This window comes from Bubalus bubalis, chromosome 6 (genome assembly GCF_019923935.1).
Source record: "Bubalus bubalis isolate 160015118507 breed Murrah chromosome 6, NDDB_SH_1, whole genome shotgun sequence".
NCBI lineage: Eukaryota > Metazoa > Chordata > Mammalia > Artiodactyla > Bovidae > Bubalus > Bubalus bubalis.
This window is the reverse complement of record NC_059162.1, coordinates 44,010,695-44,082,783: the sequence shown is the minus strand read 5'-3', so window position 1 is coordinate 44,082,783 and position 72,089 is coordinate 44,010,695. Positions and strand designations below refer to the sequence as shown.

The following is a 72,089-nucleotide window of genomic DNA, read 5'->3' as shown; positions in this document are numbered from 1 at the left end:
GAATGGTATATTTGAAATATTGCATATTTGAAAGTTGCTAAGAGAGGAGATAATAAAACACTCATTATAAGAAAAAACCTGTAACTATGTATGGGTACAAACATGAACTAGACTTATTGTGGTGATCATTTCACAATGTATACAAATGCCAAATCTTTATGTTGTACATCTATAACCAATGTAATATTACATGTTAATTATACCTCAATAAAAATAAAACATAATATTTATCATTATGACAGTCAAATTAAGACAGCATAAAGAGAAATGTAGTTTAGTATGACAAACACAACAGAAATCTTGGCCCACAGAGGAGTTCAACAGCTATTGGAGACCAGAATAGGCCAGAGGATCTACACAAGGGCCACATAACTGGACAGGTGCTCAGAGAAAGAAGAAGACAGCTAGCATATGGATGATGGAACATGTTTGGATCTGTTAAAGCCCAAAGACCAGCCTAAAGTAGCTTCCTAAGGGACTTGTTTCTCTAGGAGAATTTGATCTATAATATTTAAGAGAGATCACTGTTGGTTGGCTAGACACTGGGCAGAGAAGAGAAGAGAAAAGGATGAAAATCTGGTGACTGGAGCACACTTTTTAGGAGCTCCAGACAGATACTCAGCATCCTCGTGTTGAATTAATCATTAGACAGACTGTGCAATCAATGAATAATTATTGAAGGATTGAGAGAACAGGAGTCACTCTGGACTAATTAAAACAAGTTTTCATTTGTGTGTGTCAGAGTCCTTTTGCACTTCTTGTGAGAATTGTCAGTATTTTCAAAGTGTTGGGGAGAGAGAAGAAGAGAGAATGAGAGAGTGTTTATTCCTACAGAGTCACAGCTCATAAAACCCTAAATTAATTAATAAGTATGTACTCAGAATCTCTGCATTGTTCTAGACCTGTGCTAGCTACTGCAGGGGAGACTAGAAATGATGGAATTCATTCATTCATTCAATAAATATTTACTGAACTTTTTATGTGTACTATGCTGAAGGTTCAAGAGAAAAAGAAAAGAATGATGAGTTAGATATGACCCATACTTACAAGAAGCAAAATATCTTTGAGAAAAAATAAGACAATTGATGCAGAAAATAACATGATCTACAGTGTCCAAAGAAAGTCTTAAAAGACTTTTAGACTTGGAAAAGATTGAGTAAGATTCATCAGGAAGTTGTTTTTTGTCTGTAAATTTTGAGGGTGGAAAAAGAAGCAAACAATTTAAAAAGCTTCATTGCAGAAGAGTATAGTTTATGCAATTCCATGTAGTTTGGGGTATCTTGAGTGTAGGCTCTGCATAGGGGAGAATAAGGGGTGAGACAAATTGGTGGAAGCCAGACCAAGGAAGCCCTCAAATAAACATCAGGATAAAGACTGGAAAACTATGGAGCATTTTGAGCAGATAAGTGGCATAATCAAAATTGTGCTTAGGAGAATTATCCTGGTACAAAATTAAAGAACTGATCAGAAAACAAAGAGATGAATCCAGGGAAACTGGCCTGGAACCTATTCTAATGTCATAGAACTAATGAAGAGCTGAACAAAATGGGGAGAGCAGAGGTGGAAGGGAGGGAGATGGACAGAAGGAAAAAGGCAAGTATCTCTCCCCCAGTTCACTCCTACAGTTGGGAGGACAAGATTAGAATGTATCCAGTAAAACAGTTCATAATCAAGAGCTAGAAGGTACAGTGCAAAACAAGGACCACTGGTGTTCAGAGAGCGGTCACTGAACGTTGGAGCAGCATGAATACAATTCAGAAAGGAGAGATGTTAATGCATTTCAGGGGAGGGGAACACATACGAGGAGGCACAGGGACAGAACAATGAACACGGTCCAAGTATGGGTCAAACGAGCTCATCAGAGGAGAGGAGAGTCTGCAGAGCAGGGAACAAGGCTGTTTAGCTGAGACAAGGAAAGTCAAGTGGCATATTTATCCAGAGGGGTGTTGTATGGCAGAAAAACTTGAATTCTTTTTCTTGATAGTCATAACTAGCAAGAGAAACTTGTACACATAGCTAATAAAAGAGAAACTGTACACATAGTTAATAAAAATCTAAAATTGTTGCTTTGTAATCATTGAAAATACAGCAACCCATGAAATTACATTGAAAAAATCCAATAACTTTGCCTTCATTGATAAAAGTAACCTTTACATTACTGCGATAACTTGGATGTTTTCAAATCCAATGTATTTTTATGTCAAGTGTTTCAAAACAAAAATGATGTTCTTATTTGCAGAAAGTGTATGTATTTGGGGGCAGTTGCTACATAGTGGGCTGGACACCCCATAAAAAACAAGGACAGACTTAACAGATCTAAGAGGGATATCAGTTATACCCATGAGGAGACTTCTGGATCTGTCCATTCTCTCATCAACCCCAACATGCCACACCTGAGGCTGTGACAGTAACATGTTCTGCAGCTGACTGTCCAGATGTATGTTCAGTGATTCCAGGCTCTGCTCAGTGGGTTTCCAGGTGGTGGGGTTCTTTCCTGGCTCTGTTCAGTGCACTGGAATAGCAAGTTCTGATATGAGTCCTCTGGTTTTCTTGCTAGCAGCCCTCAGGGCATACTAACAGAGGATACTCCACCTCCCCATCAGGATGCTCACAACCAGAAGCAACCTGAAGAGACAAATATTTTGTGGGACAGATGTAATCCATTCCCAGCACACTAATATGCCAAAGCACACCCACAGCAAAGCTCTGTAATGCAACCTTTTGTTCTGTTCTTTGAATCATTGCTATGGAATTTGGGCTTCCCCTGTGGCTCAGCCAGTAACAAATCCGCCTGCAATGCCGGAGACCTGGGGTCGATCTCTGGGTTGGGAAGATCCCCTGGAGAAGGGAAAGGCTACCCTCTCTAGTATTCGGGCCTGGAGAATTTCATGGACTGTATAGTCTGTGGGGTTGCAAAGAGTCGGACACAACTGAGCCACTTTCACTTTCTCGGGGTAGCCCCTACCCCAGAGGAAAGGCATATTCTGGGGAATGACATTCGCTAGAATTGTGCAAATCACCTTCTACCGTGCCCTGATAGGGAATCACAGGAGACCATGGTGGGCCAAAGTCATTGACAGTAAATACAAAATTCGATTTAAAATGATCTCCTATGTCTCTTGCCAGAGGATACTGTTAGGTGTTAAGGGTTTTTCTGTTCGTTTTATTTGTTTTGTTTTTTTTTTTAGATCTTAAGTTAATCATTTAGCAAATGAATGTCTTGTGATTCTTTGTAATAGTTAGGTGTTTGGGGTCACAGAAGTGGGCTCTGGCTAAATTAATGGAAAAATGAGAGATGGGGAGAGGAAGAGAGAGATAAGAGACAGAGAGAAGAATTTATTTGAAAGAATATGGGATGTAGCAAAAGGAGAAAAGCCAGACTTCTGAAAGAAATGGGTCAAGGGCCATTCTGAAAATGGAAAGACCAACACTAATCACTGTTCTCTCTGCTTTTGCCATGAATCGACACCAAGACTTTTCTGTTTCAGGACCACTCTCCTCAAGATTCAAGTTCCTGTGAGCAGAGCCCAGTTGTTTACCTTGGCTCACCACCCGCTTCCCAGCTCCAGAGAGAGCTGAGCGCCTTCATTCCAGGCCCAGTCCTGACTGCGACCAGCAGGACAGTCCATCAGGAAAATTCAAGAAACAAGCTCAAGAAGAATGAACGACAGATCTTGGAGAAACAGAAACAACAGATGTTCAATTTACCAAGTCTACTCCAGTTTTTTGTTTTTTTTTTTAAACTTTACAAAATTGTATTAGTTTTGCCAAATATCAAAATGAATCCGCCACAGGTCGAGACAGCAAAAGAGACACTGATGTATAGAACAGTCTTATGGGGAACACATGTATACTCCAGTTTTTAGGTGAGGAAACTTGAGTCCCTGAGGTAAAAATGTTCTTCTCGACAGCCTCACTGTTTGTCAGTGATGAGGCCAGGACCAGAAAATCCCTTTACCATCTTCCAGGATCTTCCTCATTTCAGTACTTTTCCTCCTTTACAATCTGGATGTTCAGTTCTTTTAAACCTCTGTCTCTTAGAAATGTGAAATAAAATCTTACAGTGTCTCCTCAAAATACCGTGAAGTGAGCTGATTTCTGGGAAATACATTACTAAATGAAATACACCTTTTTATAACCTTAAAGATAAATGTCAGACAAATATTCTGAGGATGAATCGTTGCCAGGAAGCTGAAGAAGGGTTTGTATTTGGCTGTGGGCAACCAAAAAGGATATGTAGAAGAGCTGCTTCTTTCTTATCTCTGGAATCTGACAGTGTTAATGATGATGTCAAATGCATTTTCAGGCATATTTTTCCAAGTTATTTGTGCTGGGAAGTACACTGTCTTATGAAATGTCAGAGTGCAGCTTTTTCAGTGGGAGCCATTTTTCATTTGAACACACTGAAACAGGATTTTCATGGAAAATATTCAAGTTTTGTGAGGCACCTTAAATTATTTCTAATGCCACTGTAATTATGAGGACCTGCAGCTGGCATACCTGAAGCAATATTCAACATATGAGTTCTGTCCTTGACCTAAAGGTGGATTTACATGGTTTGAAAGTGTGATGGAGCATATTTTTCAGTTCAGGGCCATCCTGTAGTAACCTCAATACTATAAGCGGGCTTGAATTGCAGCTCCTCCTAAGGTCTTCCTTGGCCATCATACTTAAGTTTCTCATAGTAATTATAACTGCATTCTAATGTTTCTTCAGTAGTGTATAGCACAAGACCTAATTATATGTTTTCTAAGACAGGCAGTATGTGTAGCCCTTAAGATCACAGAACTGAAGCAATCCACTGAGTTCAAAATCTCAGCTTCACTAATTATAGTAATTATACTCGTTGCACTTACATAACCATAACTAACCTCTCCAACTCTCAGTTTCTTTTACTGAAAAAATGTGGGAGAGTGGTGCCCATTCTTAAGGATGTGGTGAGAATTAAATGAGGTAACATGTGCCAAGCACTTTCAACAGTCCCTCATCTGTGGTGAGCATCATGTAAGTGTTTTCTTATTGCTGTGATTAAAGTGTTATCTGTGTCTCTCTCCTCTCCACCTGCGTTAGACTGTGAGCTCTGTGAGGGCAGGAACCATATCTCTTCTCTCCAGTAGATATTCAGAAGGAAAAATACCTCTCACACAGTTGAGGGTCAATCAATATTTGTAGGTTGAATGGATGAATGTATGAATGGATGAGCCAATTTGATCATCTACCAATTGCATTTGCACACATTTGAGCTAGAGAATGGTGCTGTCAGTGGTACCAAATACTTTTCTCACTTTACAAGTTAGTAAACTGAAGCTTAGAGTTATTAAATGACTTTCTCAAGAGCATATTTCAAATGTAACAAATCCTGGGCTTGAACTCAGTTCTTCTGACTCCAAATCTCTTTCTCCTCTGATTCAACCTTTTATTTATTTATTTTTCATCTCTGAATCTTGTCTTCAAGACCTTTCTAAAAAATAGGGGGAAAATTGCCCTGCTTTTTGCTTTGTTTGAGCATCAAAAGTTAAAGTAGGTAAAATGCATTAAACTGTTACCCTAATATAGGCATTATTACTCTGTTTAGTATTTAAGGGATTGCATGAGTAGCTTGATTGCTTAGTGAAATGATTTTACATAGGGAAGAGTATTGTAAAAGAAGGGGGAGAGAAAGAAACAGAAACTGGGTAAGAGAGTGATAAAGAATTTGCAATAGGAATTGGCTTTGAATTCTGAAGTATTTCTTGATCCCTGGCCATGTGATCAGGTCAAGTTGGTCAAATAACCTAGAGAGGAAAGGTGAGTGCCTTTCTGATGTCTCAATATATTTCCTAAATTATTGAGGTGCAGTCAGGATGTATCTCTGGTATTTTAACATGTATTTTCAGCTCCTGGCCAATGACATTAGGGAGCTATAGTTTTAGCCTTATGTTTTATTTACCTTTATATATAAATGCTGAGTTTCCAGGATGATAAATTCAGGAAAGTTCTAACTTACTTTTCAGTATCTACCAAGAATTGTCAATTCTGTCTAGATATTGAGAAAGTTGAAGAAAGAATACCCACACACCCAAAGTAGCTTAGGTAGTAGTGAGAAACACATCTGGTCAATAACATGATAATTAATAATGGAATCAATTAACAATTATTGAACATTTAGTAGGTGGGAGAAGCTGCTACATGATTTTATGTGCATCACTTAACTGACTCATCCATGTTTTTGAACAAATATTTACTGAAGATCGATTATTTTCCAGAAACAGTCCCACTAGCTAGACACTTAATGATTAAAAAAAAAAAGTGCTCAATCTTATAGAGCTTACATTCTAGCAGGAGAGAAGGCAATGAAAAAGCTGGCCAATCAATACTTCATAAGCTATCAGATAATTATAAGTTCTATGAAGAAAAAATAATATGTAAGAATAAAGAATAATGGAGGCCTGGGATGATTAACTGGAGAAGGGAATGGCAACCCACCCCAGTATTCTTGCCTGGAAAACCCCATGGACAGAAGAGCCTAGCAGGCTACCATCCCTGGGGTTGCAAAGAGTCCAAATCCCTGAGATAGTACAAAGCTAGATTGGGATTGCCAAACCACTAAGGCACAAAGCACTACGAACGAGGTCCATGAGTCAGGCAGGGTACCTGGGCTTTGAAGAAGAGGTGGGGAGTTTGGATTTTCTCCTGAATGTGATGGAATGCTCTTGCAGGGTTTGGGAAGAATGACAAAATTAGATTTGCTTGTCAAAAGATCTTCTGGTTGCTGCATAGGGACTTGTTTGTAGGTTATAAGGGTAGCAAGGGAAGAAGCTGGTAGAACACTTGGAAGCTATGGTGCCAGTCCATGAAGTAGACAGTGGTACCTGTGAAGGATGGAGGTTGGAGGGAAGTAGTCAAGTTTGGAAGAAGGCAGAATTCTCTTCTGATTAATTTCATTCTCTGACTAAAATTCAACTCCAGCTTCCTGGTGGCTCAGACCGTAAAGCATCTGTCTACAATGCGGGAGATCTGGGTTCTATCCCTGGGTTGGGAAGATCCCCTGGAGAAAGAATGGCAATCCACTCCAGTACTATTGCCTGGAAAATGCCATGGACAGAGGAGCCCGGTAGGCTACAGTCCATGGGGTCGCAAAGAGTTGGATATGACTGAGCGACTTCACTTTCCTTTCCTTTCCAGCTTCTTTGGCATTAGTGGTTGGGGCATAGACTAGGATTACTCTGATATTGAATGGTTTGCCTTGGAGCAAACAGAGACCATTCAGCAAAAGTAGGAAGTCAAGAGATACCTATAGTAATAGGCAAGTTTGGCCTTGGAGTACAAAATGAAGCAAAGCAAAGGCTAACAGAGCTTTGCCAAGAGAATGCACTGGTAATAGCAAACATGCTCTTCCAACAACACAAGAGATGGCTTTACACATGGACATCACCAGATGGTCAATACCCAAATCAGATTGATTATATTCTTTGCACCCGAAGAAGGAGAAGCTCTATACAGTCAGCAAAAACAAGACCGGGAGCTGATTATGACTCAGATAATGAATTGCTTATTGCCAAATTCAGACTTAAATTGAAGAAAGTAGGGGAAATCACTAGGCAATTCAGATATGACCTAAATCAAATCCCTTATGGTTGTACAGTGGAAGTGACAAATAGATTCAAGGGATTCGATCTGATAGAAAGAGTGCCTGAAGAATGATGGACTGAGACTCATGATATAGTACAGGAAGCAGTAATCAAAATCATACCCAAGAAAAAAAAAGGCAAAAAGAAAAAATGGTCATCTGAGGAGGCCTGACAAATAGCTGAGAAAAGAAGAGAAGCAAAAGGCAAAGGAAAAAAGGAAAGACATACCCATCTGAATGCAGAGATCCAAAGAATAGTAAAGAGAGATAAGAAAGCATTCCTAAGTGAACAGTGCAAAGAAATAGAGAAAAACAATAGGATGGGAAAGACTAGAAACCTCTTCAAGAAAATTAAAGATACTAAGGGAACATTTCATGCAAAGATGGGCACAATAAAGGACAGAAATGGTATGGACCTAAGAGAAGCAGAAGATATTAAGAAGAGGTGGCAAGAATACACAGAAAAACTATACAAAAAAATCTTCATGATCCAGATAACCATGATGGTGTGATCACTCACCTAGAGCTAGACATCTTGGAGTATAAAGTCAAGTGGGCCTTAGGAAGCATCACTATGAACAAAGCTAGTGGGTGTGATGGAATTCCACCATCTTAAAAGATGATGCTGTTAAAGTGCTGCATTCAATATGCCAGCAAACTTGGAAAACTCCGCAGTGGCCACAGGACTGGAAAAGGTCAGTTTTCATTCTAATCCCAAAGAAGGGCAGGGCCAAAGAATGTTCAAACTGTAGCACGATTGTAGTCACTTCACATGCTATCAAAGTAATGCTCAAAATTCTCCAAGAGAGACTACAACAGTATGTAAACCGAGAACTTCCAGATGTTCAAGTTGGATTTAGAAAAGACAGAGGAATCAGAGATCAAATTGCCAACATCTGTTGGATTATAGAAAAAGCAAGAGAATTCCAGGAAAACATCTACTTTTGCTTCATTGACTACGCTAAAGCCTTTGATTGTGTGGATCACAACAAACTGTGGGAAATTCTTCAAGTGATGGGAATAGCAGACCACCTCACCTGCCTCCTGAGAAATCTGGATGCAGGTCTAAAAGCAACAGCTAGAACTGGATATGGCAAAACAGACTGGTTCAAAATTGGGAAAGTAGAACATCAAGGCTGTATATTGTCAACCTGTTTGTTTAACTTATATGCATAGTACATCATGTGAAATGCCTGGCTAGATGAAGCATAACCTGGAATCAAGATTGAGAGGGGAAATATCAATAACTCAGATATGCAGATGACACCACCCTAATGGCAGAGAGCGGAGAGGAACTAAAGAACCTGTTGATGAAAGTGAAAGTGGAGAGTGAAAAAGCTGGTTTAAAACTCAACATTCAGAAAACTAAGATCATGGCATCCTGTCCCATCACTTCAAGGCAAATAGATGGGAAAACAATGGAAACAGTGAGAGACTTTATTTTCTTGGGTTCGAAAATCACTGCAGATGGTGGTGACTGCAGCCATGAAATTAAAAGTCGCTTGCTCCTTGGAAGAAAAGCCATGACAAAACTTGATTGTGTATTAAAAAACAGAGACACTCCTTTGCCAACAAAGATCCATCTAGTCAAAGCTATGTGTTTCCAGTAGTTACGTATATATGTGAGAGATGGACCATAAAGAAGGCTAAACACTGAAGAATTGATGCTTTTGAACTATGGATTTGGAGAAGACTCTTGTGAGTCCCTTAGACTGCAAGTCCAGGGAACAAACCAGTCAATCCTAAAGGAAATCAGTCCTGAATATTCATTGGAAGGACTGATACTGAAGCTGAAACTCCAATACTTGGGCCACCTGATGTAAAGAACTGACTTATTGGAAAAGACCCTGATACTGGGAAAGATTGAAGGTGGGAGGAGGAGGCGACAACAGAGGATGAGATGGATGGCATCACTGACTCAATGGACATGAGTTTGAGCAAGCTCCAGGAGATGGTGAAGGACAGGGAAGCCTGGCATGCTGCAGTCCATGGGGTCACAGAGAGTCAGACACGACTGAGCAACTGAACAACAAAGAACTGAATGAAAACAAGTTAAAGTCATTAGCTGAAAATGTCAAGGTTTGAAGAGACTAAAAGAGGTGTGAGTTTGTCTTCAGAGAATAAGAAAGTGAACAGACTAAGACTATGTGAGAAGTAGTAGGGACTATTTGAAGTTTGTAGTCCTGAGTCTGATGTGGCACAAAACCACATAGTTGTGAGTTCTTCTCCATTCACCTTCTGGTAAAGGCAGAGAATTGGATTTAACTGAGCTGGGGTTTTGCCAGGTGAGTATGGTGAACAAGAAGTAGGAACTGAGAGATTATACTGTTGAATTCTGGAACCTAAACCAGTAGAAGGTAACAGTATGAGATGGTAGTGGCAGTGGTAGATCAGAAATATGGACATTGGTAGATCAGACTGTCCTGATGCTGCCGAAGATCGACTGGAGTTTGTGATGGACTGAGTATTTGTGGCTCCTCAAAATTCATATATTGAAACCCTAACCCCCAAGATGACAGTATTTGGAAGTGAGATCTTTGAGGGGCAATCAGATTTAGATGAGGTCATGAGGATGGTTTTTCTAGCAGTCATGTATGGATATGAGAGTTGGACCATAAAGAAGGCTGAGCACTAAAGAATTGATGCTTTAGAACTGTGGTGTTGGAGAAGACTCTTGAGAGTCCCTTGGACTGCAAGGAGATCAAACCAGTCAATCCTAAAGGAAATCAACCCTTAATATTCATTGGAAGGACTGATGTTGAAGCTGAAGCTCCGATCCTTAGGCCATCTGATGCAAAGAGCTGACTCATTTGAAAAGACCCTGATGCTGGGAAAGACTGAGGCAGGAAGAGAAGGGGGTGACAGAGGATGAGATGATTGGATGGCATCACTGACTCAATGGACATGAGTTTGAGCAAGCTCCAGGAGGATGGTGGACAGGGAAGCTTGGTGTGCTGCATCCATGGGGTCACAGAGAGTCTGACACAACTGAACAACTGAAAAATAACGACAAATGAGGGAGGTGCCCTCATGATGGGATTAGTGCCCTCATAAGAAGACACCAGAAAAGTAGCTCTCTTTTTCCTCTATGTAAGCATACAGCCAAGAAGAGAATCCTCACCACAGCCTGATCTTGCTGGCAGCCTGAACTGGCACTTCTAGCTTTCAGAATGGTGAGAAACTAATGTCTGTTGTTTAAACTACCCAGTCTATGTGTTTGCTTGTTTTATAGAAGCCCAAACTAAGACAGGCTAGCAATTGAAGTGAGTTGAAAAGTGCGGTGGGAATTGGCTCTCGGATGCTTAATGTGGAGACTTTGAAATGACCAGGGCCATGTAATCCTGGAAGTGGGTTATCTTACTTAACATAACACAGTATTTTATATTTTTGAGTTTTTTATCCTCTATATCATTTGACACCTCTGGGTTGCCAAAATAATCATAAAGTTGAGACAAGCCAAGAACACCACCAACAAAGTGAAGGACTTCATTTAGATTTTTAATGGCTGAGAAGTGCCTCCTTTTACGGTTATGACTGTATTACTGACGTGGTTCCGGGGATGCGATGATGAGGTAAGAGCATGATATCGTGGCTTTGGGGCTATATGAGGATGCCCACACATCCGCCTCCACCAACGCCTCACCATTTCCAGACAGGCAATAGTGAAAGTTTATCAGCAGGTTAAGTCGGTGTCCTAGGGAGCCAGGGAGTCTCCTAGGCAGAGAATCCTCAGTCGGGGAAGTCATTCCTGGATGGCAGCCAGCTCTCAGTGACTTCCCACCACGGCCTCCTTTTCAGTATGGGATCTAAGTTTTAATTTCGCGCAGGTGGAGGTCGGTTTTCGCGCTGCGGGTCAGTGCGCAAGAGCTGAGCTTCCGCTCTCCAGCAATCCTGAAGTTAGAGTTCCTAGAGGGATCCAGGAGGCTTCCCGGGGGGCCGTGGGTGCCTGGTCTCCTCAGCCTCGCTGCTGCAGCATCCAGGGGTGCGTCCCCCTTTGCCGATTCTTGACGTCAAGCCCCGACCGCCACGAAGCCTCTCCAGGGCTGTGGAGAGAGGAGGGAGCGTGGCGGGGAGGGGAAGCCATTGCAGCGACAGCTTGGAGGAAGGAGCTGGACGTCTCCGCCGAGAAAAACTGGGGGTGGCAGCCAGAGTAGGGGAGGCGGAGGACCTGCTCGCTCTGGGAGCCGCTGGGTTGCTGCAAAAAGGGGCGGGGAGAGGCGGGGGCGCTGCCTGCACCGCGCTGGCTCCAGCGGTGCCCGCGGGGAATGTGACATCAGCGGCGCCGGGCGCTTGCGGCTGGAGGAGGCATCTCGCCTTGGCTGCGCTGTGCACACCTCGCCCCGGGGAGGACGCATCCCGGGCAGGCGGCAGGGATGTCGGCGAAGGAGAGGCCAAAGGGCAAAGTGATCAAGGACAGCGTGACCCTCCTGCCCTGCTTTTATTTCGTGGAGGTGAGTTGGCCCAGCGCCTTGGCATAATGCAGATCCTCCGGCGGCTCCGGAGCCAGTTCGGGTCCCGGAAGGTGTTGGAGGCGCAGAGACCGTGCTGGGTGCGCGCTGCTGCCCCCAAATGCCCCCACGCTCCCCTTTCCCCCCTAGGTTTCTCGGGATCTCCCCGGAGTGTGCCTGTGAGTGCCCGCCAGCCAGGCTGGTTGCCAGTAGCGTTGCCACTGCTAGGTGGCCTGCAGACGGGGAGGTACCTGTGTGAGTGAGTGTGAGGCTAGTTCCCTGGCCCTCCTGGACTGCCTGTGTGCACAGCGTCGTCCCTGGCCCGGAAGGGCCATGATGCTGATATTTTGGGATTTGTGTCCTCAATCTACAAATACCTGTCTAGAACTCTGTGAGCTTTCTAAGGGAGTTCAAATACACACAGTCATGCCCTGGGTGTTTGAGGGCTGGGGACATTTATATAGGATTAGGAATATCAATTGCTTTATTACACAAAAACAAAAACAAAAAGCCCCTCCCCTATTAAAATTACTATGGTGTTCACATCTGCTTCTAAAATTGGGTCCACATCTCTAGGTATCAATCTATTGGCTTTTTTCCATGGTTAACAAAAATTATATGCATATATACATGTATATGTATACATATGTATAATATTTTTAAAATAAATGACATCATCTGATTTTACATGGTTTGTACATGTGCATTTATTCTGCGCTGAGCAGTATCACAGATAAGCAGTTAACATGCAGATATAATCATAATGAGCGTCTAAGTTACCAAAATGCGGTATTTAAGGGAGGAACAATTTATGGGAGGGTTATAAAGATTGACAGGTCCGGTGATTCCATGCACTGTGGTCCATTGCATTAGGAAGACATTTTTAAGCAAGAGGTTTATTAAATCATAGGTAGAGGAGAGATGTGTTGGATATGTTTAGTGAAATCATATTGTTTTTAAGCATAAAACTATATTCTGTGTAATTAGAGCCTGGATTGCAGAGAGAAGTATAAGACCATTGCTGAATTATAAATATCCTTCCTTGGCTGTCTTTTCAGCCAAATATGGAGGTTTAGCACTTACAAGTACAGATAGTAGATTCTGTATCTGATGATTGTGAGGCTTATCTGTGTTGAGGTATAGTCACTGTTTTGAAACTTGGGAGAAGTGACATTGTCAGATTGTTTTTATAGATAACAGTATACCTGCAAGTTTCCCTTAGGTCTTGCAAATTAAAAAAAAAAAATGGTTTCAGGGTTAAAAAAGATGTACGTGATTTGCATAAGTCTCAGAGAAATGATAGGCGATTCCTTCATCCGTGACCCATAGAAAAGAAGGGAAAAAACTGACCTGTTTATTTAAAGTAATTAATTGATTCATTTATTTTTGTCCTTTCTCTTTTCACAAGGGATTTTGAGGCCATGGTTTAGATAATTTTGTTGAAAGCTTATGAAGAGTTTTCCAGAGGAAAAAAATGTGGGCACAGAAGATTCCATAATGAACAGGGTAAAGGGATAGAGAGATGAGATCCCTGCCTTCAAGTTAAATCCTGTCAGGCCACTTGTCGCATTGCTAATCCGCTGTGGTTTTGTGCAAAAGCACGTTCATTCCCTTCTGGATCTATTACGTCTGTCCAGGAGAAATCAGTTAATTGCTGACTTCTGCCTCTTAGGACAGAGTGCACCTGAAGTCAGCTAGAATCTGACCACATTTAGATTGTAGCTGTATGGCTTCGAGGAAAACACTTTCATGAAAGAGGATGCAAACCAGAGAATTAAGGATGCACCTTAAAAGAATCTATGTGTTCGCTTTTGACGTGCCTTTAATAGGAGTACATTATCTTTTAATTTAAAATTTTAAAAGTAAAAATGCCTCAAAATTCATTTGAAATATGTTCTCTAGGAACAAACATCTCACAAATGTTTGTTCTTTTCCATGAGTGGAAACAGCCCAAAATCATTACCTTCACTTTGACCCATTCATATACCCTCTATGGATTCCCTAGTAGGGCAAGCTATAGAACAATTGCTTGAAAACAATTCATGGAGTCTGCATGTGCACTTATGACATTATGTCTTGAGAGTAACAGATTTCAAAGGAAGAGCCACAAAACTGGATTGCAGATGATCTCTCCGAAATGTATATTCATGATGAACCACTAAAGAGCCTTTCAAAAATGGGAGGAAACATTAGTACACCAATTATTTAAAGAGTTGACAGAATGCACTACTATACTGCTTTGGAATAGCTCATTTTGTAGGCAGTGAGAATGAGCTTTGTATCTCTTCAGGAGGATGAACAAATATAGCATGAGTTAACATGTCAGTAAAATGCTCTAGAGTAATGGCACTTTGCCTTCCAGCATTATTTCCCCAGACCTTAGTAATTAAAATGGAAGAACAAAACATGAGTGAGTCTTTCACCACATATCAACCCAAAGCACATATTTTCAAGTCTTTTCTGTTACGTCAGACAATAATGTAAGGAACAAAAAGGTTAAAAAGACCAGAATTTGAGGAGAAAAATGTGACCTAAGAATTAAGTTAGGTTCCTCCCATATCCCATACAAAAATAAATTCCAGACGGACCAATAATTAAAATTTTAAGAAATGGTTAAGAGCTAAACAGTAATAACAGCATAACCATATATTTTTTAGATTTTACAGTGTGAAGTACCTTTCTTAACATATAACTAAAGTCAGAAATAATATAGGAAAAGACTAACACATTTTCCTACCATCCCAAATAAATTTTCTCTATAACAGAAGATACTCTAAAGAAATTTTAGACAAAAAGTCTCTGGGTCTCAAGTCAGTGATATCATGGACAATTTAAACTTTGCCTTTCTTCTTGGAGTTCAGGCTGTTTTAAGTTGCTATTCATGATAGGCATTAAATATGAAGAAACTAGGTCTTCCCTGGTAGCTCAGCTGGTAAAGAATCCACCTGCAATGCAGGAGACCCAGGTTCGATTCCTGGGTCAGGAAAATCCCCTGGAGAAGGGAAAGGCTACACACTCCAGTATTCTCAGGCTTCCCTGGTGGCTCAGATGGTAAAGAATCTGCCTGAAATGTAGGAGACCTGGGTTTGATTCCTAGGCTGGAAAGATACCCTGGAGGAGGGTATGACAACCCACTCGAGTATTTTTGCCTGGAGAATCCCCATGGACAGAGGAGCCTGGTGGGCTACTGTCCATGGGGTCACAAAGAGTCGGACATGACTGAGCCATTAAGCACAGCATAGCACATGAAGAAACTAACTAGGAAAGTGAAGAACAACATTCATTCCAACCAGAGGGGGCTGAAATCAGGTTAAACTGAATTATGGCCAGAAAACCTGGTCTGATAGGTTGACCTGGTTCATATACCACCTGTTCTACATACTACTTGGATAATTCTGGCCAAGGTACTTCTCTCATCCTCAATTTCTACATATGTGATAAAAATTATATGATATGATATAAATATATTTATTCATATGTAATAGAAATTATAATATCCATGTATCTTGGAAAATATTATGCAATTAAAGCATGAAATATAGCAGCTATCATACCTGAGCTAGAATATGCACTAAGGATGTATCAGGAGTTTTTGCATGGTGTCAGGGTATAGAAATTATATCCTATATGTAGGCTGAGGTACTCAGTCACTAAAATCAAGTAATCATGTCTCAGGTGATGTCCAAACTCGATGGTAAACAAATGGTAAATTAATGGATAGAATTAATTTTTTCTTACATTTTTGCTTTATGCTGCCAATTGTTTATGCTGATAAAGGGGTTTATGGTTGACAGTAATTAAATATATCAATATTACATGTTAATTTGAAAAACACAAATAATTTCCAACATGGTACCTCACTTTATGAGCATGTTTGACAATTCCATTTTGCACTGTTTAATTTGGGAAGAGAAAAGTTATGAAAGGAACTTTAAAACAAGCATACCCTAGGCCTTATCAGGTTAAACCGAAAAGCAGGTGAAAAGGAACATTCCACTGAAGAAAAGGTTTCTCTTGCCTTTAAAGTTCCAAAGCCCTCTCCAAGTGATGGTTGTATCACTTACAATGCAATTGCAGCCGGCAGCACACCTCAAATTAATAAAAGGTGTTGTAGCCTAAGAACCCAATATTATCCATGAGAAGGCTGGTTCTGTGCCTAATACATTTCCTTTATGCAAAGCTTAACAATGGTTCCACCTGTGCTCAGACTCACAATTTTGTTCTCATTAGTCATCCTTTTCCAAGATGTGAGTTCACATTGACTCAGTATCTACTATAAACAAATGACAAATTAACCTTGAAACCAAAAGTTGCAAGTTCTTAATAAATAAATGGGGAAAAGATTCTCTAGCCTTTGAATGTGAAATAACTACCTGAAGCCAGTTCAAAATATTTTAAACATGACAGGCTTGAAATCATATAGAAAATTTTCACTAATTGCATATTGTACTTAATGATATGTTTCAGGATTTTGTTAATGCAGGTTAGTTACTATAGTTTAAATCAATATCTAGACATTGTGTTCAGGAGTAAAAGCCATCATTTCTCTATTACTGTCCTAACTGAAGAAGTTCAAAAGGCCTTTGTTTAAGCAAGCAAAGATACTCTGGTTAGTTCAGTCTGAACATCATGCCCGGACATTATTGTGTCTTGACAGAACCTTAATATGTTTTTGTTTTTCCTCACTGGAAAGTGTCCACTGTATCTTAATTTTAGCAAACATTAATTCATAAGATTTCTGTTTAGCTCAAGATCTATGTGAAAATTTTATAACTCACATGATCTTCCTGGGAAATCTAGCTGATTTCCTTTTACATAAATTTTAGCATCAGCAGGAAGTACAAAATGACAACATTTCTGCATCACACGTACCAAAATAATAGTTGTAGGGTTTTTCCCTTTTCAGCATGGCATAGGTGGTCCACTCAAAGAAGAAGTCCAAACCCTACCAAGAGAGACAAGCTGACAAATCTTTCTTCCTGTTTTAAAGTTACAGTGCAGAGTCCTTTGGTGAAAAACAAAAAGGAAATAGAGACAATAATAGAGTCCTGGGTTTTAGAGACACTTAATGAGGACATTTCCACAAATACTGAAACCAGGTCTTGAACATAGAACCAACTATTGGAATTCTATACTATTCCTAGGTTGCTCCACTGTCTTACTATGTCTCCATGGTCAAGTCACTCATAGTAATCCCTGTCCTAGTAGGGAAAAAAATGGGTGCCTTCTACCAACCTTAAAGGGATGTTAATAATAGTGATAATAGCAATAAGGAATAGTCGATTTCAAGCCTCCTTTATATTACAGACTCTATGTATACATTATCTTTAATCCTGAGAACTACTTTAAATGGTATTATTATTTGTATTAAGGTAGTATCAAGAAGGGGCTTCCCTGGTAGCTCAGCTGGTAAAGAATCTGCCTGCAATGCAGGAAACCCCAGTTCGATTCCTAGATCAGGAAGATCCCCTGGAGAAGGGATAGGCTACCCATTCCAGTCTTTATGGGCTTCCCTGGTGGCTCAGACAGTAAAGAATCTGCCTGCAATCCAGGGACCTGGGTTTGATCCCTCGGTTGGGAAGATCCCCTGGAGGAGGGCATGACAACCCACTCCAGTATTCTTGCCTGGAGAATCACCATGGATAGAGGAGCCTGGCAGGCTACAGTCTGTGGGGTCACAGAGGGTTGGACACGACTGAGCGATGAAGCACAGCACAGCACACCATCAAGAAGGCATTATTATCCATATTTTTTAAATCAATACGTTGTAACTCAAAGAGCTAAATGTCTTTCTGGGGACACAGCAGTTAAGTGAAGAGCCACGATTTGGGTGCTTGTCCATCTCCCTCTTGCATTACCATTACCCCCAGTCTACCTCACAATGACTCGAATAATGCTAACCTTAACGAGGGAGTGGGTTGGGGAGACCTCTCCCGTTACTTGGCTAGCTTTGTGGTTTTGGAAGTCATGTGTGTGGATGATGTCTTGTGGGGGTTCTATTCTGTGGAACAGAGTTTTCTCTTCATTTAGCTACTGAACTTGGCTTTGATAGTGCTATCTTCTGCTGAAAGCAACTGCTTTAATTCTAACACAGATGTGTAGAGGGCACAGGGGCTGTCTACCCAAAAAGATGCTTCCTTTGGGAAAGCACAGGTGGTACCCTTGAAACTCCTGTGAAGGAAGAGTGAACATGGAGCTTTGAGTAGACTGAGAGGGCAGAGTCGGAATTAAAAAAATTTAGAAAAATAGATTGTGTATGTCTATGAGAATGATAGAGCACAGAGGAAAGAATTCCTAATAGAATCGAAATGGAGGGAGGTTAGACCAAGGAGGATTAGGAGAAAAAGCATGAGTGAAAGGCATGTGAAGGCAATGGACATCGAATCTGTGAGCAAGCCATGGGGATTCCTTTAGGGATTTGAGTTGTCTAAATTGGCTTGTTAAATAAAAAGCATTAAGGGTATAATTTTTAGTGTTTACTTTGGGAATGTGTTACAGATATTATCACAAAGATTTCTTCCCTGCACGTGTATACGTTCTCATGCAACATATTAACAACAGAATTTGGGGAAATGTCTTATTGCTGAATTAGGTCTAATAAAGTCATGTACTCCCAGAACACTTGGTTTGATTCCCCTATCACAAATGAGAAAACTGTAGCTTGAAAAGGTTAACTGAGTTACCTAAAAACACACTATGGTTAATATCAGACAAGAATACAGCCTGTCTCCCCACTGCTGTTCTAGTGCTCCTCTCTAATTATACTATTTCTAGAATTCCTTACACTACAGGGTTTCCCTCTGGATTATAACACAATATAGGTCATTATAATTCTACACATGAACAAATTGTGTTCACTTTTTTGAACTTTATATCTAAATACCTTTACATATTTCATATCACATTGCATTAGCAAGTTAAAGCAATTATGAATGGATCTTCTGCTTTTCCAAATTGTTAGGCTTGTTGAAAAGCATATTTACAGCTAAAAATCATAAAATTATAAGTGATACTTTTCTTTCTCGTTGCCTAATTGTCTACTTATCATTTCGCAATGACTTCTCTGGACATGATGAGGTCTCTGACAGACAGGAAAGGAAAGTGGAAACATTGAAAGGAGTGAGGATATAATTTAAAATATCAGTGACAAAATAACTGAGTTTTGTTTACAGTTTGTTGTTTTTTAGTCTTTAAGACATGTCTGACTCTTTGCAACCCCATGAACTGTAGCCCATCAGGCTCTTCTGTCCATGGGATTTCCCAGGCAAGAATACCAGAGTGGGTTACCATTTTCTTCTCCAGGGGATCTTCCTGACCCAGGAATTGAACCCAGGTCTCCTGCATTGGCAGGCAGATTCCTTATTGCTGAGCCACCAGGGAAGCCCAGTTTGATAAAACCGTTTACATTATAGTTTAATGTTACTTTTTCACATACATTATTTCATGTGATCCTTTTAATACAACAGAGGAGTAGATATTAAGTGTGTTTTACAAATTAAGTAACTGAGACTCATGTAGGTACAAGAATTTGTCTAAAGCCCTAGTAGTGCTATTTTCCCCTGTTGACCACAAGAAGAAAAATGGTTGTATTTATTGTAAAATGTCTAATAAGAAACATCTCAGCTTTCTTTAGTTTCTTCTAGAATTAATTAATTGAGACATGTACTTCCACGTAACTATGGAATAGAGTCATTTCCTTACAGTGAGCTGGGTTTTGGAATGTGAAAGCCAAGGTTGTTATTGTTTGGTTGCTAAGTTGTGTCTGACTCTTTTGCGACTTGACGGTCTGTGATCCCTCAGGTTCCTCTGTCTATGGGATTTCCCAGACAAGAATACAGGAATGAGTTGTCTTTTCTTTGGACAAAATTGATGTAAATGTGTTTTTCCAGTCTTTAATTAGGCGCTGAATCAATCACCTCTTAGGTCCATCACTGGGTCTTTGTTTTGTTTTGTTTTAGTTATTGGAGTGTGTTTGCTTTACAATGTTGTGTTAGTTTCCTCTGTAAAGCAAAATGAATTCTATATATAGACATATATCACCTCTCTTTTGGATTTCCTTTCCATTTAGGTCACCATAGAGCTTGAGTAGAGTTTCCTTTGCTATATAGTCGGTTGTTTGGTTGTTTTTAAATCACAAACATTTACCTAAATCATCATAGGGATGATAATTGCTTTCTTATTTTTTATCATAAGATGGTTTCTATTCAATTCATTTCAGTTTAGTTGCTCAGTCGTGGCTGACTCTTTGCAACCCCATGGACTGCAGCAAGCCAGGCTTCCCTGTCCATCACCAACTCCCGGAACATACTCAAATTCATTTCCATTGAGTAGTGATGCCAACCAACCATCTCATCCTCTATCACCCCCTTCTCCTCCCACCTTCAATCTTTCCCAGCATCAGGGTCTTTTCAAATGAGTCAGTTCTTCTCATCAAGGGTCCAAAGTATTTGAGCTTCACCTTCAGCATGAGTCCTTCCAATAAATATTCAGGACTGATTTCCTTTAAGATTGACTGGTTTGGTCCCTGGACTTGCAGTCCAAGGAACTCTCAAGAGTCTTCTCCAACACCATAGTTCAAAAGCATCAATTCTTCGGTGCTCAGCTTTCTTTATAGTCCAACTCCCTCATCCAAACACAGCTTTGACTAGACAGACCTTTGGCAAAGTAATGTCTCTGCTTTTTAATGTCTAGGTTTGTCATAGCTTTTCTTCCAAAGAGCAAGCATCTTTTAAGTTCATGGCTGCAGTCACCATCTGCAGTGACTTTGGAGCCCAAGAAAATAAAGTCTCTCACTGTTTCATTGTTTCCCCATCTATTTGCCTTGCAGTGATGGGACAGATGCCATGATCTTCGTTTTCTGAATGTTGAGCTTTAAGCCAACTTTTTCACTTTCCTCTTTCACTTTTATCAAGAGGCTCTTTAGTTCTTCTTCGCTTTCTTCCGTAAGGGTGGTGTCATCTGCATATCTGTGGTTATTGATATTTCTCCCAGCAATCTTGATTCCAACTTGTGCTTCATCTGGCCTGGCATTTTGCATGATGTACTCTGCATGTAAGTTAAACAGCCTTGATGTTCTCCTTTCCATTTGTAACCAGTCTGTTGTTCCATGTCCAGTTCTAACTGTTGCTTCCTGACCTGCATACAGATTTCTCAGGAGGCAGGTAAGGTTGTCTGGTATTCCTTCCTCTTTAAGTTTTCCACAGTTTGTTGTGATCCACAGTCAAAGGCTTTGACATAGTCAATAAAGCAGATGTTTTTTCTGGCCCTCTCTTGCTTTTTTGATGATCCAGTGGATGTTGGCAATTTGATCTCTGGTTCCTCTGCCTTTTCTAAATCCAGCTTGAACATCTGGAAGTTCTCTGTTCACGTACTCTGAAAGCCTGCCTTGGAGAATTTTGAGCATTACTTTGCTAGCATGTGAGATGAGTGCAATTGTGTGGTAGTCAGAGCATTCTTTGGCATTGCCTTTCTTTGGGATTGGAATGAAAACTAACCTTTTCCACTTCTGTGGCCACTGCTGAATTTTCCAAGTTTGCTGACATATTGAATGCAGCACTTTCACAGCATCATGTTTTAGGATTTGAAATAGCTCAACTGGAATTCCATCACCTCCACTAGCTTTGTTCATAAGCGATGCTTCCTAAAGCCCACATGACTTCACATTTCAGGATGGCTGGCTCTAGGTGAATGATCACACCATCGCGGTTATCTGGGTCATGAAGATCTTCTTTGTATAGTTTGTCTGTATATTCTGCCACCTCATCTTAATAACTTCTGCTTCTGCTAGGTCCATACCATTTCTGTCCTATATTGTGCCCATCCTGCATGAAATAGTCCCTTGGTATCTCTAACTTTCTTCAAGAGATGTCTAATCTTTCCCATCCTATTGTTTTCCTCTGTTTTTTTTGCTTTGATCACTGAGAAAGGCTTTCTTATCTCTCCTTGCTAGTATTTGGAACTCTGCATTCAGATGGATATATCTTTCCTTTTCTCCTCTGCCTTCACTTCTCTTCTTTTCACAGCTATTAAGGCCTCCTCAGACAACCACTTTGCCTTTTTGCGTTTCTTTTTCTTGGGGATGGTCTTGATCACTGCTTCCTGTACAATGTCACGAACCTCCATCCATAGTTCTTCAGGCACTCTGGCTATCAGAAATAATCCCTTGAATCTATTTGTCACTTCCACTGTATAATTGTAAGGGATATGATTTAGGTCATACCTGTATGGTCTAGTGGTTTTCCCTGCTTTCTTCAATTTAAGTCTGAATTTGGCAATAAGGAGTTCATGATCTGAGCCACAGTCAGCTCCCAGTCTTATTTTTGCTGTGTAGAGGTTCTCCATCTTTGGCTGCAAAGAATATAATCATCTGATTTTGGTACTGACCATCTGATGATGTCCATGTGTAGAGTCTTCTCTTGTGTTGTTGGAAGAGGGTGTTTACAATGACAAGTGCGTTCTCTTGGCAAAACTCTGTTAGCCTTTGCCCTGCTTCATTTTGTACTCCAAGGCCAAATTTGCTTGTTACTCCAGGTATCTCTTGACTTCCTACTTTTGCATTCCAGTCCCCTATAATTAAAAGGACATCTTTTTTGGGTGTTAGTTCTAGAAGGTCTTGTAGGTCTTCATAGAACTGTTCAACTTCAGCTTCTTCACCATTACCGGTTCCGGACATAGACTTGGCTTACTGAGATATTGAATGGTTTGCCTTGGAAACAAACAGAGATCATTCTGTCGTTTTGGAGATTGTATCCAAGTACTGCATTTCAGACTCTTTTGTTTACTATGATGGCTACTCCATTTCTTCTAAGGGATTCTTGACCACAGCAGTAGATATAATGGTCATCTGAGTTAAATTCACCCATTCCAGTCCATTTTAGTTCACTGATTCCTAAAATGTCGATATTCACTCTTGCCATCTCCTGTTTGACCACTTCCAATTTGCCTTGATTCATGGATCTAACATTCCAGGTTCCTATGCAATATTGCTGTTTACACCATCAGAATATGTTTCCATCACCAGTCACATCCATAACTGGGTTTTGTTTTTGCTTTGGCTCCATCTCTTCATTCTTTCTGGAGTGATTTCTCCACTTATCTCCTGTAGTATACTGGGCACCTACTGACCTGGGGAGTTCATCTTTCACTGTCCTATCTTTTTGCCTTTTCATGCTGTTCATGGGGTTCTCAAGACAAGAATACTGAAGTGGTTTGCCATTCCCTTCTCCAGTGGACCTTGTTTTGTCAGAACTCTCCACCAAGACCTGTCCATCTTGGGTGACCCTACACTTCATAGCTCATAGTTTCATTGAGTTAGACAAGGCTGTGGTCCATGTGATCAGTTTGGTTAGTTTTCTGTGATTGTGGTTTTCATCTGTCTGCCCTCTGATGAATAAGGATAAGAGGCTTATGGAAGCTTCCTGGGTGGGGCTGTGTTCCCTCCCTGTTGTTTGACCTGAGGCCAAACTATGGTGGAGTTAATGAAGATAATGGCTACCTCCTTGAAAAGGTCTCATGGAGGCATGTCACACTCAGTACCCCTGACCCTGTAGCAGGCCACTGTTGACCCACACCTCCACCAGAGACTCATGGACAATCACGGGCAAGTCTGGGTCAATCTCTTGTGGGATCACTGCTTCTTTTTCCTGAGTCCTGGTGCTCCCAAGTTTCTGTTTATGCCCTCCAAGAGTCTGTTTCCCAGTCCTGTATAAGTTCTGGCAGCTCTATGGTGGGTTTAATGGCGACCTCCTCCAAGAAGGCTTATACCATACCCAGGTCTGCTGCACCCAGAGTCCCTGCCCCTGTGGCAGGCCACTGCTGACCTTCTCAGGAGACACTCAAACACAGTTCTGGCTCAGTTTCTGTGGGGTCTCTTGGTCCTTGTGCTCATAAGCATTGTTTGAGCCCTCTGAGCATCTCTGGTGGGTAAGGGGTTTGATTCTAAACTCGATTTTGCCACTCCTATCGTCTTTCTGGGGCTATTCCTTTGCCCTTGGACGTGGAGTATTTTTTTTTTTTTTTTTTTGATGGGATCTAACATTCTCCATTTGAGGGTTGTTCAGCAGCAAGTTGTAGTTTTGGAGTTCTTGCAGAAGATGAGCGCAGTCCCTTCTACTCTGCCATCTTATGCCACAAAAAAACTGAATGCCAACAAGGAACCCTTCCTGCTCTTACCTCCCAGGGACACCTTGGGCTTGGTTTTGAAATCAAGATGGCTTCTGTACATTCTGCTAAAACTGACATTAGGCCACTTAGGTACAAATTAAAGAGAAGTAGAAATAAAGGTAATAAAAATCAATGTATTTTCAGGAAAAGGTGAACAAGTTATCAGTACATTTAGTGGACAGTTGTTTGTGAGTAATAACCATGGAAATATGTATGGATGTATTGTCTACAATTTAATGTCCTCACCAAAGCCTGTGCTATAGGACTGCTTTGATGGTAAAATCATCATTTAATTAAGTTCTATTCATGCCTCAGAAACTGGGCCTTCATGAATGGTCTAAAAGAGACCAATCTTATATTAAATATACTCCAAAATGGGTGCCAAAGTAAAATAGCAGAGTGTATTCTGTTTGTACTTTTATGAAAATTCATTTATTCATTTAATAAATACTTATTGATTATTATATGCCTTTTGGTTAAATTAATGGAAATAATATGGAATCATTACTGGCATACCTTCTAATCTGTGGTAGAATTTCAGTAAAGTTCTATTGAATGGATGGAGTAAAATAAGACTAATAGTTATGAACATAATTGTTTTTCTTAACTTTTTTTCTCAGCCAGGGGAGACATTTATATATGAAAAACAAGTTGTGATTAAGATTAAGATTGAATCAATCTCTAAGATATATCAGTCCTCATTCTTAATTACGTTTATGCTCATTTATGATCTGGAGCATACCTATGAATTATTTGAGATTTGCAACTTCAAAGAGAGGCATATTTAAACAAAGAACTTGTAGTTTTAATTTTCATAGAAAATTATTTGCTATAAAGTGCACATGCCAGCAAAGACGTTTTACTATTGTTGCTATGGTAGAATAAATTATTAGATTTGTTAGTAATAAAATGTGTTTCTTTGTGAGATATATTTTATCCCATATTAGATTTTATTTCTTTTATATATTTTGTTCATAATTTGACTTTTTGGTGCATCTCACAATGAAACACATAACAACCATACTTCATTTAATCATACCTTTAGGATGTTGGAAAAAGTTATTAATGTCCCACATTAACAGCCCCCCTTCAATATCTTATTCATCAATCCCTTTTATAGATATATTTAAGTAAATAAGGTCTTAAGCAGCCTTGGAAAGATTTTAATCTTGAAGGTGGGCCTATAATGTGCATTTAAATATGATCTAAGAGTCAGATATGACTTAGCAACTGAGCAACAACAACAATTATATAGGAGACAAGGTTGAAAAGACAGTGGCTAATGATATATTGCTGAATTATCATCTCCCAGAGTAGATTAGATCCCTTCTCTGGATAATGTATGGATTGAATGAAATATATCAGGCACATGGTGAACACTCAATAACCATTTGCCAGATAAACTAATTAGTTATTACATAATATAAAACATAAGCTTTTATAGTCCTTAAATGGTTTATTTGCAACAGTGTGGATGTACCTAGACATTATCATTTTAAGTGAAGTAAGTAACAAAAGAAAGATAAATACCATATGACATCACTCATTTGTGGAGTCTAATAAAATGTACAAATAAACTAATTTACAAAACAGAAATAGATTCATAGACTTAGACAACAAACTTGTGGTTACCAAAGGGTTTAGCTGAGTGAAGGGAGATAAACTAGGAGTTTGGGATTATTAGATGCACACTATATATATATATATAATCAACAACAAAGACCCACTGTATACCACAGGGAACTGCATTCAGTATCTTGTTCAGTTCAGTTCAGTTCAGTTGCTCAGTCATGTCCGACTCTTTGCAACCCCATGAATTGCAGCATGCCAGGCCTCCCTGTCCATCACCAACTCCCGGAGTTCACTCAAACTCACATCCATCGAGTCAGTGATGCCATCCAGCCATCTCATCCTCTGTCGTCCCCTTCTCCTCCTGCCCCCAATCCCTCCCAGCATCAGTCTTTACCAATGAGTCAACTCTTCACATGAGGTGGCCAAAGTATTGGAGTTTCAGCCTCAGCATCAGTCCTTCCAAAGAACACCCAGGACTGATCTCCTTTAGAATGGACTGGTTGGATCTCCTTGCAGTCCAAGGGATTTTCAAGAGTCTTCTCCAACACCACAGTTCAAAAGCATCAATTCTTCAGTGCTCAGCTTTCTTCACAGTCCAACTCTCACATCCATACATGACCACTGGAAAAACCATGGCCTTGATAATTGGACCTTTGTTGGCAAAGTAATGTCTCTGCTTTTGAATATGCTATCTAGGTTGGTCATAACTTTCCTTCCAAGGAGTAAGTGTCTTTTAATTTCATGGCTGCAATCACCATCTGCAGTGATTTTGGAGCCCCAAAAAATAAAGTCTGACACTGTTTCCACTGTTTCCCCATCTATTTCCCATGAAGTCATGGGACCAGATGCCATGATCTTCGTTTTCTGAATGTTGAGCTTTAAGCCAACTTTTTCACTCTCCTCTTTCACTTTCATCAAGAGGCTTTTTTGGGTGTTAGTTTTAAAAGGTCTTGTTCAACTTCAGCTTCTTCAGCATTACTGGTTGGGGCATAGACTTGGATTACTGTGATATTGAATGGTTTGCCTTTGAAATGAACAGAGATCCTTCTGTCGTTTTTGAGATTGCATCCAAGTACTGCATCTTGTAATAACAGTATCTTGTAATAACCTACAATGGAAAGTAATCTGAAAAAGAACACACACACATATATAATTGAGTCGCTTTGCTGTACACCTGACCTGAAACTAACACAATATTATAAACTACCTATACTTCAATTTTAAAAATGGCTAAAGAATGTGGTAAAAACTACATTTTGAATAAACTTTGAAGTTAGTATGACATAAAATAAAATGTTTTAAGGACAAATTTGATACTTAACTTAGTAAACAACTCAAAAGAAGTAGTTTACAAATATTGATGTCTCAAAGTCAATAATTTATGTGTATATAACTTAGGATTGTCACAGTAAATATTAAAATCAGAAATTTGTTTCTCTTATTCCATATCTCAAATACAGAACTTTTAGTTACTTTTATTACTCTGACATCATTTAATATTTTTCCACTTTTTCATTACTTCCTATTTCATTTGATATTAAGACATATGTGTTGGATCCCAAAATACTATGTGTTCTTTTATTAAACTATTCAGGTCCAAATATATATGTTTTTTCTATATGAATAAAATAATTACACTAATAGTTAAAATACTATTTGAAAGTGAAGGTGAAGTTGGTCAGTTGTGTTTGACTCTTTGTGACCCCATGGACTATAGCCTGCCAGGCTTCTCCATCCACGGGGTTTCCCAGGCATGAACTAGAGTGGGTTGTCATTTCTTTCTCCAGGGGATCTTCCTGACCCAGGGATCGAACCCAGGTCTTCCACATTGCAGACAGACTCTTTACCGTTTGAGCCACCAGGGAATCAAAAAATACTATTTAATCAAAAATTACTATTTAATCTGTGTTTATTAAGATCTTACTTTTTTTAGGAGTACCACTCACAGCAGAAATTGTAGGATGACATTCATAGTATACAAAGAAAAAATGTGCATTATATTATTTTCTGCTATTTCTCAATTTCTGCTGGAGAGTAAGGTCAGTGGTAAACATTTTTAGCAAAAGGTAGTTGGCATACAAACATGAACTCAAATACTAAATTTCTTGATTTTATACTCTAGTTAACAAACTGTATCAGATCAGATTAGATCAGATCAGTCGCTCAGTCGTGTCCGACTCTTTGTGACCCCATGAATCGCAGCATGCCAGGCCTCCCTGTCCATCACCAACTCCCGGAGTTCACTCAGACTGACGTCCATCGAGTCGGTGATGCCATCCAGCCATCTTATCCTCTGTCGTCCCCTTCTCCTCCTGCCCCCAATCCCTCCCAGCATCAGAGTCTTTTCCAATGAGTCAACTCTTCGCATGAGGTGGCCAAAGTACTAGAGTTTCAGCTTTAGCATCATTCCTTCCAAAGAAATCCCAGGGCTGATCTCCTTCAGAATGGACTGGTTGGATCTCCATGCAGCCCAAGGGACTCTCAAGAGTTTTCTCCAACACCACAGTTCAAAAGCATCAATTCTTCGGTGCTCAGCCTTCTTCACAGTCCAACTCTCACATCCATACATGACCACAGGAAAAACCATAGCCTTGACTAGACGAACCTTTGTTGGCAAAGTAATGTCTCTGCTTTTGAATATGCTATCTAGGTTGGTCATAACTTTCCTTCCAAGCAGTAAGCGTCTTTTAATTTCATGGCTGCAGTCACCATCTGTAGTGATTTTGGAGCCCAGAAAAATAAAGTCTGACACTGTTTCCACTGTTTCCCCATGTGATACTTCTGTGTTGCAGTTATCTCATCTGTAAGATGGGGATAGTAATAGTACCTTCATCAGACAGGTCAACAGAGCTGCAGTGAAGCTCAGATGAATTCGGAAATGTAAAAGTATGAACTTTAAATGATACCTGGTACATATTGGTAGCACTAAGTTGTGATTTGTACCCATGTTTTTAAAAGATAGGTATATGTTCTATGGGCAAAGAAATTACAGCTGTCAAGGCTATGGTTTTTCCAGTGGTCATGTATGGATGTGAGAGTTGGACTATAAAGAAAGCTGAGCACTGAAGAATTGATGCTTTTGAACTATGGTATTAGAGAAGACTCTTGAGAGTACGTTGGACTGCAAGGAAATCCAACCAGTTCAGCCTAAAGTAGATCAGTCCTGGGTGTTCACTGGAAGGACTGATATTGAAGCTGAAACTCCAGTACCTTGGCCACCTGATGTGAAGAGCTGACTCATTGGAAAAGACCCTGATGCTGGGAAAGATTGAGGGCAGGAGGAGAAGGGGATGACAGAGGATGAGATGGTTGGATGGCATCACTGACTCAATGGACATGGGTTTGAGTGGACTCCGGGAGTTGGTGAAGGACAGGGAGGCCTGTCGGGCTGCGGTTTATGGGGTCTCAAGAGGTCAGACACGACTGAGAAACTGAACTGAACTGAAGAAAATATTTCAAAGCAATTACTTTTAAGAATTGAAAGACAGGTCTCCAGCCTCAGATCTTAGTCTCAAATTAGCTTTAAAGAACAAAATGCTTTCCAAGACAGTACATATACTTGTGTAATTATGTAAGAGGAGCAAATCAGAACCTGAGGTTAAAGCTGCTGCTGCTAAGTCGCTTCAGTCGTGTTCAACTCTGTGCGACCCCATAAACAGCAGCCCACCAGGCTCCCCCATCCCTGGGTTAAAGCTGATGACTACAAAGCTTAGTACTCCAAGCTTAATGCTAGATCAATATTCAGGTGATAAAACAACCCTCATAATAAAAGAATCCTGCTTTGCAGGCTGATTCTTTACCAGCTGAGCCACAAGAGAAGCCCAAGAATACTGGTGTGGGTAGCCTATCCCTCTGCAGTGGATCTTCCTGACCCAGGAATCAAACCGGGGTCTCCTGTGTTGCAGGCAGATTCTTTACCAGCTGAGCTATCAGGGAACCCCAATAAAACAACCACATACCATTATTTAAACTTCACTGTTAGATCATGGTGATTTTACCTAGTCTTTTTAGATCTGTAAAGATGTTATTTATATTTGGGCATGAAGATATAAGGGGTCTTCCCTGGTGGCTGAGTGGTAAAGAATCTACCCACCAAGCAGGAGACCCAGGTTCAGTCACTGTCGGGAAAATCCCCTGGAGAAGGAAATGGCAACCCACTCCAGTACTCTTGCCTGGAGAATCCCATGGACAGAGGAGCCTGGCGGGCTACAGTCCATTGGATTGCAAACAGTCGGACACAACTTAGTGACAGGCTTTCACTTTTCATAAAGACATACAACATATTTTCCTCCTTAAACGTAACATATATATGAGGTTTGTTCTCTCTTTCCTATTAATTACCGTTACTATTTGAAGCACTCAATTTGAGCTTCTTGTGTTCTGTAATGTTGAAAAAAATTATTAGAATTCTAGAAATTCACAGTAGGAGCATTTTCTACAGTAGAAGTAAACAAGGGTCTTTTAGCTTGGGGATTTTTCTTTAATCAAGTTAACTACGTTTATAAGAACCATGTAAACATTGACATTTCTATTCAAATCATCCATATATGTATTAATTTGGTACATCAAGTTTACCCAGTAGGGCAGGTCCTCCCCTAATACTAGGCCCTTTGGATAGAGAAGTGAATGGGATTGCTTCCCTGCTCTCAGGATCTCTTCATTGAGTAAGAGAGAAAAGTAAAGGAACAACTGCCATCCCAAATGGCAATTGCTATGTCAGAGGCATTCATTGGGCCATCTCTGTGCAGTTAGAGAAAGTGATCCAAAGGCAACACAATAGGAAAGCATCTGGGGAGCTTGAAATGTGCCAATTCCTGATATTTTTTATTTGAAGTCATTTGCTATGGAAAACAGAAGTGAAGATGAAAGTCAACCATGTCCAAGATATAATTAAAGTTCTTTGGATATTAAAAAAATAATAACATTGGAGAAAACTGCACAGGAAAAAAATAATCAAGACCTTAGAATACCATATAATTAAGAGCATGATTCAAAAGTGCCTGGCACCCCTTTGCTCTGGGTGTCATTAAACCTCTTGTACACATGGCCATCTTGAACTTCTGTCCTCTGATTTGGCATTTCCACTGAAGCCTGGGGCTATTCTTTCCTGAAAAGCACCAGACTAGTGCCAGATGGCTGTGGTGACATGTACCAAAGTGGCAGCGGGGTGTAATGGGACTCATGCTTCCAGGAATTTAACAGATTGGGTTCTTACAATTGGCCTGTACTTAGAATCCAGGCATGCTGTTCACCTTATCTTGAGCAGGGTCTTCATCTTGAAGTTTATCTTAAGTTCCCAGAAAACTTATGGGGAAATGTTTAAATAAAAAGTCAATATATTCTTTTTTTTTTTTTTTTTTAGGAAGAAGTGCTCAATATATTCTTTCTGAAACAAAATGAAGAGAGCTCTAGTAAAGATAGATACTAGATTTGCCCAAAAGAAGCAGTTTTCATGTTTGAGTGATAAAAAGTCCGCAGAGAAACTCTTAGGAGTATTTAAGAGTTAAGAGGAAGGGGGAGCTTTTTCATACTGCACATTTCCTCTGCAACACCCTCTTCCCATTTGCGAATTTCAGCCATTGTAGCAATATCAAGCGGAAAAGGCAATGGCAACCCACTCCAGTACTCTTGCCTGGAAAATCCCATGGATGGAGGAGCCTGGTAGGCTGCACTCCAGGAGGTTGCTAAGAGTCAGACACGACTGAGTGACTTCACTTTCACTTTTCACTTTCATGCATTGGAGGAGGAAATGGCAACCCACTCCAGTGTTCTTGCCTGGAGAATCCCAGGGACGGCAGGGCCTGGTGGGCTGCCGTCAATGGGGTCGCACAGAGTTGGACACAACTGAAGCGACTTAGCAGCAGTAGCAGCAGCAGCATTATCAAGAAGGAAAGCAGTTTGAGACCCAGGAACAAAGCAGTTTAGAGCATTTTTCCTACACTTAGGCACTTAGGTAGGAATCTGGGTGATCCCTTGTACCTGCTTTGTGACCATTGGCCAGTTTACGTGACCTCTCTCAGTTCTCTCATCTGTAAACTGGGGATACCAATAGATGGTATATAGGGCTGTAGAACTGAATGCAGCAGTCTATTATAGAACTAGCCTAGTATCTTTCACCTAGGTCCTCAATACAGTCTATGTACTACTAAGAAACTGCCCAAGTTTTCTGTTTATTTAATAGTAATATCCTGATTTCTTTCAATTAAATTCAGCAAGCATTTAATTGGACACCCAAAATTTTCGAAGCACTGTGTGAATTACAAAGGTCTTACTTTGTAGTACCAGATCTTAAGACAAAGGCTGCTGCTGCCGCTACTAAGTCGCTCTAGCCGTGTCCAACTCTGTGCAACCCCATAGACGGCAGCCCACCAGGCTCCCCTGTTCCTGGGATTCTCCAGGCAAGAACACTGGACTGGGTTGCCATTTCCTTCTCCAGTGCATGAAAGTGAAAAGTGAAAGTGAAGTTGCTCAGTCGTATCCGACTCACAGCGACCCCATGGACTGCAGCCTACCAAAGGCTGATAATATACAAATAACTACAATCCAAGGCAAACTAACAGGTCCTACAATAAAGATATATATGAGCACATGAGGCAAAATCTTCAGTTCTGGCTGGAGACTATGAGGGAGGTTTCAGGGAAAAAAAAGTTATGTGATCTCAACCTCTACGAGGATAGATTTTTATGGGAAGCAAATGTGAAAATGTAAATCAGAGACTTGAACATGTCTGTCTGGGACATAAGTGTAAGGGGGTCATAAGTGTTTGTGGTTGAGCAAGTGAAGAGTAGATACAGAGCACAATTAAACAAGGAAGGCAGATGGAAGTTGTAATATGAAAGATCATGTATAATACAAAAGGTTATTCTGGGAAATTTGCATTTTATTTAGTAATTAGTATGGCATCATGAAAGTCATGACTAGAGGTGAATTCCAGAAAAATTAGACTTGAAGTATTATGGAGGATGAAACAAATTATAGAGAATAGAGGTAAAAAAAATATCATACCATACATTATATGTCATAGTAAGAGAAGCGTGAGGGATGATTTTTACATCATGACAGCACATAGAAAATTTTAGATCTAGATGACAATATTATAAGCCCCCCATTTCACTGATGACAAATAAGACCTAGAAAGGTTAAGTGACCTGCTCCAAATCCCAGAAGCTGTGTATGCACTCAGTTCCTCAGTTGTGTCTGACTCTTTGGGACCCCATGGACTGTAGCCCACCAGACTCCTCTGTTCATGTGACTGTCCCACCCAACAGGAATATTGGAATGGGTGCCATTTCCTTCCCCACGGGATCTTCCCAACCCAGGGACCAAAACTTCATCTCCTGAATTGCAGGTGGATTCTTTACCACTGAGCCACCAGGGAAGTCCAAAAGCTAGTGGAATAATTGAGGGAAGAAACTGAATTTTTCTGGTCCTGCGGTCAGCATTGATTTCCCTCAGTCACACTGTCCTGTTTTAATTTGTATCAATGCATGTCATTGATATAAGCCACATCCATTCTATTTGTGAAAACTTGTTTAGACTTCTAGACCTTGACTACGTTATAGACACGTTCTGACCTACTCTTAATGAGGTTACAAGTGTTGTATGCTTTTCATGATCTATATTCTTGAGGTTCATTATAGTTAACCTAAATATGCTACAATTATGTTGAAGATAAACCATAAAGCCCTATACTATATTACTAGTTATTATTATTTTCAGTATTTAAAGGAAATATTTATCTCTATTAACTATCAGGCAAAAAAGCTGAGGAATATCATTAAAGATTGCACTATAGGAAATGGAAAACTCTATCACTGTGTGCTGACCTATGACCACGTTCTTATTGGCCACCAGTTTTAATAAAATTACTTTCATCTGCTAATATTTCTTCCAGTTTGAATTCCATTTGAATAGAATGTATGATTTAAGTTTCATATTTTGTATGATTGGGGGATACTTGAATTGATTCAGAGTCTGACATTTTAAATTTGTTATTAAATAAAAATGTTCTTTTTCTCTTAAATTATCTCTTGCATATAAGTGGTATGAATATACTCAATTATATTCCTTGATTCTTGTGACATTATTTGTATCAAAACCAAGTTAATTTAAGTTTGAAGTTTCCTGTGCAAGTGGTGTTTTTCAAAACTGAAGGTGATGGTGTTCAAATCATCCTGTATCAATGACATGCAGCTTTCTCCCTGCAACCTTGGACTCTCTTTAGACCCAGATTGGCATCTTACTCTCTTCTTGGTATTTTGATAACTGAGAGGCATCTCAGTTTTAATATTTCCAAAACAAAACCTTAGGTTCCTCCTAGTTAAGCTTCTCCCAGCCTTCCTTATCCTAGTAAATGACACCCCCTAGCCCAATCACTCAAGCCTCAAATCCTTAAAATCAACCTTTATTGTTTCCTTTTCAGTAACCAGCTCATCAGCAAGCCCTGTCATTTTTGTCTCTAAAGTTATATCCAGAATCTGCCAGCATCTCTTGTCTCAGTGTTGTGTGCTATGTGTAGTGCTAAGTCGCTTCAGTGGCGTCCAACTCTGTGCAACCCCATGGACTGTAGCCCGCCAGGCTCCGCTGTCCCTGGGATTTCCCAGGCAAGAATACTGGACAAGATTGCCATTCCTCCTCCAGGGGATCTCCCCAACCCAGGGATAGAACCCATGTCTCCTGCATTTGCAGGTGGATTCTTTACCACTAGTGCTGCCTAGAAAGCCCTCGCACATACTAAGCACTCAATAAGTATTTGTTGGGTTTTGAAGAGCCTTCTAATTTTCACCCTGCTTTTACCTTTGACCCATCACAATCATTCTCAACTCAACTGCCACAGTGATCTTCCTAAAATATATTTTGAGTCTTACTACATCTCTGCTTAAACACTCCAAAGTTATTTCCAATTTACTTTGAATGAATCAAATACGAATGCCTGCCATAGACTTCAATGCTCTGCGAAGTCTGGTCCCAAATCCACCTCTCTGACTTTAGCTTTCCTTTTGACTATGCCTTTTACCTGGTTTTTATATGGTTAGTTCATTCTTGCCCACTCAAGTCTCTGTTTTAAAGATACTTACCCAGGTAGGTCTTCCTTGATCTAAAATAGCAATATAGGCAATTACCACAGCCCCCTGTCTTGTCTTCTTTATATGTTTTCTCACTAATATTGTAATTTTTAATTTTTATCTGCATTCTTCAGAAAGAATGAAATCTTCATCAGAATAAGGACTTTGTCTTTTATCACAGCTGTATTCCCAGGATGTAGAACAATGCCTCCAACTAGTAGGCTTCAATAGATATTTGTTGAATGAATACATAAATAAGCCATGGATACAATGTATGTAACTGACCTTCTGTTACCATGATCCCGCCACTTTATGAATATCACAGTGGACTCCAAATTTACCATGTCTGTGTAAAAGGAAAAAAAAAGAATTGATAGGTCTGTAGGCTGAGAGCAAGTGAACTCCCTGAATGAGAAAAGTTTGTTATTTTCAAGATGCTAAAAACAAGTAAGCTATTTGACCTAGATAAAATGTCATGATAGATTCCATAAAATGTTTCACTAACATTGATGTACACCTTGTATTTGTCTTTTTCAAGTTGGCATCAGAAAAATCAATATTACCTAGTAAACGTCATCTTTTGAAACACATTTCTTTTGTTTGCTCTGTTCTCTAAACTATTATAATTTTCTCTCTAAAAATTGCCCTATTATTTTTACTCACAAGTCTCATATCAGAGGATAATTATAAAAATCAATCTTTTCCTTTTGAAAACCATTTCCCCAATCTTCAGATAATTTCCCTTCTCTGCATTGCTGCATATAAGTACTGTGGTTCACACCTTTTCTTTTGCTCTGACATAACTAGAGAATAAAATTCTTAATACTTAACTATATAGGACTTTTAAAATCTCTTTTTAAATCTCATCTTAAATGCAATCAAAAGCTGTCTGTGTGATTTTATGTATATATATCATTTTATGTATATATATCAATTCTATATCTATGCCAAAGTTAGCACATACTGTCTGTTAAATTTCTTACATTCAGAAGAAAGTTATTGCTGTATACTTCAAAAGGTAAAAATAATCTTTGAAGATAAGTATGTTAGAAACAAACATTGCCATTTAATCCATTACACTGTCCAGTAGTAAAATACAGTATAGGAAAATGATGTCTAAAATTACTTTTACCCCAAATATTTTAATAAGTATTTTGTTCAAATCTCTTTCTTAAAAACCAAAATTGATATAAAAGGGAAAGAGTAAAAGATACCTTTTTTAAAAAGTCAGAGAAACAAATATCAAATGGGAATGAAAATATGATTCTTATTTTGAAGACAGATGAAAGTCTTGAAACATGCTTCAATAGAACTATATAAAAGATATTAACATATGGATAGAAAGATATACGAATTAGAAAAGTGGAAAAATTAGCCATTTCAAGGAGGCTGTCTTAAAAGACTAAACTGCATAATATTAATAATGAAGGAAATTTTTTCACACATATTTATTTATAATATATATGCATATATATTTGAAAGAAATATGATATTATATTATTAGTTTAAATATTAAAGTGAAAAAGCTTAGGCCCCATTTTAAGGATATTTTCATTGGAGAAGCAGGAGAAAGGCTATAACTAATCTATACAAGATCACTGTAATAAAGAACAGTGTGTAGAAATTTCCAAAGACAAAGTAGTGGGAAATTAAGAAAGAGGAAATTACCCTCAAAAAGGATTACCAAGTAAGGCAAGTGGGAAAGGTTACATTTGAGGAGTGTATTATTATTAATATGTATAACAGCAATGACCATCTCAAACATGACTCCTGTTTAAAACATATATGTGAAGGTCTAAAAGATGAACTAATGGCATCAGGGGAAGAATATGGATCATCAAATCTGGTTAAATATTTGACATTCAAATTAATGGAGGAAAATTTTTTCTAAATTTATTGAAACCACATTTCTAAGATAATGTTTATGCTAAGTGCAACTTACTGTTAACTACAGATTTGCAAATATAAACTCTTATTTAAACAGAACTGCAGATTAAACAATACCCCCATTCATTGATGCTAACTGTATTTCAGAATACCAGACCATCTGACCTGCCTCTTGAGAAATCTGTATGCAGGTCAGGAAGCAACAGTTAGAACTAGATATGGAACAGCTGACTGGTTCCAAATAGGAAAAGGATTATGTCAGGGCTGTATATTATCACCCTGCTTATTTAACTTATATGCAGAGTACATCATGAGAAACGCTGAGCTGAAACACAAGCTAGAATCAAGATTGTCGGGAGAAGTATCAATAACCTCAGATATGCAGATGACACCACCCTTATGGTAGAAAGCAAAGAAGAACTAAAGAGCCTCTTGATGAAAGTGAAAGAGGAGAGTGAAAAAGTTGACTTAAAGCTCAACATTCAGAAAACGAAGATCATGGCATCTGGCCCCATCACTTCATGGCAAATAGGTGGGGAAACAGTGGAAACAGTGGCAGACTTTATTTTGGGAGGCTCCAAAATCACTTCAGATGGTGACTGCAGCCATGAAATTAAAAGACGCTTACGCCTTGGAAGAAAAGCAATGTCCAACCAAGACAGCATATTAAAAAGCAGATATGCTGCTTTTTTCAATCCCAAAGAAAGGCAATGCCAAAAAATGCTCATCTCACACGCTAGTAGAGTAATGCTCAAAATTCTCCAAGCCAGGCTTCAACAATACGTGAACTGTGAAATTCCAGATGTTCAAGTTGGTTTTAGAAAAGGCAGAGGAACCAGAGATAAAATTGCCAACATCCACTGGATCATCAAAAAAGCAAGAGAGTTCCAGAAAAACATCTATTTCTGCTTTATTGACTATGCCAAAGCCTTTGACTGTGTGGATCACAATCAACTGTGGAAAATTCTGAAAGAGATGGGAATACCAGACCACTTGACCTGCCTCTTGAGAAACCTATATGCAGGTCAGGAAGCAACAGTTAGAACTGGACATGGAACAACAGACTGGTTCCAAATAGGTAAAGGAGTCAAGGCTGTATATTGTCACCCTGCTTATTTAACTTCTATAGAGAGTACATGATGAGAAACGCTGGACTGGAGGAAGCATAAGCTAGAATCAAGATTGCCGGGAGAAATATCAATAACCTCAGATGTGCAGATGACACCATGCTTATGGCAGAAAGTGAAGAGGAACTAAAGAGCCTCTTAATGAAAGTGAAAGAGGAAAGTGAAAAAGTTGGTTTAAAGCTCAACATTCAGAAAACTAAGATTGTGGCAATTGGTCCCATCATTTCATGGCAAATAGATGGAGAGACAGTGGAAACAGTGGCTGACTTTATTTTTCTGGGCTCCAAAATGATTGCAGATGGTGACTGCAGCCATAAAATTAAAAGATGCTTACTCTTTGGAAGGAAAGTTATGACCAACCTAGACAGCATATTAAAAATCAGAGACATTACTTTGTCAACAAAGGTCCATCTAGTCAAGGCTATAGTTTTTCCAGTAGTCATGTATGGATGTGAGAGTTGGACTATAAACAAAGCTGAGGGCTGAAGAATTGATGCTTTTGAACTGTGGTGTTGGAAAACACTCTTGAGAGTCTCTTAGACTGCAAGGAGATCCAACCAGTCCATCCTAAAGGAGATCAGTCCTGGGTGTTCATTGCAAGGACTGATGTTGAAGCTGAAACGCCAATACTTTGGCCACCTGATGCAAAGAGCTGACTCATTTGAAAAGACCCTGATGCTGGGAAAGATTGAGGGCAGGAGGAGAAGGGATGACAGAGGATGAGATGGTGGGATGGCATCACCGACCCAATGGACATGGGTTTGGGTGGACTCTGGGAGTTGGTGATGGAAAGGGAGGCCTGGCGTGCTGTGATTCATGGGGTCACAAAGAGTCGAACACGACTGAGTGACTGAACTGAACTAATGCTGCTTTTTACTTATGCAGTAATATGCTGCATATTACTTTGCCAACAAAGGTCTGTCTGGTTAAGGCTATTGTTTTTCCAGTAGTCATGTATGAATGTTAGAGTAGGGCTATAAAGAAAGCTGAGCACCAAAAATTGATGCTTTTGAACTGTGGTGTTGGAGAAGACTCTTGATAATCCCTTGGACTGCAAGGAGATCCAACCAGTCAATCCTAAAGGAAATCAGCCCTGAATATTTATTGGAAGGACTGGTGTTGAAACTGAAACTCCAATAATTTGGCTACCTGATGCAAAGAACTGACTAATTTAAAAAGACCCTGATGCTGGGAAAGATTGAAAGCGGGAGGAGAAGGGGATGACAGAGGGTGAGATGGTTGGATAGCATCATCGATTCAATGGACATGAGTTTTAGTACATTGAGTTAACTCCAGGTGTTGGTGATGGACAGAGAGGCCTGGCGTGCATGGGGTCGCAAAGAGTTGGACAGGACTGAATGACTGAACTGAACTGAACTGATCCTAAAACTCTACTCCCATTTTTGGAAATGAAGCACAGAGCTATGTTTAAGAAATAAGACCTTGTGGCTACAATTCATGGATTCGAAATCCAACCACTTCTACTTGCTAGAGGATACTGAGCTTATCTATCTGAAAAGTATAAATAATTGTTTAGCATAAGTACCTCCCAAATAGTTAGCACTTATGTCATAATTGAAAGTTTTTAATTAGATGAATTAAAATTAATAAAATTAATTAAAATTTCAAAGACAGAAAATTATCTGTCATATTGAGTGCTATTTAAAGTATTTGTTGAATTAAAGACAGAACATATTTAACTTGATTTAAATGGAAAAATCTTAATTGTGCACATAGACCATAAAGTGTTGATTTATTGGTCAGGTCTGGAAGCTACTACTTCTTACAGGAGAGGGAAATGGTGAGGAGGAATGACCAGATATTTAGAGTGGTCAAATGGTCATGGATTTTAATAAGAAAAATGTAAGTGTTTTTACAGGCTTTTGTTCTCTCTATTGAAAAGCATCCATCTGAAAAACAGAAAGACAATGCCAGATTAGTTTCATACATTATTAATTTTTCCAATAAACTTAATTCTCACCTCATTACAAAAACTATATTGGGAATAGAAGACATAATACTGTCTTGTAAATTTATTTATTTTTAAGCCAGATGACCAGAAATTGTGGATGGTCAATAATATTTTTTTAACAAAACTTGATCTGCTTTGTTAAATAAATATTGTTTCCTCCACTAGTAAGTAAGCCTTAGGATAGATAATTTTTTCAATGTTGTAGAAATCTATGTCTTCAGATTCTGAAAGACCTGGCATTGGACATTATATTTGAAGTAGTTTTCTCTAGCTGAGAATAGGTGTCTAAGTAAGCTTATGATCTTTAATCACCAAGCCCATGTCTTGTTTGCCATATCATAGGAAGGACCCACATAGTACCTGGCACATTGTAGGTTGAACGAATGAATAATTGAATCTATGACACAAAGTCTAGAAAGTAAATTGTGCCTAGTTTAGGTTTAGCAGACAAACTGGAAGACATCCAGTGAAATTAGAATTTCAGACAAACAATTTTTAACATAAGTATCTCCAAAATATTACATGGGGACCACTCTAAAAGTGATTTATTGCTTATCTGAAATTCTAATTTCACTGAGTGATGTATTTTCATTTGCTAAATCTGGTAACTCTAGTCTAGTTATTGTAATGAATTAATATTTGCTTGTTTATTCAATTAGTCATTTATCAACAGGCATTTATTGTTTTATTAAATTATGAAATGATATATTGCATGCCTACCATGTGCCAGGAATAATTCTATACCTTGGGGACTCAGCAATAAATAACATTGGCAGACTCACTTCATGGAGCATGTATTTCAGTAGGAGATGAGGGGAGAAGAAAAATAAATAAGTGAAGTGTTAAATCAATAAGACAATTTCAGTTAATGATAAACGTCATGAAGAAATGAAAAGATGATGATGGGGGTAGAGGGAAAGATGGATCAATGACTACCCTCTTAATGATGATACAGAAGTCATCATTAAATGATAAGGAAAAGCCATTCAAAGAGCTGGGGGAGAACACAAAAGAAAGAAGAAACAGCACATGCAAAAACCCTAGGTAGAAATGAATTTGACTGCTACAGGGTAAGAGTGAAGACCATAGGACTACAGCAAACTAAAAAGCTTCTACACAGCAAAGGAAACCATCAAAAAATGAAAAGACAGCCAATCAGATGTAGTGAAAGTGAAAGTCGCTCAGTCGTGTCCGACTCTTTGCTACCCCATGGACTAAGTCCATGGAATTCTCCAGGCCAGAATACTGGAGTGGGTAGCCTTTCCTTTCTCCAGGGGATCTTCCCAACCCAGAGATTGAACCCAGGTCTCCCACATTGCAGTCAGATTCTTAACCAACTGAGCTATGAGGGAAGCCTAATCAGATGAAAAAAGTACTTATAAATCATTTATCTATTATAATGGCATCACCAACTCAGTGGACATGAACTTGGGCAAACTCCAGGAGATAGTGAGGGACAGGGAGGCCTGTTGTGCTGCAGTCCATGGGATTGCAAAGGGTCAGAAATGACTTAGCAACTGAACAACAAAATCTATTATAATTAGGGCCAATATCCAAAGTACATATAAGGGACTCATACTACTTAATAGGGCCTTCTCCAGTGACTCAGTGGTAAAGGATCCACCTGCAATACAGGATACGTGTGTTTGATCTTTGGGTTGGGAAGATCCCCTGGAGAAGGAAATGGCAACCCACTTTAGTATTCTAGCCTGGAAAAGCCCATGGACAGAGGCTAGCATGTTGGGCTATGGTCCATGGGATTGCAAAGAGTCAGGGACAATTTAGCAACTAAACAACAACAACAACTTAATAGCAAAAAAAAAAAACAAACAAACAAACAAAAAAAAACTCCCACAAAACAAGAAAACCCAAGCAATTTGATTATAAAATGAGCAAAGGATCTGAATAGACAATTTTCCAAAGAAGATATACAGTGGCCAATAGATATAGGAAAAGATGCTCAATATCACTAATCATGAAGGAAATGTAAATCAAAACCATATGAGGTATCACCTCACACCTATTAGAATGGTTATCCTCAAAAAGACAAGAAATAACAAGTATTGACATAGATGTGGTGGAAAGGGAACCATTGTGCTCTGTTTAGGTATGGAAACTTGTGCATCCACTGTGGAAAACAGTAGTTTTCTAAAAAAAATTAAAAATAAGAGTGCCAGATGATCCAGTGGTTCCACTTCCTGGTATTTATCTAAAGAAAACTAAAACACCAACTGGAAAAGATATATGCCCCACTGTGTTCATTGTAGCATAGTTTGCAGTAATCAAGACATGGATTCAACCTAAGTGTCCACTGATGGATGAAGAAGTAAAGAAAATGTGGTACATATATACCATGGAATATTATTCAGCCTTCAAAAAGAAGGAAATACTGACATTTGAGACAACATGGATGGATTTTTAAGGCAGTATGCCAAGTGAAATAAGTCAGCCAGAGAAAGATAAATATCATATGATTTCATCTATATGTAGAATCAAAGAAACAATAGCAATAAAAAAATCAAATTCATAGAAATAGAGAACAGACTGGTGGTTGCCAGAGGTGGGGAATGACAGTGGGCAAGATGGGTAAAGGGGGTTGAAAGTCACAGATGCTCAGTTATAAGGCAAATAAGTCCTAGGGATGTAATGTTCATGTAGAGACTATAGGTAATAATACTGTATTGTATGTTTAAAAGTTGCTAAGAGAGTTGATTTTAAAAGTACTAATCATAAAAAAGAAATTGTTAAGTATGTGTAGTGATGGATGTTAACTAAATTTATTGGGATCATTTTGCAATATATATAAAAATATTAAACCTTATGTTGCATACCTGAAATTAATATAATATTATATGTTGATATATGTCAATTATGTCTCAATCAAAAGGGGCGACCCATTGGCTTATAGTGCTTAGGGGGCTGGTTGCTACTGCTGCTGTTTAGTCACTAAGTTGTGTCCAACTCTTTGCTATCCCATAGTCTGTAGCCCTTCAGTCTCCTCTGTCCATGGGGTTCTCCAGGCAAGAATACTGGAATGAGTTGCCATTTGCTTCTCCAGGGGATCTTCCTGACTCAGGGATGGAACCCACTTCTCCTGCTTGACAGGCACAGATCTTTACCACAGATCCACCTGTAAAGCCCAAGGGGACTGGTAGCGGTGGTTTAGTCACTAAGTCGTGTCCAACTCTTGCAACCCCATGGACTGTAGCCTGCCAGGCTCCTCTGTCCATGGGATTCTCAAGGCAAGAATACTGGAGTGGGTTGCCATTTCCTTCTCCAGGGGATCTTCCTGACCCAGGAATCAAACCCGGGTCTCCTGCATTGTAGGCAGATTCTACAGTGGGGGGCTGGGGAATAGTATAAATATGGTATAAAAAGATGTAAGAAACTGAAGCAAGAGCCAGGTCATGCATTCAATGGTGTAAAATTTGAATTTTATTCAAGCAAAAGGGGACCCACTGGAGTAGTTAAAATCAGGAGCAATATGACCTAAAATAAAATATTTTCAGAATATTTAGAATGCTGGGTAGAAATTGGATAGATGGGATGGGGAGGGTAAGTGTGAAAGTGGAGCAGCATTTAGGAGTAATCCAAGAGCAAAGGTGAGGCATGCCGTGGGTTCAGAGAAGGCTGGTGACAGAGGTGGATGGATTAGAGTTTATTTTGAAGGCAGAAGCAATAGTAAGTATGAATGACTTTAATTCTGAGATCAGAGAGGAGTAGTAAGAGAAAATGGAAAACACTTGTGTTTCTAATTTCAGTATGTACTGATTCTATGTATGACCTGTGTAGAAAAATAAATTTATCTTCTCTGTCCTTCATTCTCAGTTGCCTATATTGGCATCATCGGTGGTTAGCCTGTATTTCCTTGAACTCACGGATGTCTTCAAACCCGTGCACTCTGGATTCAGCTGCTATGACCGGAGTCTTAGCATGCCATACATTGAACCCACCCAGGAGGCAATTCCTTTCCTCATGTTGCTTAGCTTGGCTTTTGCTGGACCTGCAATTACGGTAAGAATTGCCCCCAAATTGTGTTTGTCAGCCCCAGAAGACTAAGAATGACCACATTTATGTAATAAATGAGGTGTCCCTGGTGGCTCAGATGGTGAAGAATCTGTCTACAACGCGGGAGACCTGGGTTTGATCCCTGGGTTGGGAAGATCCCCTGGAGTCAGGAATGGCAACCCATTCCAGTATTCTCGCCTGGAGAATTCCCTGGACAGAGGGGCCTGGTGGGCTGCTGTCCATGGGGTCGCACAGAGTCAGAAGGACTGAGCAACTAATTTTCACTTTCATGTAATAAATGGGTTAAAAACAAACAATAAGTTTCTGATACACTTCCTCATTAATGTATTTCTCATGCATTCATGGAGAAGGAAATGGCAACCCACTCCAGTATTCTTGCCTGGAGAATCCCATGGACAAAGGGGCCTGGTGGGCTACTGTCCATGGGGTTGCACAGAGTCGGACACGACTGAAGTGACTTAGCATGCATGCATGCATTGGAGAAGGAAATGGTAACCCACTCCAGTATTCTTGCCTAGAGAATCCCATGGACAGAAGAGCCTGCGGGCTGCTGTCTGTGGGGTTGCACAGAGTTGGGCACCACTGAAGCAACTTAGCAGCAGCAGCAGCATGCATTCATACCATATCTCAAGTCTTAGAAACTGTGGGAAAAAAACAAATAATTCTATAGCCAACAAACTTTGTTCTTCAAAGTGCATGTTGCTATCAATTTTAGCAGATTAGCACTTTTTATTGATTCTTAGCCCTGAGCATGCACAACTGTACAGAAAAGAGGGTACAACTCACATTCCTGTCCCCCACAAAATAAAATAATTTAGATTCAGAATAAGCATTTGGATTTTAAAATGTTTAACCTAAAGAAATGACCTAACCTATTGAAAATGAATTAGAAATGTAGTTATTTTTAGTTTGCTAACATACAAATTGGGAATTAGATATTTTTCAATAAATTTATTAATAAATAACACAAACATAGTCTTTATAGCATCTCTTTGGCCCCCAAAACCTGCCTACAAGGACAAGAATCATGTTTCAGGGTAAATAATATTTATTTCTAACAGCAGGAACTCTTTACTTTTATGATGCTAATGAATGTCAGAGGAAGAGATCATTAAATAAAAAGCTGTATTTGAATGGAGTTTTTATAGGATCCCCTAAAGAACTGGCCTATTCTGGTTCATTATATGGCAGTTTTAGAAAAGTCTCTGCATTGACCTTTTGTATACCCTTGGATTTGTTTCTTTTTTAATTTCTTCACATTAAACAACAGCATTCTATTTACACTATAAATTACATGAAATATTATCAGAAGATAAAACTGAAACTTAATTTTTCCTAGAACTTCACCATACTTAAAAGATGAATTTTGAGACCTTTTGGTCTCAAAACACTTTGTAAGTTTTAAGAAATGAGTTATCTGAACTTCAGTAACTCCAGAATGATTGGAACTGTTAATGATGTACTTGGAAGCAGCTGAGACTCTGACTAAAAGCATATCTAACATGCAACATTGCTCAGAGTGGGCTTCTTTGGTGGCTCAGACGGTAAAGCGTCTGCCTGCAATGCGGGAGACCCAGGTTTGATCCCTGGGTTGAGAAGATCCCCTGGAGAAGGAAATGGCAACCCACTCCAGTACTCTTGCCAGGAAAATCCCATGGACAAGGAACCTGGTAGGCTACGGTCTGTGGAGTCACAAAATCAGACATGACTGAGTGACTTCACTTTCGCTCCTGTTCAGAGTAACAGTATTTTCTGGTCATTTCTCTAATAACTTACCAAAAAATCTGTTATCATCCAGTTATTTGACAAAAGCTAAAAGTATACATGTTTTAAATCTAGTAGACCAGAAAGCATTTCTCCTAATTGGAATATAATGCAGAAATTTATTGTAATTCATATATTTGAAGTACAATTGTAAAATACAAATGCTTGTGACTCTACTGAAGAGACTATGATGACATTTCATCAATTACATAATTTCTTCTTTATATACCCAGAAGTCTTTCTTCCCTGGGTCTTAGACTAAGTGGCTAGGAGAACACATCTAATTGTGGCTTTTCCTGCCAGCCTCATTTATTTCACACTGATCCCTTAGCTGACACTGTTACAGGTCCTGGGGCCAATGACCTTGGCCTCATCATTGTCTTCCCGCTTTTCTGACTCCCTCATTTCCAGTAATAAATTCTCAATATGCAATTAAGGATGCTTTCTGGGGCATTCTGAGTCAACACTTTCTTTCTTGAGCCTTGAGAAGTGAAAGAACAAGTTTGCTATGACTACCTCTACCAAGTTGACCTGGGGAACCCAGTGCCAACTCCTTTGGCAAAGACTGCCTGAATTCCGAGGTTGCCCCTGGGCCTCCTCCATAAGCTGTTGCGTGCCTCTTTATGGGAGGAGAGGCAAACTAGGGAGATATTTACACTGCTGGGTCCCTGATCTTCCCCGTATCATTCAGGATATTCCAAGATGTCAGTGATTCTTTTCTTCCACACTTCCTTCATGGATTTTGAGTAAACAACTTGATGGTAAAACTAATCTTGACTTTATGGACATCAAATAACTGTCTTTTACACCTTACTCTCTAAACATATATCTTCTCTAAATTTCTAATTTCATTTTCCCTTGTTTTAAAGCCTTTTCCCAAAACATTGGTTTTTATAGTGTCTGTATGTCACTATAGTCCTAAAATAGGGGTCACCAACCCCAGGGCCATGGACCAGTACCAATCCATGGCCCATTAGGAAACAAGCGAAGCTTCATCTGTATTTACAGCTACTCCCCATCACTCACATTACCCCCTGAGCTTCACCTCCTGGCAGATCATTGGCAACATTAGGTTCTCATAGGAGTATGGACCCTACTGTGAACTGTGCACGTGAGGGATCTAGGTTGCTCGCTTCTTATGAGAATCTAATGCCTGATGATCTGAGGTGGAGCTGAGGTGGTGAGGCAAGCTGGGTGGGAGCGGCTACCACTGTCTCTCATCACCCCCAAACCTAGTTGCAGGAAAACAAGCTCAGGGCCCCCACGGATTCTACATTATGATGAGGTATATAGTGATTTCATTATATACCGCAATGTAACAATAATAGAAATAAAGTGCACAACACATGTAGTGTGCTTGAATCATCTTGGAACCATCCCTGCCCCCATCTGTGGAAAAAGTGTCTTCCACAAAACCAGTCTGTGGTGCCAAGAAGGTTGGGGACTGCTATGCCAGAACCATGATTCTGTCTCTAATCTTACTACATATGTTACTGCTCCAACTTCTTTCCCTACTCTTCCTGAAAGTGAAAATAACAGACTCTAATTCCCTGCGTTCAAGGATGCCATTTTCTTTTTTTCTTTTTGGCAGTATTAATCTGTTCCAAAATGGAATGGTGGGGGAGCCAGAGAGGTAGGATGAATTCTTCCTTTGAAAATCACTTTCAGAAATAGTCCATTTGTGTAAGCAGAGGTGCTTCTTATTTTCACCCATTCATATGAAGAGAAGGCAAAACAAAACAAAAGACCACACATGGGTAGTATTCTTTAAAAGGAAGTTTATATTCTTTACAAAAGGAAGATCAACTGATTTTTTTATACAGGCATTTACATATAACTCATGTGATGTTTGCTTCTCAGGTTTAAAATTTTTTTTAATTTATTTAGTTATTTTTGGCTGTGCTTGGTCTTTGTTGCTGTGTGCTGGCTTTCTTTAGTTGGAGCAAGCAAGCGGGGGCTACTCTTCATCGTGGGATGCGGGCTTCTCCTTGTGGTGGCTTCTCTTATCGCAGAGCACAGGCTCTAGAGTGCACGAACTTCAGTAGTTGTGGGACATGGGCTTAGTTGCTTCATGGCATATGGGATCTTCCCGGACCAGGGATCAAACCAGTGTCCCCTGAATTGCAAGGTGGACTCATAACCACTGGACCAAGGAAGCCCCTCAGATTTTTTTTTTTTGATGCTGTGAAAGATATTTTAAAAATTACCTGCCTTTGTATTGTTACACAGAAAATTATAAAACTTCTTTTGTGTCTGTGAAATGTATATTCTTATTTTTTGAAACTGTCTTTAAATTTTCATCTTTAACATTAACTTTTAACTTACTTTTAAGTGATAATGAAACAAGCATTTTGTTTAGTCCTTTGGAGATCCTCAAGGAAAATAGCACAGAATATTGAGGCTTATCATAAATCTTTCCGAAATCTATATGAATAGAAAACATGTGTATGTTCTCTTCCCTGGAAATAAAGGGATTAAAGGGTAAGCATATCCAGTTTTATAGAAGAATTGTATTGAAATGTATTATTGTTTCTGGGAGGTAACCTTAGCTTTAGGAGAGTATATACTCTCCTTTAAGTGGCTTTTCCAAGGGCAGTGTCCATATAATAATAAGCAATGTATTTCCTCTCTGCATCTCCCCTGAAACAGTCACTTTAGAATCTCTTTCAAAAACCTGTCCATGATATCTGACATGCACAAAATGGTATTGTTTCTTTTCAGGATTGTATACGGCATAAACAGAATATTGTGAGAAGATACTTGTCATATACTGTTTTCTATTTCCAAATGACAACAGCAACAAATAATTTTGTTGTCAACACCTAATCCTTGAAACCATATTGCATCACAACAGCATGTCATTCAGAATGGGGAGACAAGCAAGCATATTTGAAAATATATCAGGAAACAACTGTCCTTTCCCTGAGGAGAATTCTCTCTTTAAAGCAAATTAAATCATTTTGAAAATGCATACAGTGACATGTAGGTCAAGGTTAAATGAATAGTAGTGTGAAGAGAAAATTAATGTGCTCCTTAGAGAGTGGGAGAGTTGGATGATGTCAAAATACTGACAAGAAACCTCCATCCATAATCAAAGCAGGGTGTGAAAGCACTCTCCTGACATATGAGTTTTGTGCTTATTAAGCAAATAAATGAAAACTCTTGAAATTTCCAGGTCACTTGAGATAATGACTGCTGTGTTATATGACAAGAAGCATTTCCCTAATGACACTAAACAAATAAATTCTTACATACTTTAGCATTCAAGGATAATATGTGAATCACTATTTACATGTATAATTAAAAAGAAACAAAATTATCCACAGAATTATTATTAAAGAAATGAAAATGAAATGAGCCTCTCAATGCATTTCAGGACACATTTCAGAAATGAGTGGTTAATTTTCTTGAAATGATGAATTTGGGATAATCATGATATTATTCTACTTGCATGGTGCAACATGTCACATCTATCTGTGCAGAATATTATAGAATCTTTTGTGTTTCTATGTCTAACTTGAAGTGATAATGTAGTATGGTATTTTTCAAAAAGTATAATTAACTTAGTATTCAATGATTTGAAAAAAAATTCCTTCTGATTACTTATATAATTATCCATAAAGGAGTTTATCAGTGTATGCCACAAGATTTTCACGCTTCTAAAGTTATTGGTAGAATTTTATTAAGAAAATTGTTTTTATACACATAAAGGTTCGTTATAATTGTACACACACCATATGGAACTAAATATATCAGACAGAACATTTGAAGCATAAGGTCATAGATTTAGTCATGAGTTTTAAAAATCATAAATTTTAAGTACTTTATAAAATAAATGTTAAGTAGGTGTTGAGAACTGGGAACTTTTCCTTGGAAAATATATTTCAGTTCCCAGTCACAGTGATAATCTTTAAAGTGACATGATCACTTATACCTAAGGGACTGCCTGTTCCCAGTTTCTCACTTCCACATTTTTAGCCATACTGATGCTAATTTCACAATAATCTCTGAGGCACAGTAACCCCCAATATTTGATTTTTTGCATTTAAAAAACCACATTATTTCAAGTCTTACTTTTCTTAATAACCACCAGCCCAAATGCCCAAGGTAATTAGCCAATGAGAATCCCACAGTGAAGGTCACAAAAGCAAACCCCGCAATGCAGGGCACTGTGCTAGACAGTGAGAATAAAAGGTAAAGCAAAAAGATGGTTTCCCCGCAGAGGGTCACAGTCAAGTGAGAAATAATCCAGCTATGCTAGAGGGAAGGACAAGATACTAAGGGAGCCACATGGAAGGGGGCATACTTCAGTTTAGGATATAGTAAGGGATTCAAGGGAAAGTTCTTGACGGAAATGATGCCTAAATGTATTGAGTTTTTCACTGATGTCCTGTGTCTTAGAATCCAACAGCAAGTGTGCTGTTCCTTATCATAAGTATGGTCCTCTGTTTACTGAATACTGTGTATTTTCTAAATATTTCATTCTTAAGACGTATTACTCACTGGTAGTGGTAGTTGGTATAGTTGCTAAGATGTGTCTGATTCTTGGGCCCCATGGATTATAGCCCACCAGACTCCTTTGTCCATGGGATTTCCCAGGCAACTGGAGTGGGTTGCCATTTCCTTCTCCAGGGGACCTTCCCTACCCAGGGATTGAACCCATGTCTCCTACATTGTAGGCAGTCTCCTGCATTGCAGGAGTATTCTTTACTGCCGAACCACCATTACTCAACATTACTCAGTATGAATGGATAACTCTTCAGAAATCAACCACATCAAATTCTATTTCAGTTGTCCTGGAGCATTTTCATCCAAATGTTACTGCTTACCTAGATAGATTCTCTTATAATTTACATTCTCCAATAGGATAGTTACTAGCCACATGTGACTATTTCAGTTTAAATCTGATTGATTTACATTTTAAATAATTAACTAAGTTCAATGAAATGAAATTAAAACTTCAGCTCCTCGATTGCAGTAGCAAAAAATTTCAAGTGCTCAATAGCCAAGAGTGCTATTTCAAGTGCTCAATAGTGGCTGCCATATTGGACAAAGCAGAAAATATGTCCATCATCACAGAAAATTTTAGCAGATAGCTCTGCTTTAGATTGAACCTTTCTACTTTCATGTCTGCTTTACATGGGTGATCCTTCTGCCCAATTCCAAATTTTATTGAAATAATATGCTAATAAAATATTCCTGATTCTAACTCTGGTACTTATTTTATTCTCTCCTTGGGCATCTTGTTTTCATAGTTTTAAGGATAAAATGTCAAGATTCTAAGCATCAGAGCAGAATCAGTCACCATGTGATTAATCAGCTAAGTAACACTGGGTATTGTTGGGCATAGGGCCAAAGTCTGGATGCTGCAACCACATTGCAATGCCAGGATGCTATCACAATTTTGACCAGTATGTAGGAGCACAGAAGATCCAACTACGCTAGTTACAATGCCCTGATTACTTCTCATTGCTTCTGCAAATACTCAGGAGAAATCCTCCCATCTCTAAAGTGCCTACAAAAGGTACCTCTTTACTTAATTTAATTGATGGCATGTTAAGAGATAACTTCCCCTGCAGGAGGGCATGGCAACTCACTCCAGTATTCTTGCCTGGAAAATCCCATGGACAGAGGAGCCTAGCGGGCTACGGTACATGGGGTCTCAAAGGAGTCAGACACGACTGAGCAACTGAGCATACATATGTAAGAGATAACTTATATAATTCATCTGCACCCATTGAATCCATTTTGAATACCCTCTTGTCTTCACAGATTATGGTAGGGGAAGGAATCCTGTACTGTTGCCTGTCCAAAAGAAGGAATGGGGTTGGCCTGGAGCCCAACATTAACGCTGGAGGCTGCAACTTCAACTCGTTCCTTAGAAGAGCCGTCAGATTCGTTGGTGGGTGTGGGAAACGACAAAGAAAGAAAATGTTTTTCAAATAGAAATGTTATATTTAATTACAGATATTATCTTTAAAGCTGTAATTTAGATGTATAGTGTCAGGTACATGATGAATTTTACATTATACAAAAAAAAAAAAAACTGTTAAAAACACCCTAATTTAAGTTTTGTATCCACAATGTGTTATAGTTAAGGTCCTTGTTTTGAGAGCCAGTATGCCATGCATTTCAGTTTATTTTTGTCTTAGCTCTGGTAGAATCATGAATTTACTTTAAAATGGTTTCTTGGATCTGGGTTCATTTTTTAAAATGGAGAGTAAATATCAGCAGACCAATATAAATGGATAACCCTTCAGAAATTACTTTAGCCACATCAGTGATTCCATTTCAATTGTCCTGCGGTGTTTTCATCCAGAAGTTACTGTCCATGGAAATGTCACCATGCAGCACAGCATCAAGGCTATTTTTCCTTGGTTAGATCATCTAACTCTACCTCCTATTTTTATGAGACCTACAGAATATCCATAGGCCTGTGTCAGAGTCAAATGAGCATCTAAACCTTCATCTCTTCTGATTAGCATGTGACTATCTTAATATTATTTGAGTCACAGACCTTTCTTTTTAACTGAATTGAAAAGTCAAGCCACAGTACATCACACCACTGTGAATGTTTTAATTCATTCCCAGTAAATCAGCAAAAAGTTATTTTCACCTGTAACCTCTCAGTTCAAAGGAATAGGTAGCTTCATTTAATACCTAATAGAAAATTAAGTACCATCACCTCTTCCACTGGAGAAAAAAAAAATCTGGTCTAAATCATGCCCTAGACTCTGCCCCACTAAGAAAGGCACATTTTTGCTCCACAAAGACTGTACAGCAAGAATAATCCCCTTACCAGGATCATGAACTAAGACCAAGAAGTAAAACTTCAGGACATCTAGCTGATCTCAGAGGAGGTTTTCCTAATGTAACACAATGCCGTGGCAAAGGGGCACATAACCTCTCTGAAAAACCTCATGACTATGAGGATGCTCCATCTTATCCTGGAGAGCCCAGTCCCAGAGTCAACCACGCCCATGCCCTGGGGGCCTAGAGGTGGGTAGGTTTCCTCACTTACTCATACCCCTCCCCAAGATCTTACATGCTGCTAGGAATTAGAATATAGAAATAAAGGTCCAAGGTCACGAATCTGAGGTGAATAAGTGGAGAAAGAACTGGGAGAGTGGTTGTTAGGTGACAACAGGCAGAGAAGGAAAATGCAAAAGGGGCCAGGCCAGAAGGAGAACACTGTCAGGTTACCTGGCTGCCTGTCACAGTGATTTCTATGAGCAAATCGTGAATCAGAATCTCAAGTCAGAATGACTCCAGGGTGTAGAGGGAGCAGGTAGGCTAGACTCCCAAGGATAAGACCAGGCAAGGAACTTGAAGTAAGAATGGAGTTCGAATGTACAAGCCTGCATCAGGGTTTGTCAGTTTATGATTTCAAACTGGTCCCAGAAGAGAAAAGAAAGAACTTAATCAAGAGATTTAAGAATGCCATTTCTGTATTACAAAATGAAGGAAGCCTCCCACAGCCCGGTACTTGTATGATTGTTTTTTTCACCATAGGGCTGGCTTGCTGTCTTCTCTGTTTTTTTTGTTTTTTTTTGTTTTTTTTTGTTTTTTTTTGTTTTGAGTCTTATATAGAAATTTTATTTTATTTTATTTTTTTTATTTTTTTTTTAATTTTATTTTATTTTTAAACTTTACATAACTGTATTAGATTTGCCAAATGTCAAAATGAATCCGCCACAGGTATACATGTGTTATTCCTGGTATGCTAGTCATCTGTACCAGGAACCAATCCAGTAGGGTTTGCCTACTGTGGCTGGGATGAGGAACTACTGGGGAGAGAGACCTGGGAGTACAATTCTGCTAAGCAGTTTATAGTGATTTTGAATTTTGCTTCATTCCCCGTATTGAATCCTTTTCAAATCACACAGTTGTCATCTTAACATGTTCCAGGTATCTGTCAAGTGACCTACAGTTAATAATATTAAGAATTGGCCTGATATAACCAAACAGACAAAAATCCTTCAAATGACAACTTTGGAGATACTCATTGCCTTTAGCATCTGTTTGGAAGTTTAGAAATTTTCTTCACTATCTTCCTGAAATAAACTCAGAGAAAATGATCACAGTAGATGTCAAGGTTGTTATGTTAATGTGTAATACGCAGGATTGATGATGGCACCACACTGGCATCAAGTGCTAGCTTGGTAACAGGTTCTTTCCTTTTCCTTATAGGTGTTCATATCTTTGGACTCTGCTCTACAGCTCTTATCACAGACATCATCCAGCTCTCCACAGGCTACCAGGCACCGTACTTTCTGACTGTGTGCAAGCCAAACTACACCTCTCTGAATGTGTCTTGCAAAGAGAATTCCTACATTGTAGAAGACATTTGCTCAGGATCTGACCTTACAGTTATCAACAGCGGCAGGTTAGAAATGGAGATTATGAAAACTTCCATGTTGGTGTTTTTATTGTTCATTAATAGCTTGGGGTATCATCATAGGCATACCCTTTTCAATCACAATGACTTGGATTTTATTTTTCTTTTCAATTCAGTGATCTCTTTAGGGATGATACCATAGAAACCCATTGGTGGCTCCTTCCAACTCCTCTCTCTCCAAATTTCAGCCCCATATTCATTCCACTCAACTTCATATCACCAAACCCCAGTCATGTTCTATAATCTCCTCTATACTAATTATGGGTTTAGAAAAAAAGAAAGTGAAGTCACTCAGTTGTGTCTGACTCTTTGCAACCCCATGGACTGTAGCCCACCAGGCTCCTCCATCTATGGAATTTTCTAGGCAAGAGTACTGGTGTGGGTTGCCATTTCCTTCTCCAGGGGCTCTTTCTTCCCAACCCAGGGATTGAATTATGGGTTTGCTGCTGCTGCTGCTGCTAAGTCACTTCAGTCATGTCCAACTCTCTGCAACCCCATAGACAGCAGCCCACCAGGCTCCCCCATCCCTGGGATTCTCAAGGCAAGAACACTGGAGTGGGTTGCCATTTCCTTCTCCAATGCATGAAAGTGAAGAGTGAAAGTGAAGTCGCTCAGTTGTGTCTGACTCTTAGTGACCCCATGGACTGCAGCCTACCAGGCTCCTCTGTCCATGGGATTTTCCAGGCAAGAGTACTGGAGTGGGGTGCCATTGCCTTCTCTGAATTATGGGTTTAGGTTATCACAAATTGGTTTATTTTAGATGTTTATAGTTAGTCACGGCTTATAATCAGTATGTGTCATGTAGTGACTTAAGTAGAAGACTATATATGATATTTCCAGCTCCGTTACATATTTTATTAAAAAAGAAATCATATGAATTTTCCTCTTGGTAGAGTTTTAAAAGAAATAGCATCTACGATTGCATGTGTCTCCTCTGAATAAACCCAGAAAGTCTGTACAGCTCCTGACCTTGCATTTCAGAAAATAAAAACTGAAAAGCTTAAGAAATTACCAAAGCATTAAACTGTTTTCAATCAATAAAAAAAAAGACAGAAACTTAGATGGCAAGAGAAGTTCAAAAGAAATAAGTTACAGAAGGGTGAAAGCAGCAAAAGACTGATATAAGAATTTTATTTTTCATTCAGTCAGTTCCCAAAGATTGATTTAAGAGTCAAAAATAATTTAAATACACTTGAAGAATCAGAACCTGATATTATATAATTATATACATATGGTCCATTCAATTCAATTAATTTTGAACTTACATTTAAGACTTATATTCTATATTCTTTCTCAATTTTTCTACATTATCTTGTCTGTGCTGAATAGTAGTCCATTTTATTGGGTACCAAATAATTAGGAGGTCATTAATAAAACTGAATTTTTTCCCATTTTTTATTCATTAAAAGATCTCTGTTCTCCTTTCACAGTCCTCTGTTCTACCTCTCGCACCTTGCTTCTTATTTAACAAAACAATATACTTTGCGATTCTTGAGATAATAGTCATTTTAAAGTGGGATAGAGAAACATTTTGCTAAAATTAGATTTTTTCCCTATGCTTTCTAAAGTGTAAAAAACACTTCTAGACCTACTACTGTGAGAATGTAATTATTCTTTTAAATATTTATGTAAATGAAACCATATATTTAGGAGCATAGAGAAAGTTTAAAAGCATTAAAATCTTAGGTTTTATAGGCTTTTACTTTAACCTGACATAATTATAACACCAATAAACAGTTATAATGCTTTCCACCCCATTTCTAATTTCAACCAGCATTCCAATGGTATAAAGAAGTGATCCCTTAGAAAGCTAACACTTTATATTGGAAAGTATATCACTACTCTTCTTTAATACTAATAGTGATTAACAGTGTTTATTTTATCACTCAGATCTTTCTGCAGAAAATCAAACAGAAATTAAAGTTATTGCTTATTACCTTGCAGCTTTTTAGTTGAACATTTTAACCACTCAGTGTTCTTGAGATAATTGTTAGCAGTGTATCAGAAATAGAAGGCATAATTTGACTTTTTCCTTTGGCAGAAAATCATTCCCTTCTCAACATGCGACCCTTGCTGCCTTTGCAGCTGTGTACGTTTCGGTAAGTAACTGGGTCTTTTTCATCAAACTGTGTCCTAGAGAAAATCAGAGAAATGAGTGTTGTCTCCAAACACTAATTAGATTATATTATAGCTGGGTAATAACAGAAGAGTATAATGGCATAAAAAATAGAATTTAGTATAAACAATATAATAGTAAGATAATTTTTGACACAGTCATAGTATTCATTTAGCCTCATATCTCTTTTAATGTGATATTATACTTCATGAGAGAGTACTGTGAAGTACATGAATGCTAAAAACTGTAAAACTAAAAGAATTGTGTTAAGTATATACACACAGCATACACTTTCGTTTCAATCATTATGTAACAGCAAATTCTACGTGAGTGTAAGTTGATAAATGCTCTGCAATGAATTGTCACTATATCTTATTAATATAATAGTTTATTAGATTTTATGTGAAAAAATGGATTGAAATTAAATGACAAGTAACATGGAGACTAACCAGTTATCAGGCTAATTCTACTGCTTTAATTTTTTTCCAGACTCTTGTGTAATCACATAAGTGGTCCGTTATTTATTTGATGAATTTTGTAGGCATCCCTTTTTTTTCAGGTACAGAAATTAGCCATAGCAGGGGGAAAGGAATAATAAAATTGACATCAAGTGTATCAGAGATTTGAGTTTACCTTTTTGTTTGATTATAATGAAATGGAAAAAATGACCTTTTAAACATACTTACCCCGGTTCTTTCATTTTTTAAAGATGTACTTCAATTCCACACTAACGGATTCCTCTAAGCTTCTGAAACCTCTCTTGGTCTTCACCTTTATCATCTGTGGAATCATCTGTGGGCTAACACGGATAACTCAGTATAAGAATCACCCAGTTGATGTCTACTGTGGCTTTTTAATAGGAGGAGGAATTGCTCTGTACTTGGTAAATAATTTACTATTATTCAACAAAGCACAGTTTAAAAAGGAAAACATGCACAAAATGTCTTGCACTATAATAATTTACTTCCAATATAGTTTATATCTATGAGAAAATCCCTGGCTCCTTCTCCATTCTAAGCCAAAACGTATATTCTACTTTCAGTAAAATCATTTATTAAACCATACATTGGGCCAGAAAAGATGATTTTAGAAAGATTATCACATTTTCCCTTATCACTCTCCAACAAAAAAAAAATCAAAGACTGCTATTACTAGTATAATTTTATAGATGAGGAAAGTAAGTTAAAGAGAGTAGAAATGTAATGGAAAAATTATATACTTTGACCAATAACACAAATGTGGCACCTGGATATAACTGTAATCCAGCTAATATTTAATTCTTTGTGTGTGTTTGTGCTCAGTCATGTCTGACTCTTTGTGACCCAGTGAACTATAGCCTGCTAGGCTCCTCTGTCCATGGGATTTCTTAGGCAAGAATACTGGTTTGAGTTGCCATTTCCTTCTCCAGGGTTTCTTCCCAACCCAGGAATTGAACCCATGTCTCTTGCCACCTGTATTGGCAGGTGGATTCTTTACCACTGTGCCACCTGAGAAGTCCCATTGAATTCTTTAGCAACCTTCATTTCCAAACCTGATCTTCCTTTAAGGGAAATATCTTCAGCATGGGGAACTGAAATTGTCCATTTCATTCATGCATTCATTACCTTAACATTTATTCAAAATCTGATGTGTGCCAGGTACTATACTGAGCATCACAGCACTGATAAATAAGATTTATCATTTATGAGTTTATAGTGCAAAGATTAAGAAAAGTATAAATGGTTACAATATGTTAAATGACAAAATAGGGTATAAACAAAGTACTTTGAGGATAGCAAACTGCCTAAGGAAGCTAAGGAAGGCTTCACAGAGTTATACTCATGTTTTTAAAACATGAGAGTTTCTTAGGGTAAAGAAAGGAAGAGGGCATTCAAGCTGAAGAAACTACATATGAAAAAAGATGGACATATGATGATCAAGTCTTTGTGGAGGGTGAGGGAACAGAAGGAGTGAGAGATAATGGCCACGTTTCTAGTTTGGAAGACCGGCAGATGGTGACTTCATGAGCTGACTGAATGGATGTGTACAAGCTGAATTTAAAGATCAATAGGCAGTTGAATAGTTGGGTCTGGAACTTAAAGGAGCAATGACTGGTGGAAGATAGATTTGGAAATCACGAACATTATAGGTGGAAATACCATTATAGTTATGGGAATATATAAAATTGCCAGGTCCTAAGAATAAAGGTCTGACACTGTTTCCACTGTTAACCCATCTATTTCCCATGAAGTGATGGGACCAGATGTCATGATCTTAGTTTTCTGAATGTTGAGCTTTAACCCAACTCTTTCACTCTCCTCTTTCACTTTCATCAAGAGGCTTTTCAGTTCCTCTTCACTTTCTGCCATAAGGGTGGTGTCATCTGCATATCTGAGGTTATTGACATTTCTCCAGGCAATCTTGATTCCAGCTTGTGCTTCATCCAGCCCAGCGTTTCTCATGATGTACTCTGCATAGAAGTTAAATAAGCAGGGTGACAATATATAGCCTTGATGTACTCCTTTCCCAATTTTGAACCAGTCTGTTGTTCCATGTCCAGTTCTAACTGTTGCTTCCTGACCTGCATATAGGTTTCTCAAGAAGCAGGTCAGGTGGTCTGATATTCCCATCTCTTGAAGAATTTTCCACAGTTTATTGTGATCCACATAGTCAAAGGCTTTGGCATAGTCAAGAAAGCAAAAATAGATGTTTTTCTGGAACTTTCTTGCTTTTTCCATGATCCAGCAGATGTTGGCAATTTGATTTCTGGTTCCTCTGCCTTTTCTAAAAACCAGCTTGAACATCTGGAAGTTCACAGTTCACATATTACTGAAGCCTTGCTTGGAGAATTTTGAGCATTATTTTACTAGCGTGTGAGATGCGTGCAATTGTGTGGTAGTTTGAGCATTCTTTGGCATTGCCTTTCTTTGGAATGAAAACTGACCTTTTCCAGTCCTGTGGCCACTGCTGAGTCTTCCAAATTTCCAAACTAAGATCATGGCATCTGGTCCCATCACTTTATGGGAAATAGATGGGGAAACAGTGGTTGACTTTATTATTTTGGGCTCCAAAATCACTGCAGATAGTGATTACAGCCATGAAATTAAAAGATGCTTACTCCTTGGAAGGAAAGTTATGGCCAACCTAGATAGCACATTCAAAAGCAGAGACATTACTTTGCCAACAAAGGTCCATCTAGTCAAGGCTATGGTTTTTCCAGTGGTCATGTATGAATGGGACAGTTGGACTGTGAAGAAAGCTGAGCGCCGAAGAATTGATGCTTTTGAACTGTGGTGTTGGAGAAGACTCTTGAGAGTTCCTTGGACTGCAAGGAGATCCAACCAGTCCATTCTAAAGGAGATCGGTCCTGGATGTTCATTGGAAGGACTGATGCTGAAGCTGAAACTCCAATACTCTGGCCACCTCATGCGAAGAGTTGACTCATTGGAAAAGACTGTGATGCTGGGAGGGACTGGGGGCAAGAGGAGAAGGGGACGACAGAGGATGAGATGGCTGGATGGCATCACCGACTCGATGGACATGAGTTTGAGTGAACTCCAGGAGTTGGTGATGGACAGGGAGGCCTGGCGTGCTGTGATTCATGGGGTTGCAAGGAGTCAGACACGACTGAGCGACTGAACTGAACTGAACTGAAGAATAAAAGGAGCCAGGAAATCACCAATATGCAAGTAGCATGCAGAGGAAAAGGCCATAATGAAAGAAACTAAGAGGATCTACAGAGAAATAAAAATTAACTGCCTGTTGGAGCAGTTCTAAATCTTGTGATCTTGGAATACTTGTGAAAAGGATTAATAAAAAAAAGCTTATAAAAACAGGAAACATATTAAAGTGAGCAATGATTTATTTTTTTCATTTTTATATACTAGTGGCATAGTCAGGACTGTCACTTCAGATCTCATACTTCCTACTCATACTTTCTTCAGTGAAGGAGAAAGCCATCGAATGAAAATGTGTGCCAGGAACTGTGCATAAGCCTGGGTTGTCCTGGGAGTGTTCTTTGGCAACAAGTGTTAAAGAATAAGACTGAGAACTGTCACTCTCCAGTTCATGCACTGTCTGTATATGTCTGATTTTCATGGTGTCTTAGAGTCCCAAGGGTTTGGACTCGAATCTCAGTTCTTCTGCTATTTGGCCAATTTTGTAGCCATTCAGAAGCCTGATTCTTCATCTATACAATGAGGATAATAACTATTTGCCTCATATCATAACAAGGACTCAAACAACTATATTTATTAAGCTGAGTTCTGGGCACTGAATTCTGAACAATGTAGGTAGAGGTTATAGCTGTGAAAAGAAGAGAAGTGAAAAGCAAAGGAGAAACGGAAAGATATACCCATTTGAATGCAGAGTTCCAAAGAAGAGCAAGGAGAGATAAGAAAGCCTTACTCAATGATTGATGCAAAGAAATAGAGGAAAACAATAGAATGGGAAAGACTAGAGATCTCTTCAAGAAAATCAGAGATACCAAGGGAATATTTCATGCAAAGATGGGCTCCATAAAGGACAGAAATGGTATGGACCTAACAAGCAGAAGATATTAAGAAGAGGTGGCAAGAATACACAGAAGAACTGTGCAAAAAAGATCTTTACGACCCATATAATCACAATGGTGTGATCACTCACCTAGAGCCAGACATCCTGGAATGTGAAGTCAAGTGGGCTTTAGGAAGCATCACTATGAACAAAGCTAATGGAGGTGATGGAATTCCAGTTGAGCTACTTCAAATCCTAAAAGATGATGGTGTAAAAGTGCTACACTCAATATGCCAGCAAATTTGGAAAACTCAGCAGTGGCCACAGGACTGGAAAAGGTCAGTTTTCATTCCAATCCCAAAGAAAGGGAAAGGGAAGTCGCTCAGTCGTGTCCGACTCTTCGCGACCCCATGGACTGTAGCCTACCAGGCTCCTCCGTCCATGGGATTTTCCAGGCAAGAGTACTGGAGTGGGGTGCCATCACCTTCTCCGAATCCCAAAGAAAGGCAATGCAAAATAATGCTCAAACTACTGCACTTATCTCACACGCTAGTAAAGTAATGCTCAAAATTCTCCAAGCCAGGCTTCAGCAATACGTGAACTGTGAACTTCCAGATGTTCAAGCTAGAAAAGGCAGAGGAACCAGAGATCAAATTGCCAACATCTGCTGGATCATGGAAAAAGCAAGAGAGTTTCAGAAAAACATCTACTTCTGCTTTATTGACTATGCCAAAGCCTTTGACTATGTGGATCACAATAAACTGTGGAAAATTCTTCAAGAGATGGGAATATCAGACCACCTGACCTGCTTCTTGAGAAACCTATATGCAGGTCAGGAAGCAACAGTTAGAACTGGACATGGAACAACAGACTGGTTCAAAATTGGGAAAGGAGTACATCAAGGCTATATATTGTCACCCTGCTTATTTAACTTCTATGCAGAGTACATCATGAGAAACGCTGGGCTGGATGAAGCACAAGCTGGAATCAAGATTGCCTGGAGAATGTCAATAACCTCAGATATGCAGATGACACCACCCTTATGGCAGAAAATGAAGAAGAACTAAAGAGCCTCTTGATGAAAGTGAAAGAGGAAAGTGAAAAAGTTGGCTTAAAACTCAACATTCAGAAAACTAAGATCATGGCATCCGGTCCCATCATTTCATGGCAAATAGATGGGGAAACAGTGGAAACAGTGGCAGACTTCATTTTGGGGGGCTCCAAAATCTGATCTGATCTGAAAATTACTTCAGATGGTGACTGCAGCCATGAAAATAAAAGACGCTTGCTCCTTGGAAGAAAAGTTATGACCAACCTAGACAGCATATTAAAAAGCAGAGACATTACTTTGCTAACAAAGGTCCGTCTAGTCAAGGCTATAGTTTTTCCAGTAGTCATGTATGGATGTGAGAATAGGTCTATAAAGAAAGCTGAGTGCTGAAGAATTGATGCTTTTGAACTGTGTTGTTGGAGAAGACTCTTGAGAGTCCCTTGATCAGCAAGGAGATCCAACCAGTCCATCCTAAAGGAAATCAGTTCTGAGTGTTCATTGGAAGGACTGATGCTGAAGCTGAAACTTCAATACTTTGGCCACCTGATGGGAAAAACTGACTCATTAGAGAAGACCCTGATGGTGGAAAAGATTGAAGGCAGGAGGAGAAGGGGACAACAGAGGATGAGATGGTTGGAAGGCATCACTGACTCATTGGACATGAGTTTGAGTAAACTCTAGGAGTTGGTGATGGACACGGTAGCCTGGAGTGCTGCAGTCCATGGGGTCGCTAAGAGTCAGACACTACTGAGCAACTGAACTGAACTGAACTGATGTACAGTCTGGTGGAAGATGGTCCTAGATGTATGAATTTAAATACAATTATTAATGGAACATGAGATAGAGATTGTTTACCCTGAAAACTTTTGTAGTGAGAACATAGATAGGTATTATTTAGAAGAAGATTTTAGCCAGGAATTGAAATACTTGGAGAGGGAGAAGACTGACTTTATTCTGTTCCTGTTTACACTCTGCCCTGAAATTATTAATTTATCCATTTTAAGCCTATGCCCTTGTTCATTGTTAGGCACTCTACAAAATATCACATCTGTGGAATTCCTTTGGTTTGGTCTGAAAATTAGACAGTGGCTCCCTTCTGTTGAGCTTAACACGCAAATAGTTATCTGCTTCTTGCTCTTATCTCTAAACTAAGCATCTCAAAAACTGATAATTCAGCAGGTATTAGATCTTCTGCATGTCAAAAGGTTAAAAAATTCTGAATCTGATCTTTAGCCTTTATCAGATTTTTATCCCCAAAATCTAAAAAAAAAAAAAAAAAAAATTTTGATCACCTGAGTGTGAAGACAAGATTAAATAAAATTCAGCTTAAGTTTAGTGTAATAATACTGAGCTTATCAAATATTACTTTCAAAACTGAAGATCAGGTTTTAGGTGGAAAAAAACTTAGAACCCAATATAGGGACAGTTTCTGCCCTCTTTTCCCAGAACACTCTGTAAAATGCTGTGCACACAGTGCTGAGCTCCGTGTCAGCTGCGAGGATGTGTGTCTCTGACCTCAATACAAAACCTATGTCATATTTTATGAATGATTTGTTGTTCTGCATTTCCACATGCAGGTATGATTGAATGGTATGATTTCAATCGTACCATCATGAGGTATGACTGAAAATGGAAGGGAAAGTACATCAGTTAAGCCATCTGAGGTGTCACTCAACAAGCAGTTCATAAATCCAGGAAAATGAATTGCTTTGAAAAAACAGAAGATGGTTGATTCACGTTGTTGCATGGCAGACACCAACACAACATTGTAAAGCAATTTCCATCTAATTGAAAAATAAATTTTAAAAAGAAAAACAGAAGAATGCCCTTATTTCTCTCATTGTCTGACTTCTCTTCTCAATACAGAGGATAAGATTGTCCAAAACATCTGGTGGGATGGAGAAAGGAGAGAAAACCCAACTAATAATGAAAAATAATGGACTTTATAGTTCTGAAGAGTTAGTTCAGTGGCTGATGATATAACTTACAATTATTTCCTGAGTAACTGTACTTTTAGTTTTGGTTGTTTGTGTCAGTGGGGTATAGCGAACACATCTTTATGTGCCTCACTACATCCTCCAATGCAAACTCTCAGTAACCATGTCGTCTGGTGCCTGATGTTTATTGTTTCTCCCGACACTAGGGTCTGTATGCTGTGGGGAATTTTCTGCCTAGCGAAGAGAGTGTGTTTCAGCACAGAGAAGCCCTCAGGTCTCTGACAGACCTCAATCAAGACCCCAGCCGAGTTTTAGCTGCTAAAAATGGTAGCAGCACTGACGGAATTGCTCACACTGAAGGCATCCTGAACCGAAATCATAGAGATGCTAGCTCCTTGACCAACCTCAAAAGGGCAAATGCAGATGTAGAAATCATCACTCCACGGAGCCCCATGGGGAAGGAGAACATGGTTACCTTCAGCAATACCTTGCCTAGAGCCAACACCCCATCCGTGGAAGACCCTGTGAGAAGAAACGCCAGCATTCATGCCTCGATGGATTCTGCTAGATCCAAGCAGCTCCTCACCCAGTGGAAGAACAAGAATGAAAGCCGCAAGCTGTCTCTGCAGGTTATAGAGACCGAGCCGGGACAGTCACCACCCAGATCCATTGAAATGAGATCAAGCTCGGAGCCGTCCAGGGTGGGGGTCAATGGAGACCACCACGCTCCCAGCAGCAATCAGTACCTCAAGATCCAGCCTGGCACCGTCCCTGGGTGTAATAATAGCATGCCTGGGGGACCAAGAGTGTCCATTCAGTCCCGCCCCGGGTCCTCACAGCTAGTACACATCCCAGAAGAGACGCAGGAAAACATAAGCACCTCCCCCAAAAGCAGCTCTGCTCGGGCCAAGTGGCTGAAAGCTGCGGAGAAGACCGTGGCTTGTAACAGAAGCAACAGCCAGCCTCGCATCATGCAAGTCATAGCCATGTCTAAGCAGCAGGGTGTCCTCCAAAGCAGCCCCAAGAACACTGAAGGCAGCACGGTCTCCTGCACCGGCTCCATCCGCTACAAAACCCTGACAGACCACGAACCCAGTGGGATCGTGAGGGTTGAGGCCCACCCGGAGAACAACAGGCCCATCATACAGATCCCGTCCACCGAAGGCGAAGGCAGTGGCTCCTGGAAATGGAAAGCCCCTGAAAAGGGCAGCCTTCGCCAAACGTACGAGCTCAACGATCTCAACAGGGACTCAGAAAGCTGTGAGTCCCTGAAAGACAGTTTTGGTTCCGGAGATCGAAAGAGAAGCAACATTGACAACAGTGAGCATCACCACCACGGAATCACCACCATCCGCGTCACCCCGGTAGAGGGCAGCGAAATCGGTTCAGAGACTCTGTCCGTTTCTTCCTCCCGCGACTCCACCCTGCGGAGAAAGGGCAACATCATTTTAATCCCTGAAAGGAGCAACAGCCCCGAAAACACAAGGAATATCTTCTACAAGGGAACCTCCCCAACACGGGCTTATAAGGATTGAGTGATAGTCATTCAAATCACTTGAGTCACCCCAAGAGACAAAGTGTTGATTCTACCAGTGCTCTGTTCCAGCAAATCGGGAACCTTCTCACCAAACTAGAGTATCCACCATCAGCCCGCGACTCACTGACTCTCGAGAACTATTCCACCCAAGCTTGTAGGCTTCACATCAAGGGAAGGGAAAAGCACAATGCAAGAACCTAACTCATGCGATAATGTGAACTCTTCCTAAGACCTACCTTCAAACGCAAAACGTTTGCAGAGGGCAATATCAAAAGAAAGTGGTTTCCTTCAGTGTATACTATTGTACTTCCTGAATGTGCCAACTTTAGGGTTTTCTTTATAATTAGCTGTGGGAATCCAGAACACACGTTTTCCCTGCAGCAGAGGCCATGCAGTATTATATATTCATTTTGCAGAATCTGCACCAAAAGCTCAATATGGGTGGTGCTGATTATTATAGTACATATATGGTGTAAACTCTCAATTTCTATTTAGCTGTGAAATAGTGGTGTGCAATTCCTTGTCAAAGAAATGCTACTGTTATTAAGAAGATGTTGGCTTCTTTGTGTTAGAATAGGACACCCTGCGGCTTCTCTGTAGTGGCTCTGTCACAGTCAAAAAATGAAAAGGTTTTGTGCATTTCTTCAAAAGTTTGCTTTCTTCAACAACAAAAATTTATAAGGATATTTTCAGTGAAAGGGAATAACCAGTACTTTTCTGCATAGCTTTTTGCTGTTTACTGTTTATTTCAAGTTACTGCTAATGAAAAATCTGTTTTTAGTGAGTAAATTTGCATAATTAAAAATATTATTTTAGAGTTTTTTGAAATTGATGTGATCATATTTTGCATTTTATGGCTTCTCCTTTATTTATTGATTTAAAATTTTATGTTATAGATATGTTCTATTTTTAATGCAGAAATAACAGTTGATATTCCTTGAGCAAAATATACTGCTGTGAATTTATAAACAAGAAATATGAACCAAAACTTGACATTGTGGGTTACTCTGCCAGCAGTGTTGATCATATGTTAACCTTAGATGTTTCCAGCCAGCTGGCTTAAACTTCTAACTTAAGTAATCCAAAATTTTCATTTTGTTCCAGATTATTAACATTTTTTGATATCCTGATAACCAGTTAGAGTCACAGTGGTTGGGTTTTGCCATCTTCTCTAAAATATTTTGTTATTTGTATACTAACAGGATGACTCTGAAAAAAAAAAATGACAATTGATAAGTAAAAATATCTCACAGTGTACATTAAGAATGTATTTCTTCAAAATAGATAGGCACAGTTTTTGTGCTCAACATACAAATAACAGTTTTTGCTACCTATCTTGAATGAAGCCTTCAACTTAAATCAATGGAAACCAATATTGTCAATAAGAAGAAAGTAAAAGCAAAACATTTTGAGGTGTTTTTCCAACTTAAAATTTTAAGTATGAAGAAATATTTGGTTCTTGTAATTTCGCATTTAACCTTTTTACACCATTTCCTAAGAATTCTGATGTACATCTCATGATTGCCACGGGGACAAAAGGTAACAACAATGCTGGTTAATCTTATCTCAGTTCAATTTTCACTGAGAGCAGAAGTAGTTGTTCAGAGATGAGTAAGTACCACATTCTTAATCAACTTCTCCTGGAAAAGGACAGAGCTTTCTAGAGTAACCAACCTCCTACGGCATTAGGGATTTAGCTGAAACCATCAGAATTGAAAACTCTGGCAATAAAATAGATTCAACTATATCCCTTCTGGCAATTTCCTTCTCAGAGAGGGGAGTGGGAGTAAAATGTTGCCTTCCCCACTTCTCACCACCACCACCATTATGACACTCCTACTGGCTTTTGCCAGTTTATAGAGAGAAAGGTGGATTGGTTTTAGTGCTCTGAAGAAAAAAAAAAAGCTGCAGCATTTCAGGTGCAGTATGATATTTGCTAATCTTTCCTATTTCTTAACAAAAGATTTTAAAGTACTTCTCTAGTCATTGAAGTTTTTTTTTTTTCCTTTACATGAATATTGATATATTCTTTTTCTACTCAAAGTGCCAAAGGCTACAGTTTTTAATGACTTAAATTGTACCACATTGTTAAGGAAATATATAATGATGGTCGCTAGAACTCAGACCTCTGCATGTGTATTTGATAACACATCTTTTGTAAACAAAAGATTACAAAGAATTATTTGTTTACATTCCACTGGTACCTTAATTTAAAACAAATGAGACTAACAGGTGGTATCTCTTCTTAGTGTTCTATTTATCTTATTTGCTAATGAGAGCACTTCTTCCTTTGTTAGGCTGTGCTTTATTGATAAAACCAAGTATTGAATAAAGAGAGTTAATTATCTTTTTAAAGTAAATAAAACTATGAAGATATATATGATATATATATAAAGTATTGTGTTTAATAAAATGTTATGCAATGTTTTCCAAACTGATAAAGTTTGTAAAGTGCTATAATGTATTTTGTTAAGTACAGATCAGAGCTATTGTGTGAGTATATTGTGCTAACATCATAGAAATAAAGATTAGATTTCTTCATCAAAATTGGAGCATTTTGGTCTTTTACTTCAAACAGAGTGTGAATTGATAATACTTTATAGGAAAACAGCTGAAAAAATTAGAATTACCCAGAACTGATTATAATTAGAAGAAAGTATTGTACTAAGAAGGAAAAGCTTCTCAAACTATGACTTAATGTTTCCTTATCATTTAGAATTTTGGTTTTATGCTTATTAAAGAAGTTCTTTTAAATTTATTTAGACCTAGATTTTTCACATATCAATGTTACAGAGTATTGAAAAAGAAAATAGGAAAGAATCATTTGTGTAAGTACCCCTTACACTATGATTGGATAAGTAACCCTGATCGTAATACATTTCTCATGAGGTATCAGGTGAGTGGTTTCTGGGTTATACACATAAGAAGTTATCATTAAAGCCATATCATTTATGCCTTTTACAGGTCAAGTCTTTACTTGATATCTATGGGTTATTTCATATTCAAATTGAATATAGAAATTCATTATTCAGAAAGTAATTTAATTAAAATAATTGAAGGAAATCAAAAGGAATTGAAATGGTTTAATCTAAAAGGGAAATGTGGCCTGGAAAATGGGTAATGGTTTGTTTGTGACTGAGTGTTTCATTTTCTCTGCTTATTAAATGTCTCCTGTCTTTATTCTGTAGAAAGTTTCTACCATGCTCTAAGATCAAATGCTACAGTTTGAAGGAAATATAGATTTCAGTCATAGTACATGATATTGTAGGCTCCCTTGCTGACTCAGATGGTAAAGAATCTGCCTGCAATGTGGGAGACATGGGTTCCATCCCTGGGTTGGAAGATCCCCTGGAGGAAGGCATGGCAACTCACTCTAGTATTCTTACCTGGAGAATCCCCATGGACAGAGGAACCTGATGGGCTACAGTCCATGGGGTCGCAAAGAGTTGGACGTGACTAAGCGACTTCACTTTCACTTTTCACTTTCATGCATTGGAGAAGGAAATGGCAACCCACTCCAGTGTTCTTGCCTGGAGAATCCCAGGGACAGAGGAGCCTGGTGGACTGCCGTCTATGGGGTCGCACAGAGTCAGACATGACTGAAGCGACTTAGCAGCAGCAGCAGAGTGACTAAGCACAGCACATACGATATTACAGATGAGACCCAATAATGGGAGATTCCCAGGGACAATGCTTCCTAATAGTTAAAAAGAAAGAAAAAAACAAGAAAACAAAATGTCTAGATGAGTCCTCTGATACAGAAATGATTCTCATTTCACTGGCCATACAATGGTCAATAGAAGTCCCTAACTGCTAGTGTTTATTCACTATCATCAATGAGAAGGAGGGGCAAACTGAGCAAAGCTATAGTTCTGCCACCAATTCTATTTAACAAACTTATTGAGTGTTCATTTTGTCTCCTTTACTCCTTCTTCATTAAAATTTTCAGTCATAGCCTAAGAGAAAAACCTAGCTAAACTCTAGGGTTAGATTTTAAAAATAGTACAGTTGACAAGTAGGTGCATGAGTTTAAAGAAGAAAAAAATATGAAATCATATTCATGTATAATCTCCCTTTCTCTCAATCACCTCCTGACACTTTACACCTGGCTACTAACCGGTTCTATTCCTGGGTTGGGAAGATCCCCTGGAGAAGGAAATGGCAACCATTCAGTATCCTTGACTGGAGAATTCTATGGACAGAGGAGCCTGAAGGGCTACAGTCCATGTGTTTGCAGAGTTGAACATGACTAAGTGACTAACACACACACACAAACACACACACTAACTTATAGAAAGAAAGCTAGATATTCTCTATAAGAGGAATTTTCCCCCCAACAAATTCCCATGTTGTAGTTTGTAACTTCTAGTCTGTGATATCCTTCTGAGATAAGATATGTGGTTTTGAGTATTAGGTAAACTAATTTCATTCCACCTCCAGCCCAGTCTTTCCCATTCTGCATCTAAACTAAATAATCACAGATATTTCTGGAGGTATGTATGTTTGTGTAAGTCATTCAGTTGTGCCTGACTCTCTGTGACCCCATAGACTGTAGCCCAATAGGCTCTTCTGTCAATGGGATTTCCCAGGCAAGAATACTGGAATGAGTTGCCATTTCCTTCTCCAGGGGATCTTCCCAACCCAGGAATTGAACCCCGGTCTCCTGCATTGCAGGTAGATTCTTTACCATCTGAGCCACCAGAGTATAAAAAGAGGTATTAAAAAAAATGAACTCAGAATAAGTCAAAGACTTAAATGTAAAATGTAAAACTAAAACATTTTTAGAAAAAAATATAGGAGAAAATCTTTAGGATATAGAACAAAGACTAGCTGCTAGTCCTTGGTTAGATATGTGTCTGCAAATATTTTTGTTTTCAGTCTGTAGTTTATCCATCATCCTTTGAGTAGAGTCTTTCAAAGAGCAAAGTTATTATTTTTGATGAGGTTCAATTTATCTTTTCTCCTTATGGGTTATTTTTTTAAAGTCAAATCTAGACTATATAAAAAATCCTCAAAACTCAACAGTAGAAACTTCAATAACAGTAAACAGAAGAGACTAAAAGAGAAAAACAGTAAAATAAAAATAGACAAAGACATGAACAGACATTTCAAAGAGGCTATATAGATAACAAATAAGCATGTGATTAGATGTTCAAAACTATTAGTCATTTCAGAAATACAAATTAAAATCACAATGAAATATTACTACATACCTATAAGGATGAAATTTAAAAAATTATAATACCAAACGCTAACAAGAATGTAGACAAACTGAATCACTGACACATTGCTGGTGGGAATATAAAATAGTATAACCTCTTTGCAAAACCAAATTTACATTTATATTTCCTACTCTTGGGCATTTATCCACAGAAATAAAAATTTATGTCCACAAGAAAAATGGTACCCATGAATTCATCTCAGTTTTATTAATAATAGCCCCAAACTGAAAATAATCCTGATGTCCTTCCTTGAGTGAGTTGTTAAACGAACTGTTATACAACCATATCATGGACTACTACTCATCAATAAAAAGGAATGAACTATGATACATGCAACTGAATGAATCTCCAGGGTGCTATGCTGAATGACGGAGAAGGCAATAGCACCCCACTCTAGTACTCTTGCCTGGAAAAATCCCATGGATGGAGGAGCCTGGTAGGCTGCAGTCCATGGGGTCGCGAATAGTCGGATACGACTGAACGAGTTCACTTTCACTTTTCACTTTCATGCATTGGAGAAGGAAATGGCAACCCACTCCAGTGTTCTTGCCTGGAGAATCCCAGGGATGGGGGAGCCTGGTGGGCTGCCGTCTATGGGGTCGCACAGAGTCGGACACGACTGAAGTGACTTAGCAGTAGCAGCATGCTGAATGAAAAAGGCAAAAGGTTACACCTGTATGATTCCATCTCACACAACACAGATAGGAGCAGTCCATGGCTAGAGAAGTTGTTTTACCATCTTTAATATATGGCTTCCAAAATTGCTCTAGTTGACATGATTTCCCAGAAGGATTGGGGTTAGGAAGGAGGAAATCAAGGATAAGCAGCTTTGTCTTGAACAAAATGACACTGAAATTGTATCTGTCATGTATAATCCACCCAATGGGAGCAAACTGGATTATCCTGTGGCAAAAGATGCCAGAGAATGTAGTCTCTTGGTCAGAGAACTTATTACCAACTAAAAGTTTGTGTCTTCTCTAACCAGATGGAAAGGAATCAGAATGGTTTATAAATGAGAACAGTCTCTGTCATACAGCTTCAAGACTCTTCATAGTACAATGTATAGACCCTTATAAGCCACTACTTTTCCATACAAACCTATTGTGCAACAGGCTTCACTTCTACATTTGTGTGTGTATTTGGCTGTATGTCTGTGGTTTATTTTTAACTCTCCTTCCAGAAAGTCTTTGCATTCATTTTTAAATCTCTTCTGTCCTTCAAGACTAAATTTCAATCTTCCCCTGTACAACTTTAGAGCTAGAAGGGACTTCAGATATCTCACATCCTTTTAGGTATAATAGCCTAATTATCTATGTCTCAAGAAAAGTAAGACACATGAGAAGTGACTTACTCAGAGTCACACAACTGGTAAGTTCCAGGAGGGTATTGAGAGCAGGAAACAACTACCTTGTATTCATTTTGTAATTCCTACTGTTTAGCACATCACCCACCACATAGGTTAGACAGTAAGAAAACATTCACAATGAATGAATGTTTGAATGAATGAATGAAATATTATGACACCACAGTTGGTACCTTTTTCAAAAAGGTTGAGTGATCTCTCTCTTTTGAGAATGTTTGTATACCTGTGTTTTTCATGACCAATGTATTCACACTTATATAATTTGCACAATTAATCACCAATTAACAAGACATTGAATATTTACTACACACTAGACTGTAACCTCCTTATATGCAGCATCTAACACAATAAATGATC

At 39.0% G+C, this 72,089-nt stretch overlaps 1 protein-coding gene across 1 annotated transcript; it reads left to right on the top strand.

The window, feature by feature from the left end:
* The first annotated feature begins 11,688 nt into the window (after nt 1–11,688).
* Nucleotides 11,689–67,694, top strand: PLPPR4 (phospholipid phosphatase related 4). The gene is made up of 7 exons (XM_006053086.4): nt 11,689–12,060; nt 43,671–43,856; nt 51,408–51,537; nt 53,826–54,021; nt 56,075–56,132; nt 56,859–57,032; nt 63,817–67,694. The coding sequence occupies exons 1-7, from the start codon at nt 11,983–11,985 to the stop codon at nt 65,143–65,145; spliced, it is 2,151 nt and encodes a 716-aa protein (XP_006053148.1). The 5' UTR covers nt 11,689–11,982; the 3' UTR covers nt 65,146–67,694.
* Nucleotides 67,695–72,089: the final 4,395 nt, after the last annotated feature.

What these genes read in the sequence shown, in the direction of transcription:
- PLPPR4 (XM_006053086.4), top strand. Translation starts at nt 11,983, where the DNA reads ATGTCGGCGAAGGAGAGGCCAAAGGGCAAAGTGATCAAGGACAGCGTG. An exon ending in AAGAGCCGTCAGATTCGTTG is followed by an intron (nt 51,538 to 53,825) that starts GTGGGTGTGGGA and finishes TTTTCCTTATAG; the next exon opens with GTGTTCATATCTTTGGACTC. An exon ending in ACAGTTATCAACAGCGGCAG is followed by an intron (nt 54,022 to 56,074) that starts GTTAGAAATGGA and finishes TTCCTTTGGCAG; the next exon opens with AAAATCATTCCCTTCTCAAC.